The sequence below is a fragment of the Micromys minutus genome (assembly GCF_963924665.1).
Source record: "Micromys minutus genome assembly, chromosome: 18".
Taxonomy (NCBI): domain Eukaryota; kingdom Metazoa; phylum Chordata; class Mammalia; order Rodentia; family Muridae; genus Micromys; species Micromys minutus.
Window position 1 is genome coordinate 45,140,008 of NC_137953.1, and position 72,089 is coordinate 45,212,096.

Genomic DNA, 72,089 nt, shown 5'->3' on the forward strand with positions numbered 1-72,089 from the left:
ATGTAAAAAAAAAAATATTAAGCAAGTCTATTATCAAAGGGGATGAGTGTTTAGAGTTCCTGTAACTTTAGAAGTCACTCTGTAATATGGAAGAAGTGCTGCATTCTCTGATCAACAGACTTGTCCAAGAGGCAAACAGACCAACAGCAGTTGTCCAGATCTATGTCTGGCTGTGAGATTCTTTCCCTAGGGAGTCACAATCAGCAGCTGTCTCTTATAAGACCCCATGACAACCAAAGAAGATTCCAGTGGAGCTCACACTGAGGGATTTATTGGGCTTTACTTCTGGAGGACAGGATGGGTAAGGGGGTGCTGGCAGGATCCTGGGTGACCCTAAAGCAGCCTTAGTGAGGGTTTCCCTATACTACATGGATGGGGCCCCTTTCTGATAGACCTTGCCCAGCCTATACATTCTAGCACATTCTGACAGCCTAGACCAACAAGGGCAAACATGCACACAAATGTCTGGGGAATGACTGCCAAGTCAGGTGAGGGTCTGATGACTTGCCACTTCATCCTTGCATGAGTGAGCATCGAGTCTCAAGTCCAATTCTGACAGACCACTGACAGTAACTGCAGCTTGTGTGATGAAGATAGTGGGTGTTTTGTTTGAATGCGTGTGTTCTACAATGGCCCGAATGTCGTACTGTAGAAATTCAGTACAGTAGAGGCAGATGATGGGAGTCCATCTTCCCACTGATGAAGCCTATGGCAATGATTCTAAGGACTAAATCCTGAGTGTCTCTCACTTGGAGAGGAAGGTACAGATTAAGGGGAATAGGTTTAGATGATCTGTGTAGTGATGTATATGAACTAAGGACAACATGAATTCATTGGTAGACTGATATAAATGGTCATCACAAAGATAACATTTATTAATAGGTATACTGTACACACATGCATTTTGTTGCTTAGTCAGCTGCCAGGGCCTAATCAAATTGGCATGAATTCTTGGTTTCAAATATTTTCTCAAAAAAGGGACCAGGAACATAGAGAATATACAGGATATACAGAATGATCCTCAAGTACCTCGTACCTCAGTGGCATAGTGTGTTGAGAAGGAAATATCGGGTTGGGGTGGAGGTGGGATAAGACATCAGTCTATGTCAGATCCTCTACTGATCCCCTGAATAGACAAAGCTTGAACTATGAGGAAGGTAATAAACCAGGATTGAATAATAACCCATCCTATAAAATTCTACGGGATAGTTTGTCTGAGCTCATATTGATATGATTAAATAGGTGAAAAGATTTATAATAGAATAATTAAAACATAATTCATAGGACCTTTGGTCCCAAGGACAAGGGGATATACCTTGTTTGAAACATCTGCTGAGAGCTCCTTTCAGTACATTAGAGTAAAGGGAGGAAGACAAGGAACTGAGGAACTTCACCTCAGCCAGGTGACTACAATGCACCACCATCTGCAATGAAAACGAACATTCACTTCTGCAGACTCCTCCTCAGTTCTGCCGGGCTCAAGCTCAGCCAGAGAAAACATAGATGAACCTAAATGAAACACTGTGCAAAATGTCTGACCAGTACTTGCCAAAGCTGTCAGTGTCATCAAAAAAAAAGACAATCTGGGAGACAGCCACCATACAGAGGAGAAAGTCTATGGGACCTGAAAGTGAGGTGCAGGGCACAGGCAGGATGAGGCACGAAAAGGCATATGGGAAAGTCAAGATCAGAACAAAGCAGGGTGGATAATAAGGGGTCGGCGTGGCTTCATGGATCTGGGTAAACATGGCACTTTAAGAAGCTCAAAATAGGAACATAAGTAAGAGACTCGAAATTCTCTGTTGTCTCAATTTTCGATAGGCCAGAGCTAATTCTAAAATAAAATTTTTAGCAAAAGTGGGAGTGGGAGCAAGGGGTAGTATAGCAAGCATTAGCTACAGCTAATATCACAGTGAATACACCCCCCATGTGGGGCTTTAGAACAGGTTGAAGACATAACACGGGCCCTGGGCTGTTCGTAGGGATTGGGATTTGCTGCTCTAAGCAATGCCCTTTCTTTAAACTGTCTGTGGATGCACATTGAGTCTGTCTTAAAAAAACTCTCTGTGGTCTATCAGCTGACATCGCTCTGCCAATCGGCCCAAGTCTGAAGAAGTGTTAAGAAGCCACCAGAACACCACCAGAAGTTTTTTGGTGCATTCCCGTTATGGAATTCTGACAAATGAACTAAGCTATACAGTGTAAGAAAAACCAATACATGCATGTATTTTTTTTTCTTTATCATGTATCCTCTCAAGTGCTTGCTTTAGCAAAACATCCCTTCACCTGTGTCTGCTTCAGCAAAACACTCCTTAACGTGTCTGCCCCAGCAAAGCACCATTCAACACAACTTGACTTTCCAAGGAAACCATTGTTTCCACTTCATTTATAGCTATCAGTAGCCATGTGGGCTCTCTAGGTGCAGTTCATCTGACTTGGTCTGCTAAATACTGTATGTGGTCAGCTGCAGAGGAGGATGTTGGGTGGGGTCTGCTTCCAAGGAGTTTACCTGTGCAAGACATGGCTTTGCCCATTGTCACCTTACATAACCCGGTATCAACTCCTATACACAAGGCCCCTCTAGACACCACTCCACTCCCCACCATATCACAGACACTGCCAGGAAGTGTCAGGCTGTACTGGAACACCTGACCCCCCACAATTCCAAATACACTTTTCATTCACAACATGCCCTGCTAGCACAGCCCTGACACTTGGCCAAAACATCACTAACATTTTGTTCCTATGGTTCCTGTCCTAACCTCACATGCACAGCTAAATCTCAGGTCTTGCTAGAGTCACCCCTGCCACACCATCCAAGTCCCTCATACAGTGCTCTAACATTAGTGACTGCTCACCAGTCACACACATTACCTTAGACTTGAGTTGGTATGAGGCCTTTTAGGATGGCATCCAAAACCCACCCCATATAAGCTTCTAGGAGCCAGCCTGTTTGGGAATCCCCTTCTTTCCTGCATACAGTGCTCCACAGTGCAACAGGTTTTGTTAGACTCACCACCCCCGCCCCTCCCCTGCACTGCTCTTATGGCTTCCCAGCCTACAGTACAGTTTTACAGGGCCATAACGATCAACCCTATCTGCACAGAAAAACTTCAGACAAAAATGCATCACATACGTGGCAAAGCATGAGCCTGAGACGTGCACTCCTTTTCCAACTACTATGAGACAAGTCTTGCTGCTCACCCCAGGCTGACTGCTACATATCAGACTTGATGGACACCCCTACACTTGCCACTAAATACAAGTGCATGAGCACATGCACACACACACACACACACACACACACACACGTGGTGGAGAGTGAGGGAGCAAGCTGTGAGTACTATGGGAGTGTGGACAAATGGAGCATAACAGAAGCAGTCAGACCATGGTGCACCCACTTACTTTGCTCTTCTCTAGTGTGTGTGCACTGATGCTGAGTGTCCCAATCTGACTTTCCCACAGTGGCAGACTGACCTAGAACTGTAGGCTCAAAGAAGACATGACTTATCCCCCACATTGCGTTTTAGTCAGGGTATTGGGTGGGCTATTTATTTAGCTTAAATATCCCCATAACAGTCTGCCATTGAAGAAAGTCAGAGCAGGAATTCAGAAAGGGACAGGAGCCATGAAGGAACAGTCCTCGATGGTTTGGGTCCATCTTCCTCCTTCCTTCCTTCCTTCCTTTTCTCTTTTTCCTTTCTCTCTCTCTCACTTTCTCTCTCTCTCTCTCTCATTCTTTTTTCACTTTACACTCTCCTCACTGCCCTCATTCCCAGTCACCCTCTCCCACAATCCTTCCCCATCCCCCATCCCCAACTCTTCTGAGAGGGTGGGAACCCCTGGGTCTTTTATAATCTTTTAATAACCTTGTGTATTTATTCAGCAAATGGATGACACAAGGACACTGATCACTGCCTGGTTCCTCTAACTGCTAGGAATCAGCTTGTGCCCTTTAATAGTAGGGGTGGTGAGTGTTTAGTAGTAGGGGTGGTGGGTGTTTAGTAGTAGGGGTGGTGGGTGTTTAGTAGTAGGGGTGGTGGGTGTTTAGTAGTAGGGTTGGTGGGGTGTTTAGTAGTAGGGGTGGTGGGGTGTTATTAGTAAGGACGGTGGGTTGTTTAGTATTAGGGGTGGCGGGGTGTTTAGTAGTAAGGATGATAGGGTATTTAGTAGTAGGAACAGTGGGGTATTCATCAGTTCTGCGGTATATGTGGATGGTACTCTGGGCACACTGTGTGCAACTTTAATTTCTAAAAACCTAAATGTGGCTCTGCAGAGCCCACCTGTATCAGAAGCTTTGAAAGCCGTTCAGTTCCTGGGAATTGGCACAACTCTGGTCTGCACATGTCCTACTGTGACCTCATGAGGGTCCATTGTGACAGTTTCCCCCAGCAGATATAAGGGTGAGGCCTGCCCTGGCTCTCTGTGGGTATAGAGAGGAGGAGTAGTTTTACCAGTGCGGTCCATTTGTGGCTAGTGAGATTGTGTGAGCTTTCTGTTTCTGATAGATTTGTGTGTAGGGTGTTTGTTTGTGTGTGTGTCAGAGAGAAAGAGAGAGAGAGAGAGAGAGAGAGAGAGAGAGAGAGAGAGAGAGAGGGAGAGAGTAAGAGAGAGAGAGGAAGAGATTGAGAAAGAGTGAGTGAGAGACAGAAAGAGAGAGAGATAGTAAGTGTAGTTGTGTAGTTGTGTGTATTGTATGTGTGTACACCTGCTTGTGTAATTCTGCATCTGTGTGAAATCATCTACAAACTTAGAGAAAGCTACTGGTAAAGTCTAGAGCTAAGCCTTCAGTGCTGTACAAAAGGTATGTTGGTAACCTTAATCTCTGAGGCAGAGCTATTTACTGGCCTGTTTTTGGCACATAGGCTAGGCTTTTGGCCAGGGAGCCCCTAGGATCTGCCTTGGGCTGATATTAAAACTAATGACATTAGGCCGGTTTTTATTTTGGGTGGGTCTTTGGATTTATTTTTGTGATGGGTAGTGGTACTTTGAGTTTAATTCAGAACCCCGGGCTTCAAAGCAGGTTCTATACTGAGACATCTTTCTAACTCATGGACACTTGGTTTGCTATATTTAAATTTATTTAAATTTACCTCTTTGTTTTTCTGTTTCTATTCTTATTTTCATTCTGCTTTTATTTTTCTTGGGTGTTTAGTGTGTTTTATCTGACTTGGATTCTTGTCATAAATTTTAAATTTTTTAAATATTTTTTGATTTTAGGTTTATTAGTTTTGTCCTTTACAAAATAATTATTGAGTCCTGGTAATGTTATTGCCCTCTGGAGTTTATGCCTAATTGGATGTGACCAGTTCTGGTTCCACATTCTTTTTATTTCTCTGGTTTGCTTTTATATTTGCTTCTCTGTTTCAATTTAATTAATGAGTTTTCTTTGCTTCTGCTTTTGTTTTGATTTCTTGAAGGGTCCTGGCTTTGCTTTGATTTCTTTGTTGTTCTAATTAGTTGGTCTAGTTTGGGCTATTGGTTTTAATTTTTTTGTGTTATTTTGAGATGTTTTTTGTCAATCATCTCTTTTTCCATTCATTTCCCTCCTTATTCCTCACTTCTCGGCTTTATCAAATAGCATCCGCAACACTGCTGTGCTGTGGTCTTTCTATTTTACTAAATTGTGAGCTAGGCATTTGTTTGGGGATCAAGGTTGGGTTTCTCCGCATGTACCATCGCGGTCTGGATTAAAGCTGCTTGTCTGTGTGGTTTTCATCTTGTCCTTTGTTCTTCCTCTCCATCCCCCTGATTCTGGTACTTTCCTCCCTCTCGTCTCCGTAAGTTTCTTTATCTCCTGTTTCCTTTCTCCCCAGAGCCTCGCTTCCTTTGGCAGTCTCATTGCCAGCCACCATGTACACTGAGAGTGAGGACAAGTCGTCAAAGCCCAGCGAAGAGACCTTCAGCTTGTTCGATGAAGAGGTGTTCACCAGGCAGTACACCGTCCTGAAGAACCTGAGCCAGGGCGGCAATAACGAACTGAGGCTCTCCTTGCACCGCCTCACGGGCACACAGGTTGTGGTTAAGGCGCTGATGAAGTCTGAGAGGGGGGCAGCACGGGCGCTAAGACTGTCGGAAGTCGAAATCATGAAGGTGCTAAACCACCCAAATATTGTTTCCCTTGTACAAGTGATGGAAACAAAACAGAACATTTACCTAATTATGGAAGAGGCCCAGGGAAAGTTGCTATTTCATCGAGTGCAGGGGGCCGGATACCTGAAGGAAGATGAAGCTAGGAGCATATTTATCCAGTTGCTCAGTGCCATATGCTACTGTCATGACAATGGAATCATTCACCGAGATCTGAAGCCTGACAAAATAATTGTGGATGAGCGGGGCCAGGTTAAGATAATTGACTTTGGGTTAGGTGCTAGATTCTTGCCTGGTCAAAAACTGAAAAGGCTCTGTGGAGGGTTGCATTTCATTCCTCCGGAAATATTCCTCGGCCGCCCATATGATGGGCCCAAAGTAGACATGTGGGCCTTGGGAGTACTTCTGTATTTTATGGTGACTGGGCTTGCTCCTTTTAAAGCGACCACCTTTTCGGAACTGAGTAAAAAAGTCTTGCAGGGAAGGTACTACATTCCATACTATCTCTCTAAAGACGTACGAAGTATCATCGGCATGCTGTTGACAGTAAACGCAAGGCAGAGACCAAGTGCTCAAGACCTCTTAAGTCACCCATGGCTTCAAGGAGAAAAGACTTTAACATTTCCTTCCAATGGTGATACCAGCTCCCCAGACCGTGACATAATGGTAGCCATGGAAAAGATTGGGTTTTGCTTGAAGGACACCATAGAATCATTAAAATGCAAAAAGTTTGATGAAACTATGGCTACATACCTCCTGCTGAGAGGTCAGGCATCTCAAAATGATGCTAGTGGTGTCCAAAGAAAGATAATGAAGCCAGGGGCGGCACCTATCCCTTCGAGAGCAGACCCTGACATTTTCCCTCTGCCTCTCAAGAGAAGGGCTAGCGAACCTTCCCTTCATTCAGTCAGATCCCCTGAACAACATTATCTAAGACAAAGGGGTGAGTCAGATGCTCCTGCCCTACCCAAGAAGTCAGCCCTTAAGGGAAGTGGTTACAAACGGTCCATGACCGCCCCTTGTCTGTCCTTTCAAAGAGACACTACAGTGAATGTAGCGACCACCAGCTGTTCCACTGGCTCCCCAGCAGAAAAGATTTTACATGACCCAGAAAGGGGTGGGACTTCAAGCTCCCCGCAGCCCAGGGGCTGGGCAAAATGGAAGAAAAGAATTGGAGCTTGTTTCCGGTCCCTTTGCTGCTGCTGCGTATCACCTCACAGAAAGGTGCGCCCACAGTAGTGAGAGGGCACCATCGGATGACAGGAGGCACAGGCATGGCTCAGGTACGTAGGTAGTTTTGCTTATTTTTTACTAATGTCTTACATATAGACAGTTCCTGATGAAGTTCTCGAGGTACAGTGAGTTACATCCAGTTGTATCTAGATCGTGTGGGATGTGGGTGTCAGTACAATTAAACACATGTACCATACTTTCTTACTCCAAGAGCATTGAACCAGGACACAAGCCCAATCAAATCAAACCAAACCAAATCAAACCAAGTTATTTACATGGCTCAGTTCACTGTCCCAAGCACAGGACTTGGGATAATCCAGGCTGCAGAGGGTCTTGGGCCACTCCTTTTCTGGGTTTCCTTTGTCTGCAGCCCACATGTCTTACTTGTCATGCCAGGTGGAGTCTTACCACACCTAGCGTTGATATGGGTTGTCATCACACAGTCTCAACATCTCCAGTGTGCTGAGGTCTGCCCCGCGGGAAGGCTAAACCTTCAATGACAGAATCCCCTGGCCTCCCACTGCCCCAAGCTATGGCTGTTCTCTACACACTCTTTGACCCTTCAGCTCCCAGGCAGCCAGAACTACCTGGGAAATCCTCACACATGGTCAAGTGTGTCTTCCAGCACAAGAAGCAACCTTTGCCACCATTGAATCCAAGCTTCTCTGAGATCCACCAAGGAAATGCTCTTGAGAAGAGTTTAGCTCCGTGGTGCCTCTCTCTTCCCTCATGGCCAATAACTAAGCCAAAGCCGCATTGCACCGCTGTCCTTTCCATCCAGGTTTCGCTTTAACGTTCTACTCTCTCATTCATCAAAGCCGATTCTGATTCTTTGCCTCCCCCTATCCCCACTGATCAGTACTCAGCTTACCAAATCGAATACGGTGCAAAATATGGTGGTGATACTATGTAAAATGCCTGGGCAGTCCAATTATTAATCAATAAAATGTCCCACAAACATGCCCACAGGCAATCTGATGAAGGAATTTTTCTCAGCAGTTTCCCTGTCTCAGACGATCCTGGATCACGTCATTCCAACAGACATTTAAGGAGTCATCCCCCTAAACTTCAGAATCAAGCATATGTGTTTCACACGGTTTTACAAGACTGTATTTGAGGATGGGCTGTTCCTCTAACTGCTAGAATAGGGAGGAAATCAGAGCAAAGCAACCCAAGAGTGAAATCGTTGTCTCTGGATACAGCCAGAAGGTCCATTTCCTGCAGATTCGACTCTTGTCTTTCCCATGATATAAAAACGTGACAAGGGGAAGTCAAAATCTCTACTAGTTCAGCACATTCAAGTGGAAAGTGAATTGGATCCCAGTGTGGCTGCCCCGAGAGGCTGTTCCCATGGGTCTTTAGTGTCATGTTCCTATGCCTCCCAATGTGACACCCTTACATTCGATTATTCTCTTAATCTACCCCAGTCTTCTGAGGTAGGAATTTGTATACCATAGATTTAGGATATTTTTCCTTATATCTGTTCCTTCTGTCCATCTTTCCTAGTAGATCCAAACTCTTATTCACAACTGAAATCACAATGATTGTGGGTCAGTATCCAGGCTGTTACAAAGCCTTCTTGCTTGTGGTTGAACTCCAATTAGAAAGTATAACAATGCTCACCACAGAGCGACAAGGGAGGAGGATAAGGATTAGGGAAATGAGGTCCTGGGTCTGATGAAGATGAGTTACATGGTGGGAACAAGGACAGACCTGGGAGGGGGTGACAAAGATCCAAGTTCCCGAGGAACCAGCCTAGAGAGCAGCCAGTAAGATCACAGTCACTAAGTGTCCCAGTCTTCTGCCTCCTTGCATTCAGAGCAGCAGCCACAAGACACTGAGCTTCATGATCCCATGGGCATTGGGTTCCACTCCTTAGTGGAACAGAGTTGCAGAAAGAAATGCAGTGTCACAGGCTTTTCTCTCCTCACCTAGAATGCTCCTTTGGCTAGGAAGGAGGTAAAAAAATAATAATGTTGAAGGGTTCCCCATGGGAGTATTCCTATCATCTGAAAGTCTCTCAGGGAATTCTAGTTGATGAGGACCAGGAAGATAACAGCAGGTGACATCAGCAACAACCCCCTGGCTGCCAGACCAGGATGCAGGCAAATCCTCAGCTGCAATCTCTGCACAGTCCCTAGCCCTCCCTCCCAGCTACCTCTTCCTCACAGAAGAAAGGCACAGAGGCAGCACTGAAACCACCCCACATGCTCTTGCCATGCCTTTGACCTTCTCCTCTTTGAGTTTTACAGCTCTTAACTGATTGGCCTTTCCTCCCCCCAGGGCAAGCAGAAGCCCCACCAATCAGCAGATATGCCTGTCTCCCAAACTTCCTCTCTTTGGCTCTTGCTTCTGGCTCATGACCTCATACCCAGGCTACCTGACATCAGAGGAAGAAAAGAGACTCCAGAGCCACAAGCCTGCTTGTCAGAGAAGGAAGGAGGAAGACTGATGCTGCCCTGGAAACCTTCCGGAAGTGGACCACCCAGGACTTGATGCTCCAGCTCAGGCAGGGAACACATTCCTGCTCCTCCCACTAAAACTCAACATGCAGCTGCAGCAGAGGGCCTGGCTCTTGTGGAGTTGTGCCTCTGAGACCTGCTGCTTCTGGGACCTGCCCTTCACAGAGGACTGTTCTTCCTTGCCTTCCATGGCCTCCTAGAGCTAATGGTTATGTCTCTCAACCTTCATGATCAGTATTCTACTGCTGAAAGACCCCCCCCCTTAGAAACAATAAATGCTATTTCTGTAAGGTTGTCCACACACGGGGTAGGCTAGGTCAGGGTCCCAGGTGGCCAAGCAAGATACCTGTGAGCGACAGCCTATTCAGAAGTCTGGCGCTTGGACCAAGGGACAGTTTCTTTTTTATAGGGTTGGGGGGGGGGCAGAAGCAAGGTACAGAAGCAGAAGCATAGTAACAGGGTTTTAATTGGCTAGTTTAAAAGTGGCCAGGGAGTGAGCCCAAAAATATGGCTCTAAGGACACGGCTCCTGATACCATCCAGGGTTGCAGCTACCAAGGATAGTTGCTTTGAGCTTATCTAAGTGTGGGAACTGTGGCAGAAATATGGCTCCAAGGACACGGCTCCTGGTACCAGTCAGGGCTGTGGCTTATCTGAAAGCTGGGCTTATCTGAGTGTCTTCCTTTCTTTGTCTATTGTAAGCTGGCCCAAGTTAAGCAAGTATCACAGGGACCAGATGAGCCACCGTCAGTGTTTCTAGAAAGGCTTAAGGAGCTCTACAGGAGACATACTCCCTATGACCCGGAGGATCCAGGGCAGCAGACTGGCATGTCAATGTCATTCATTTGGCAATCGGCCCCGGACACTAGAGTAAAGTTACAGAGACTGAACAATCTGCAGGGATTCTCAGTGAAGGATTTGCTTAAAGAGGCAGAGAGAATCTTTAACAAGGGAGAGACACCAGAAGAAAGAGAAGATAAAGTATGTAGAAAAAGGGATGAGAGAGACAAGAAGAGAACTAGGGGCCTGAGAAAGTTGCTAGTCACTGCCATGCAGAAGAATGAGAGAACGGGAGATAGGGGAGATGAGAAGAGCCGACCCAAACTAGATAAAGACCAATGCACTTACTGCAAGGAGAAGGGACATTGGGCCAGAGAATGCCCTAACAAGAAGCCTCGGGAACCCCGGAAGCAGCGACCCCAGACTTCCCTCCTGGCTTTAGATGAAGACTAGGAAGGTCAGGGTCAGGAGACACCCCACCTCCAAGCCCAGGATAATTCTTTGAGTCGGCAGGAAACCTGTCAACTTTCTGGTAGACACCGGAGCCCAGCATTCAGTTCTTACCAAGACCCCAGGCCCATTAATCCCCGAACAGCCTGGGTCCAGGGGGCTACCGGCAGTAAGACCTACTGATGGACTACTGATAGCTGAGTGGAGCTGGCCACTGGGCAGGTAACACATTCTTTCTTACATGTTCCTGACTGCCCATATCCCCTGCTGGGGAGAGACCTCCTCACCAAATTACAGGCCCAGATTCACTTTAAAGGGGGAGGGGCAACAATCACTGTCCCAAGGGAAGACCTCTTCATGCCCTCAACTTAAATCTCGAGGACGAATATCGCCTCCATGAACCTGAAGCCACAAAGGAGAACTCAAATCCTGATCTTCAGGACTGGATAAGCAAGTACCCCCATGCTTGGGCCGAGACAGGGGGAATGGGACTTGCTGTATTGCAGCCCCTGTTAGTAATTGGTCTTAAGACGTCAGCCACTTCTGTCTCAATCAAACAGTACCCCATGTCTCATGAGGCTCGCTTGGGAATTAGCCCTCACATAAAGAGACTGTTAGATCAGGGTATCCTAGTGCCCTGCCGGTCTCCCTGGAATACACCCCTTCTACCAGTAAAGAAGCCCAGGACTAGGGATTACCGAACAGTACAAGACTTGAGGGAGGTCAACAAGAGGGTCGAAGATATCCACCCGACGGTCCCCAAACCCCTACAATTTGCTTAGCACACTGCCACCCTCACATTGATGGTACACAGTGTTAGACCTGAAAGATGCCTTTTTCTGCCTCCGATTGAGCCCCCAAAGTCAGCCAATATTTGCCTTTGAGTGGAAAGATCCCGAGCTGGGGATCTCAGGACAGCTAACTTGGACTAGACTTCCCCAAGGGTTCAAAAACAGTCTCATTCTTTCGATGAGGCCCTACATTGGGACTTGGCTTACTTCCGGGTACAGCACCCATCCCTCATTCTTCTTCAGTATGTCCATGATCTTTTGTTAGTTGTGCCCTCCCAGGAAGAGTGTACTGAGGGAACTGAGTCTCTACTGCAATCTTTAGGACGATTAGCTTATTGGGCCTCAGCCAAAAAGGCCCAGATCTGTCGAACCCAATCACCTACCATGGGTACCTATTAAAAAATGGACAGAGATGGCTAACACAGGCTCATAAGCAGACTGTGGCCAGCATCCCTGCCCCCAAGAGCCCTCGACCATTAAGAGAGTTTCTGGGGACAGTGGGGTTCTGTCGCCTCTGGATCCCCTGGTTTCCTGAAATGGCAGCCCCTTTGTATCCACTGACCAAACAAGGAGTGCTCTTCCAGTGGAAAGTTGAACATCAAGTGGCCTTCAATAATATCAAAAAGGCTGGTTACTCCCCAGCGTTAGGGCTCCCATACCTGACCAAGCCTTTTGAACTATTCATGGATACTACCCAGGGCTTTGCAAAAGGAGTCCTTACTCAAAAATTGGGACTCTGGGGACGCCCAGTTGCCTACTGGTCCAAGAAATTAGACCCTGTAGCTTCTGAGTGGCCTCCTTGCCGCAGGATGGTTGCTGCCATAGCAGTGCTCATCAAAGACGCCAGCAAACTAACTTTGGGACAGCCTCTGACAATCTTGGCCCCACACTCGGTGGAGGCTCTGGTCAAACAGCCGCCCGACCAGTGGCTATCTAACACTAGGATGACTCATTATCAGGTCCTCCTGCTTAATGCAGACAGGGTGCAGTTCGGGCCCGTTGTCGCCCAGAACTCCGCAACTCTACTCTCCCTCCCCGGAGGAGCAGAGCCCCACGACTGGCAACAGATCCTGGCAGAAGTGCATGGGACCAGACCAGACCTCATGGACCAACCAATGACGAGTGCCAACTTCACCTGGTACACTGATGGCAGCAGTTACCTTGTCAATGGAGAACAGAAGGCTGGAGCCACCATCACCACCTCAGACCAGGTAGTATGGTCAAGCACCTCCTGGCAGGGACTTACGCACAAGGCGCCGAACTAATAGCCCTGACCCAAGTACTCTGGATGGCAAAAGGTAAGAGACTCAATGTCTACACTGACAGCCGCTATGCCTTTGCTATGGCCCACATACAAGGAGAAATATACTGGAGGAGGTGGCTACTCATGTCAGAAGGCAGAGAGATTAAAAATAAGACTGAGATCTTAGACCTCCTAGAGGCCCTCTTTCTGCCAAAAAAACTGAGTATTATGCACTGCCCCAGCCATCAAAAAGGCAATGATCCAATAGCAAAGGGAAATCGCCTGGCTGATTCCGCAGCTTGGGAGGCAGCCATGGAAACATTCGTCCTGGCCATCCAAGGAAGAGCGGGCCCTGACGATCCCAGACCTATCCCATTGAAATATTGCCAAGAAGATGTCCACTTGCTAGAGAAAATGGGGGCCTCCTATGACCCGTCACTACAACTTCATTGTGCTTATAGACCCCAGAGTTTAGGACAGGTAGAACGGATGAATAGAACTATCAAGGAGACCATAACCAAATTATCGCTTGCAACTGGCTCTAAAGAGTGGGTTCTCCTCCTACCCTTAGCCCTATACAGAGCCCGCAACACCTCAGGGCCCAATGGGCTGACCCCTTTTGAGATTGTCTTTGAGGCATCTACGCCCTTGACCGACATGCTGGGGTGTAAACTGCCCTCGGGTGCTAACCCCCCTTCTCTGGAAGCTCACTTACAGGCCCTCCAGATGGTGCAGAAAGAAATCTGGAATCCCCTGGCTGCTGCCTACCAAACCCAGCATGAAGGAGCTCCACACCTTTTCGAGACTGGAGACTCCTTGTGGGTACGATGGCATCAGACCAAAAATCTCGAACCCCGCTGGAAGGGACCCTACTGCATACTGCTCACCAAGCCCACTGCCCTCAAGGTCGATGGAATCCATGCTTGGATCCATGCTTCCCATGTAAAAAAGGCGACTTCTGGTGAAAAAGACACTCCTTCTAATTGGCCACGGCGAGTACACCAGACTTCCAATCCCCTGAAACTCAAACTCTCCTGGGACTGATACTTGGCCTGTGCTTAAGTCAGACAATTGCTATGGACCCAAAAGATAGCCCCCACCGAGCCTTTGATGTCACTTGGACAGTCTCCAACCTAATGACCGGCCGAGTAGCTAACTCCACCACTGTCCGGGGGGCCCTGGGAGAAGCTTTTCCCACCCTGCATATAGACCTTTGTGATTTGGTAGGCACAGACTGGGACCCCTCACCTCAGGAACCCTTTCTGCGCTATGGGTGTAAACACCATGGAGAGACAGTAAAAACCCACGGGCTGGGGATTTACGTATGCCCTGGTCACAAAGTAAAGCCTGAATGCAGGGGTCCAGGGGACAGATACTGTGCTAGTTGGGGGTGTGAAACCACGGGAGATGCCTATTGGAAACCTTCCTCCTCCTGGGACTATATCACACTAAAGAGGGGGAACATTGCATGGTTTCTCAGGCACTGGCCATTGGGCATGCAAAGATCCAAATGTCAAGGGAAAACAGAACCCCAAGGATTATGACCCTTGTTTTGATACTTTAAGCACTATGGGGGTTCAAGGTGCCACCACCAGAGGAAAGTGTACCCCAATAATTATAGAGTTTACTGATGTGGGTCGAAAGTCTACCTGGAACAGACCAAGGTCATGGGGACTCATGGTTAACCATCAGGGAAAAGATCTTGTAACTTTATTTTCCCTCACCAGAGAAGTTAACAACCCAGAAACCCGGGCCATAGGCCCAAATCCCGAGTTGCCAGAACAAAAAATGCCATCCCCCAGGGTCCCTCCCCTAGTGACAGCCCCACGGGAGCAGACCACCAGACTCCCTTATACCCTCCCAGTCAGTGGGCCCACTTCACCCCCAATCACCCTCACCCCTACCAACAACTCTCCTCCACAACCACTTCCCAGCACAGGAGACAGACTCATCAATCTAGTACAGGGGTGTACTTCACCCTCAACTTTTCAGACCCTGAGAAGACACAAGAATGTTGGCTATGCCTGGTATCCAGCCCCCCTTATTATGAAGGAGTAGCAGTCTCAGGAAACTATAGTAACTCCACCACTACCCCTAAAAGCTGCCCTTCTATTCCTAGTCATAAGTTGACTTTGAAGTATTCAGACATGGGCTTTGTATAGGGATGGTACCCTCTACCCACAAAGCTAAGAGTATCCAAGGTGTCTTAGCTGGAAAGTATTTCCTAGCCACCCCCCAGGGCACCTACTGGGCATGTAACACAGGACTAACCCCCTGTGTATCTGCTGCGATATTTAACCAAATATCAGAGTTTTGTGTTCAGGTAGAGTTATGGCCCAAGGTAACTTATCACAACCCAGACTATGTCTACACCCTTTTTGAAGAACGGACCCGGTTCAAAAGAGAGCCTATTGCTCTAACCTTAGCTCTCCTACTCAGAGGTATTACTGTTGGGGGAATGGCAGCGGGTATTGGAACTGGCACTGCTGCAATATTAGAAAACAATCACATGGGGCAATTACAGGCGGCCATGCATAATGATAGCAAAGCTCTAGAAGAGTCAGTGACAGCTCTAGAGCAGAGTCTTACTTCCTTGTCAGAAGTAGTCTTGCAGAACAGAAGAGGACTAGATATTTTCTTCCTCAAAGAGGGAGGTTTGTGTGCCGCTCTAAAAAAAGGATGTTGTTTCTATGCAGACAAGACAGGATTGGTCCGAGATAGTATGACCAAACTCAGAGAACGACTAAACCAGAAGCAGAAACTGTTTGAAAACAATCTAGGGTGGTTCGAAAGCTGGTTTTCTAAGTCCCCTTGGTTGACCACCCTGCTCTCCTCCCTGATGGGACCCATAGTGATCCTACTCATGATTCTAACATTTGGGCCCTCTATCATCATCCGACCACTGCAATTTGTCAGGGAAAGAATTTCTGTTGTCCAGGCACTGGCCCTGACTGAACAGCACTACCAAAGATTACAACAGCAGGATACAGAGGTACCCTGATGCAAAATAAGTGAAAGATTTCCCTTAATGCAGAAGAGAAAATGGGGGAACCCCCAATTAGCAACAATAAATGCCATGTCTGTAAGGCTGTGTAAACACAGGGCAGGCTAGGTCAGGGTCCCAGGTGGCCAAGCAAGATACCAGTGGGAGGCCAGCTTACAATAGACAAAGAAAGGGAGACACTCAGATAAGCCCAAAGCAACTATGCTTGAAAGCTGCAGCCCCCTCTAGTACCAGGAGTTGTGTCCTTGGAGTCATATTTCTGCCACAGTTCCCACACTTAGATAAGCCCAAAGCAACTATTCTCTGGAGTTGCAGCCCCGGCTGGTACCAGGAACCTTGTCCTTAGAGCCATATTTTTGGGCTCACTCCCTGGCCACATTTAAACTAGCCAATTAAAACCCTGTTACTATGCTTCTGCTTCTGTACCTCACTTCTGCCTGCCAAACCCTATAAAAAAGAAACTGTCCCTTAGCCTCCACGCCAGTCTTCTAAATAGGCTATTGCCCATGGACGACTGTGACCAATAAAACCCTCTTGCGACTTGCATCCAGTGGTCTCGGCTGATTCTTGGGTCCTGGCGTCTTCTCAGATAAAGGTCCCCAAATGAGGGTCTTTCACCTTGGTCTATGTTTCAAAAATGAGTGGGACTTTACCAGTGCCCTAGACTGAACACTACCAACAGAAAGACCCATGTCATTGTATAAATGAAGGTCGAAAGGAAGCTGGGGTCACCCTAGAAGTAATTCCCAAAGCTCTGTCAGCCTAAGTTCTTGCTAATACAATTATATTAATACATTTCTGCTCCTTGACCAAAACATCATGCTCAACACAGTAACAATTAAAAAAGTAAACTAAATGATTGTTTCTCACTGTCCTGGCACTGACACTTTTATAATTTTTATATGGCTGCAGTCAGTACATGTTGCGTTATATTTTACTTTCTGCAAATAGCCACAACCACCCAGTGCTGTGTCTCTTCTGGAACATGTCACTCTTCGTCATAGAATGCTGTTGTTTTCCCTTCATCCTAACAACCAGACGAGGCTTGGTGACTTTCACTGGGCAGAGGGGGGTAGGCCTGTATAACTGTCAAGTTTGGGTTGCATGAGCAGAATCGGTTTCTGCCTGGCTCTCCAGAGACTTCTGCCCTTGGAGCCCAGCCATGTTGTCCTCAGAGGGTCCAAGTCAACAGTTAGCCAGGGTATCATCTGAGGCCAGTACCCACCGCTGGACACATGATAGAACTGTCCTGGATGAAGCTTCCAGTGACTCCATCCCTAGCTAAGTCCAGCCTGGCAGGCCCAGACCAGCCTGTCACACTGCAGTCATGCCACCGACTTTTAAGGAAATTTCTTAAACATCCGCAATAGCTAGAGCACACAAGGGTTTGTTTTCAGAGTCTGCATTGATTAGCATAAACATTTTCTCATGTTGTTGGATACTCATCATAATTTCTCAACTGGGTAACAAAATATTTTGAGTTGATGTAGTGTGTTTACTTAAATATTATGCTATTCTTGGCTATTTAGAAAGTTTCTTGTCGTTCCCTGTTTAACTGCTGATATAAAAGACTGTGTAGAGAGATGTTCCTATTTTACTGGATTGCTTCACTGGGACAAATTCCCAGATGTAGAATTACACTTGGGTATGAGCATTTGCATGGCATCCAAAATGGAGTACCAAATTACTTCTCAAATACACGAGTAATCTGCCATAAGTTATGCTTGGCAATATTGACACACGAATCACTGGGATTTATTTGCAGCATAAACACACACAAATAAAATCACATTAATGACAACACATCTTCACAATATTGTCATTGGTTTTAGATGCTCATATCGACATTGCTAATTTAATCAATAGAAATTATTATCAATGTTGATACAGATTTTTTATGTTTTAGAAAGGGTTTTCAATCCTATCTGATTTCTAATAATGTATATTTCAGAGCCCCACTTTTAGACAAAGATGGTGGCATACACCTTTAATGTCAGTATTGGCAGGCAGAGGTAGGCAGATCTCTGTTTGTTCAAGAACACAGAGTATGATCTAGTCTTTAAAAATAGAAGAGAGGAAAAAAGAGAGAGAGAGAGAGAGAAAAAGAAAATCTCTTATTTTTAAAGTTGCAAGTGACAGTCAGCTAATGACCTATGAGAATGGACTGCACTGTGCTGAATATGTGTCCCTCCAATTAGTTCACTATGCAATGAATTACCAGAATTACAAAGAAAATTCAGATAGGACTATAGGGCCTTATGCACTCAATAAATCTCCCCTCTCTCTTCCTCTGCCTCTCTTTTTCTGTTCCTGTCTCTGTCTATTTATATCTCTGTTTCTTTCTGTTTGTCTCTGCCTATCTCTGTCTCTGTCTCCCTCTCACACTCACTGTGTGTGTGTATGTGTGTGTGTGTGTGTGTGTGTGTGTGTGTGAGTGTGTGTAAAACTATTTCAAGGTATACATGTATTAGATCATGATATAAAATATTCTGGGCCAGGAGAGAAGATTCTTCAGTTGAGAGCATTTACTGCTCTTCTGAGGACATGAGTGCAGTTCCTAGTACCTACACTGGGCAGCTCATAACTGCCTGCGACTTCAGCTCTAAGGGATAGGAAAACCCTGACCTCCATGGGCACTCTCCAGCACACAGAATCACACAGACATATGATTAAGAATAGGAAAAGTAAATCTTTTTTTCAAACAATATTCTTAGTGCAACAAAAATATCTTTAAAACACCAGCCTTGGGCTAGCAAGATAGCTCCACAACAAAGGCATTTGCGACCAAATTTGACAATCTGAGACCCTCAATTCAAGCCCTAGGACCCTCGTAGAGCAAGAAAACTGACTTTTGCAAGGTGTAAACCGACACACGTGCACGCGCGAGCACAAACACTCTCTCTCTCTCTCTCTCTCTCTCTCAAAGTTTTAAAGATTTAAAATGTCAGCTTTATAACTCATATTTATTACCCTAAATATGGTCATCTGAATCGTGGTATGAATGTCCAGATCTTCCAGGTTTCATGGGAGCGACTCCTGACTTCCTTGCTACAAATGGTACAGCCCATGCAGTAATGCAGCTTGACCCAGAGTTTGGAAAGCACATAAGCACCAAAGACACTTGTTTCAGATTATGCCCCTGACTGAAGCAGCCTCTACAGTGGCCTTCTTAACAGCTTTGTCTGTGGGCACGCATCCTGCACAGTTCAGACAGCACATACCCGTGGCCCTTTTTGACACAATCCCCTTGTTATTTCATTTTTGGTCACCTTAAAGGCAATACCCACTTTTCCGTTTTAAGGTATATTTCCCAGCCTGCGACTTCCCTTTATATATAGAATTGTCTCTCTTTCATGCTGCCACAATTTTTCATGCCGTCCAAACCCAGCCATCCTTCCTAATGTTCTTGTTGAAAACAGAAATTCATCTTGTTTCCACCGAGGTGATAAATGATCGAGCTCGTGTTTTGTTTGCTCAGTTCTTACCAAGTCGTTCTCTCAATACCCCTCGAACTAAGAACTTTGCAACAGCTCTGCAAAAAGAAACCGGGGAGCTACTGCGCGAAGGCTATTATGAAGCCGTTAAGAGGAGAGTCTGTGAGGCTCAGGAGCTCATGCACCCCACTCCTCACTTCCAGCCATTGGCTTCTGCAATGTCAGCAAAATGATTTGCGGTGCAAATGCTGACTGAGCAAATAACTGGGATATTGTAATAACACTGAGTTGACTGCAGCAAGAGATGGGAGGAAGCAATGTTGTAAATTTCAGAACCTATTCAGGACCCAAAATGAGACACAAAAGGATGATGAATGGCACCAAATAATTTTCATTCTTTGAAGAAACGCTCATTCCTCCCTGTCATCATCTCTGGGGTCTGCCATTATTCCCATTTCATACATGAGAAAATTGAAGGGCAAAAGGCCTTGTGACTTGTTAAAGGTCAACAAGCTAATAGGTTTCTGAAATTTGAACCTGAGACTAGGCTGTTCGTTACTGCATTCGAAAGAAGCCCCTGTGCCTCTCCAGCCAGAGCAAAGGGCAGATGAAGGGAGATTCCAGGAGGCAGAGTTGCTTATGTTGCAGGGATCTTAAAGGGATACTTGGATTGTTCTGTGAGAAACTACCGCGGTGCCTGTTCCACCCTGTAGAGGTTCCTTCAATGAACCAGACCTGAAAAAAAACTGTCCTCATGCATAAAGACTGGTATATTCCACCAGTGATTTCCCAGGATTCCATCGGATTATGACAAGTCCTAGGTGAGGTAGTTTTTTTCATGGTTCAGAGATGGCCGCTCAGAGCCTGTCCAGCAGCCAGGCACATAAATCTCAAACCAGTGTGTCCTCCCATCTCTTTATTTATGAAGAGGGGACAACCCTACTCTTGGCAACCTTCAGGAAATGCTGCCCATAGTGGATGGTTCTTCCCACATCAATTAATAATCAACATTACCCACTCACACAGGAGACACACTCAGAAACCCATCTCCCAGGTGATTCAAACTTTAGTTTACAGTTAGCTCTACCTTTAACAGAGACATGTGTGTGAGTGTGTGTGAATGTGTGTGTGAGTGTTTGAGTGTGTGTGTGTAAGCAGGACTCAAGCCCACAGGCTAAACTCTAGTCTGAACTGACTCAGTTGAGTAACTACTCAGACCAGCTGGTTGCCATTGACATGGTCATTGAACCTCTCTCCTCTACAGAGCCTCAGAGCATTGAGAATTTTTACAAAGACCAGCGACCCAATGCAAATCTGCTGAGCCATGCTAACTGGGGGGAGCCACCACTTTCTCTTGGATTCTCAGACTCAGGGCAATAAGGCGCTGCTGCAGGCTCGTGTAGACTACACAGTGAAGTGGGCTTTGTAGCCACCCTCTGCTCTACACATCTACCCCACTTCTGACATCATCCTATGCTCAGGCCTCAGGCCCCTCCACTGTGATGAACTGTATTGGTCCCTGTGCCTCCCCCATGGCAACCAAGAACAGATGGAGGTCTCATTCTTTGATCCTGTTTGACTTGTACTCCAAACTCATCAAAACTATCTGACTCCTGGACAGGGACCCAGGGTTGGCCTTTTCTTTCCTGAGTTGCAGCTCTCTTGCAAGATTGCGGCCCTGATAGTACCAAATGTGTTGCTTCATCTCTGACCACCTCTTTCACATCCTCATACCATTGAAATGGCTTCTATCTGATGGAAAATTTTGCCTCTCACTCATGAGTCAGCAAGCCAAGAAGAACCAGAGAGAAAATCAGTTTAAGAAGATAATTACTTCCTCCCTTTTGCTTAGTCATAGGCAACTGGCCACTTAAATGTTTCTATGTCAAGAGTTAAGAAAGCAGGAATAGAGTAAGATATTCAGAGGAAAGGTCACAGAATTAGGAGGAGGCATTGCTGACTAGGTATAAGATCTTTGGCTTCTTACAGAGTTTTCCCTGATTTCAGTTCATGTGTCAAGTGAGACTCGTGATACATAAATCCCACTAAACTGCTGTAAGTACAAAGGGAATGTAGAAAAGTTTCATTTTTATTAATAAAATGAGTTACAGATCTGAGCATAGAATTTTCAAAAGAAGAAATAAGAATAGCAAAGAAATATGGAGAGTGTCCAACATCCTCAGCAATTAGAAACAATGCAAATTAAAATGCATTGCAATTTTATCTTTTCTGTCTAGAGTTCGCCTACTCAGAATGGCTAGATCAAGAATACAACTGACAAATTCTGGTAAAGATGTCAGGAGAGGGAGACCTGCAGTTGGTGCGACTGCAAACTTCTATAGCCTCCAGAGCATTGGTTATCGACCTTCCTGATGCTGTGACCTTCAATACAGTTGCTCAGGTTGTGCAGACCTCCTCCCCAACCATAAATTACTTTGTTGCTCCTTCCCAACTGTAATTTTGCTACTGCTATGAATCACAGTGTAAACATCTGTCTTTTCATATGGTCTTAGGAAACACCTGTGAAAGGGTCACTCAAAGGGGTTCCAGCCAACAGGTTCTATAGAACTGTTCCATAGAAATCAGTGTGGAGAGTTCTTAAAAAGCTAGTAACAGGCCTACCATAGGATGTGGCTATACCAGTCCTTGACATAAAACTAAAGGGTTAGAGTTATGGTTGATATATGCTTGGCCCACGGAATGACACTATTAGGAGATGTGGTCTTGTTGGAGTAGGTGTGTCTCTGTGGGTCTGGGCTCAAGACTCTCACCCTAGTTGCCTGGAAGACAGTTGCCTAGTTGCAGCTTTCAGATGAAGATGCAGAACTCTCAGCTACTCCTGCACCATGCCTGTCTGGATGCTGTTATGTTCTCCCCTTGATGGTAATGGACTGAACCTTTGACCTTGTAAGTCAGCCTCAATTAATTTTGAGCTTATAAGACTTGCCTAGGTCATGGTGTCTTTTCACAGCAGTAAACCTTAACTAAGACAGTTGGTTATCCTATCACAGAGATACCTATTCAGCATATCCATTGCTCTCTATCCATAGGAGCTGGGAAATAGAAACAACCTAAGTGCCATTCAACAGACCAGAGTGAATAGACATTGTATGGTATACATATACAATGAGATTCTATTTAACTGTAGAGAAAAAAATGAAATCATGAAATTAGTTTGCAGGTACATGGATGGAGCCAGAGTATGCTGTTCTGAGTAAGGCAGCCCAGACCTTGAAAAAACACTATGTGTCCTCTTATTTGGTTCCTATCTCAAAATATTTTTGTATTTAGATATGCAGCTTTAAATAATTGCAGCAGACAGAAAAGTAGAAAAGGACTGTGGGAGCAGAGAGTTCCAGAGAAGAGGAAAGTAGGATAGCAGGTGCCATGAAGGGGTGCAGATGGAAGAGGTGAAGGAAGGATTTTTACTGAGAATGAGGAAGGGAGGGTAATATAGTCAGAGGGGAGAAGTTTGGAAATGGAGGAATATTTTTTAAAATTACTTTATATATTAGATAGTAGATAGATAAATAGATAAATAGTAGGTAGATAGATAGATAATAGATAAATAGTAGGTAGATAGATATTAAATAGCTAATAGATAAATAGTAGGCCGATAGGTAGATGATAGATAGATAGATAGATAGATAGATAGATAGATAGATAGTTTAAATGGAGTTAGATCACTTAGGGTGCTCACCCCAAGACCCATAGACTAACAAAATGCCCATGCCAACTTAGGAAATCTGCTTTTGAATTGTTGGTTGCGGGAGCCCAGAGACTCTCAAATCAGAACAAGCTATTGCTAGTGACCTTGATTGTCCCTCAGAATCCATTCTAAATGATATATATACTAGTGTCTGGATTCTCCGTATACCATTTTGAAAATGAGCATCTGGAGAAATTCCTCATTCGGCAAAATGCTTGTAGTGCAAAGAGATCCTCAGAAGCCAAGTAAAAAGCAAGACATGGTAGTGCCTGTGTGTAACCCATTGCTAGGGGCAAATGCGTGGGTGAAAACAGACAGGTCTTGGAACTTCTGCTTGGCCTTCTAGCTGAATTAATGAACTTTAGTTTCCCAGGTTCCCTGTCTCAAAAAATAATGTAGAGTGTATCCAAAGCAAGCACCCAATGCCAGCTCCTGTCACCACACACAGGTTGACATGCCACATGAATGTTTATTTCCACCACACCCAATAGAATGGAATATAATAATGAAGACTGAAAACGAACAAACAAGTTCTTAGAACCTATGTTAAGAAATCAGTAGTCCTCAGAGGCCCTTTTCTGCCTCAGACCTCTACAACTGGAAGCAACATAACCCTGCTTTCTCCAGCGATCCCGCAGCCCTTACTAACTTGAGTTTGTTCTAGTCACCCATCAGCCCACCTGGGACGATTGCCAACAGTTGCTGCAGGCACTCCTGACTTCTGATGAGAGACAAAGGGTCTTCTCAGAGGCCCGCAAAAATGTTCCAGGGGAAGATGGCCATCCCACTCAACTACGTAGTGAGGTCGATGCAGCTTTTCCCTTGACCCGACCAGACTGGGACTACCACAGGCCTGCAGGTAGGGGAAGCCTATTTCTTTATCACCAGTTCCTCATGGTGGGTCTCTGAGGGGCAGGTAAGTGCCCCACTAATTTGGCCCAGGTTAAGCAAGTATTACAGGGACCAGATGACCCACCGTCTGTGTTTCTAGAAAGGTTTAAAGAGGCCTACAGGAGATATACTCCCTATGACCCGGAGGATGTGGATGTCATTTAAATCTTCTGGTAGCAGATCCCAATGGATCCTTTACCTGAAGTGGGAGGCCTCCCCTACCTACATTTTGGCCCCCACCTTGTCTCCAGTCCAAAAGCATGTCACCTTTTTCTGCCTCTCCTCTTCCCCTCTCTAACACTCTTGCAGAAGCAAAATTAGCATCAAAATACAAACAGCACCTGGGCAATCACAGCACTTTCCCATTTGTCCAATTAAAAGGCTCTTTTCTCACATATAAATTGAGCACAACTACTACCATTTTGTAATTTATAAAGTGCAAAATATGCCTAACTAACACCCTGTCCATCATTTTTGTCAGTTAAATAGAACATTCTGTTATCTATCCTGACTTAAGAGAAGCTTCCAATCTATATGCTATGTCCTGGTACAATCTATATGCTAAGTCCTGGTTAGCTTGTATCTGATCTGAAAACTATCCTCTTAATATGTTCTCTCAATGATAAACAGCCTGGGTGGGCTATGAGACTGTAACTAGTCTCTCAGCCCCATCAGAATCCCGAAAACAACCACAATCATTGACTACACAATCAATTCTAGCCATTTCCTCCCTGTTCAATTCATGACCATTTCTAAATTCCCCAGAAAGACAACTTAGAATAACCACCTCCAGACGCCCCAAGTTCAGGGAACTGGGCAAAGACTCTTCATAACTACTTCCAGCTGAATATGGGCAATGAGCTATCTTTGGGGGGGAGGGCTAAAATGGGGGAGTTGTTTGTCCTCACCACAACGATGGTTGTTGTAGTCTCTGATGTCCTGACTAGATCCGGCTGAAAGTCCCTGAGATCAGGAGTTCAAGCAGGCCAGTTCAGTATGTCTGACGATGAGACTCTGATCAAAGATGTACATTCTGTAGTATATAAATCTCAAAAAAAAATTAGTATCATCAAGATAACTTTTTTGTTTTATTCTCTGGAAACTAGTTTTTTAGGGCCTCTCCCTTCATCATATCTGATCCATATAACTTAGGAAGATCTATATACAATAATCACCTTTTCTAATAATGCAAAGACAAAACCTTTTTCCCAAATCAGCATATTCTTCAGTTGACAACCAGGAAAGCTTGTTTCTTGCCTTCTCTTACAGAGAAATATTAAAACAGCCCAAACTCATAATCCTATGCATTTTGATAATAAAAGCAATGCAAAACAAATGAACTAATAAGCAAATACTGCATTAGCCTATTTTAGACCCATTTTAATTTGTCATGCCAAGAAATTAACCCAAGATTACCATGGAGCCTGTGATAAAAGAATATTAATTATCCTGTAGACTTCAGTTTACCATCTATCTGCTCTGCTCTCTACCCAGACCACAGATCTTTTATATGATCTATCTGTTATGTTCTCTACCTGGAGCCATAGATTTCTATTAATTAATACCTGTTCATAGCAGGTAATTATCTCTTCTTTCTACTTGGAGTCATTTTTCCTATCCTAGTTCTGAACAGTGAACAAAATTCCCCATGTGATTCAGACAAAATCTGTATATAAACCTATCCTAAAAGCAAGTAACCCCAATTTTATGAGTCTACAGTTCAATCATTATCTGCCCCAAGAAGGAGGCAGCTTCCATTCCCCAGCTGACTCAGAGCAGCCATCTTGTTTCTTATCACAGGAGGGGACTTCAGATGCTTCCTTCTTTGTCTCAAGGTTCTGGTACTGAGTCAACATGTGACTCAACTCTGCTCGGCTCTCCAAATCTCCAAATTTCTAACTAAAGGTTAAGAATCTTAGATTTATAGTAGATTCTTGCCGGCCTACCATGTTAGACATCATTTGTTCTGTGAAATATAGCAACATATAACAGAGACACATGCTCCACCATGTTCATAGCAGCCTTACTTCCAGCCAGAACTTGAAAACAATCTAAATGTCTTTCAACAGAGGAATGAATACAGAAAATGTGGTACATTTACACAATGAAATACGACTCAGTTATTAAAAACAATGACTTCATCAAATTCACAGGCAAATGGATGGATCTAATAAATATCATTCTGAGTGAGGTAATTCACTCACAATAAAAAAAATGGTAAAATGAAAATCACACAGGTTATGTACTCTGTACTCACAGATAAGCAGATGTCAGGCAAACAACTCGGAGCACCCTCAATACAACTCATGCCCCACAGGAAGCTCAAGAGGAAGGAAGACCAAAGAATGGATGTTTCAACCCTACTTAGTAGGAGGAACAAAATAATCAGGGAAGCAGCAGATGGTGGGAGGGGCTTGGGAAGAAGAGGGGGAGGGGAAGAGGGGCAGAATTGGGTGTGGGGGGATATGGAGAAGATGTGCAGAGAGTCAGAACAGTGGTGTGCAGAACTGTGGGATAGGGAACTGTGGGTAGCAGCCAGAAAGTATCAAATGCCAGGAAAGCAAAAGCCTCCCAGGATCTCACGGGGATGACATTATTTGAAATACTCGACAAAGGGGAGGGAGAACTCGTTGACCTGTCATGAGGACCATATCCAGAGTCTAGGCATGCTCCCACTCCAGTTGAGTGATGGGGCCACCCACCCACCCATCCCCAAAATTTTAACCCAGAATTGCTCTGTCTAAAGGAAATACAGGGTCAAAGATAGTGGTGCAGAGACTGAAGTAAAGGCCATCCAGAGACTGCCTCACCTGGGGATCCATCCCACATACAGACACCAAACCCAGACACTATTGCAGATCCCAAGAAGTGCTTCCTGACAGGAGCCTGATACAGCTGTCTTCTGAGAGGCTTTGCCAGATCCTGACCAATACAGATCTGGATGCTTGAAGCCAGCCTTTGGATTGATCACAGGGTCCCCAATTGATGAGTTAGGGGAAGGACTGAAGGAACTGAAGGGGCCTTATCTTGCTTCAGTGGGAGGGGAAGCCCTTGGTCCTGTGAAGGCTTGATGCTCCAGTGCAGAGGGATGCTAGGGGGCTGAGGTAGGAGTGTGTGGGTGGGTGGAAAAGCACCCTCCTAGAAGCAGGATAAAGGGGAATGGCAAAGGGGTTTACAGAGGATAAATCAGAAAAGGGAATAACATTTAAAATGCAAATAAATAAAATATCCAATTTTAAAAAATTAGTTATATCCTAAAGCAAGAACAATTTTCAGAGGCATGTTACCCATGCCACTGTGCCTCAGTGCATTGAACTTTTTTCAATATTCAAAAAATTTAAAAATTAAAGGGAAAGAAAGTGGACAGCCTTGTTTTATTCCTGATTTTAGTGGAATCTGTACTTTCTCTCCTTTTAATTTTGCTACAGTAAAAACCCTTATTATGTTTAGGTTTATTTCTAATATTCCTAGTATCTCTAAGCTTTTATTATAAGGAGGTTTTGAGTTTGGTCAGAGGCCTTTTTGACATCTAATACAATGATTATGTTAGGTGTTTTCTTTAAGTTTGTTTATGTAGTCTATTATGTTGACGAATTTCAATACCTTAAACCATCCCCACATCTCTGAGATAATGCATACTTGATCATGGTGGATAATCATCTTTTTGATGTGTTCTTGTATTTGGTTTTATTGAGTACTTTTGCATCAAAGTTCATGGGGGAAATTGGTCTGTAATTTGCTTTCTTTGTTGAGTCTTATTGTGGTTTAGGTAACTGGATAACTGTGAGCTCATAAAATGAATTTGGTAGTATTCTTTCTGTTTCTGGTTTGTGGAAGAATTTGACAACTCTTCTGTGAAAGTCTGCCATAATTATGCACTAAAACCACCTGGCCCTGAGCTTTCTTTGCTTGGGAGACTTTTAATGACTGTTTCTAATTCCTTGGAGATTTTAAGTCTATTTAAATTGTTTATCTTATCTTGATTTAATGTTAGTAAGTAATATGAAGAAAACTATCCATTTCTTTTAGATTTCTCAATTTTGTTGAGTATAGGTTTTTAAAGGATGACCTAATATTCTCTGGATTTCCTGGAGGTCTTTTGTTATGCCCCCTTTTTCTTTTTTTGATTTTTTTTCATGTGTTTACTTTATTTTATTGAGTGTACTGTGGATGAGGGAAAATGGGTGGGTGGGAATTAAGGAGGGAGGGAGGAAGGACCATCTCCTCATTCAGGGTAGGAGGGCCGTCAGTCTGTCCGGATGGGCTGGTTCGTAGTCTCTGTGCTTTATCAGAGAAGAGACTTTAGTTCTGGCCTCCTCCTTTCTGATTCCTCTAAAGGCAGTCTTGGAACCCTTATATATTGTCCTATTTTATTTCTTTGGTTAAAGTATTCCATGGCCACTATGTGTTCTTGGAGAGTGCTAATTATTCCTTCAAATTACTGCTGCTTCCTGTAGCTCTTTAAGCTCTTTTTTGATTTTTTAAAATTAGATATTCTCTCTGTGTCATTTAGTTAGTTTGGATGAGGATTTGTCTACCTTGTTGATCTTCGCAAATAACCAACTGAAGAGACATTAGCTAACTTGATCGTCTAGTTTCAGTGGGTCTTGCCCTTCTCTGCTACCCCCTCTGCCTGGCTAAAAACTGTTAGATTACATTCATTCCTAAAGCTAGCCACCAAGGTTCCTTATTTGACCACTACCTTACTCTGAGTATGTCCACTAAGGTCCAGCTCTCAACTGAAGTCCAGCAATCAAAAGCTCAACTACAATTAAACACCTCATCCTAACACACCCCTTGTACCACTATAAGTTGCTATCTTTCTATGGTCCACGTCTATTTCCTATCTACAGACAGTTCTTTGTCTCCTGGAACAAAGACACCCACCCCCTCTTTCTTGGTTTCTTCTTTCTCACCGAACTCTCTATCTCTTTTTTTTGTCTCTTATTCCCTGTCTTTTGCCCCGCTGGGACAATAAGCCTTTGTGTATCCTGAGATGATACAGATCCGAGTGTGTGTGTGTGTGTGTGTGTGTGTGTTGTGTGTGTGAGTGTTTGTGAGTGTGTGAGTATGTGTGTGTGAGTGTGTGTATGTACTGTGTGAGTATGTATGTGAGTATGTGTGTATGTGTGTGTGTGAGTGTGTGTGTGTGTGTGAGTATGTGTGTGAGTGTGTGTGAGTATGTGTGTGGGTGTGTGTGAGTATATGTATGTGTGAGTGTGAGTGTGTGTGTGTGTGTGAGTATATGTGTGTGTGAGTGTGTGTGTGTATGTGTGTGTGAGTGTGTGTGAGTGTGTGTGAGTATGTGTGTATGTGAATGTGTGTGTGTGTGTGTGTGAGTGTGTGTGAATGTGTGTGTATGAGTGAATGTGTGTGTGTGTGTGTATGAGTGTGTGTGAGTGTGTTTGTGTGTGTGTGAGTATGTGTGTGTGTGAATGTGTGTGTATGAATGTGTGTGTGTGTGTGTGTGTGTGTGTGTGTGTGTGTGTGTGTGTGTGTGTACATGTGTTCTCCAGTGCAGACTTATGCCCATGCATGATAGCATGTGATAGAATAGAATCAGGATGACCAGTGAAGGTCTTCACAGTTCTCTGGGTGAGACAGTGGCTTTGATTACTGTGCCATAAGTTTGGAGTCTGTCCTAAATGACAACAAAGACTCACTGGGGCTGATGTTGGGAATGAGGAAGAAGGAAGAAGTGGCCTTTGATATTTGCCTGAGTATGAGGGTCAGTGACATGAAGATGTGGTAGCCGTCTGATGACACTGGCCAGCTTCCATGAGGCCAGGGGTGGAGAAGGCTCTGTTCCTTTTGGAGCAGCCTCTTCTTCTGCATTTTGAACTGGGTTCTTTGGCCACCAGCACCCTGCTGCTAACGGTCTCTCTGTGGACTCATTACATGGCTCATGTACCAGCATGCTCTCCCACACAGCATTACTTCACACCAAAAAAACAAAAAAAACAAAAAAAACAATAAACCAAAAAAACCCCAAAATAACAAAAAAAAAAAAAACAATACAAAACAAAAAACAAAAAACAAAAACCCACTTCATTTAATGATAAAAATGTAAACCATTGAGCTTGAGCTAAGTCTAGTGAAGTCCCTGCTGACCACCCAGACAGGAGGCATGGGAGAAGAGAGGGTTGGTCATTGATAGTAAATTCCTGTTTCAGCTGCTGAAACCCTCACATCCTTTCCCAAAGTATGTTCTCTGATGCTGCTGTGGCTTCTCTCCTTGCCAAGGGAAGGAATAGGTGCTGACTGACCTAATCTAAATAATTTGTCTCCTTACCCAAAATTCTGCTGGGGAATAGTAGTATACAGAAGATCCGCCTTTCACCTGACACAGCTGTTCGACAGCTTCTGACCAGGAAATCCTGTTAACAAAGCCACATAAGGACGATCCAGCCAGACCTGATTCTGTTGACCCTTCAAAGTATAATGCCTGACCAAGGGTGGGAAAGCCTGACAGGAGAGTCCTGCCCCTTTACCTGCGGGTCAGGGTGAGGAATAGGCTTTCCCTCTCCAGAGTGAAGCACTGTTCATTCAGGAAACCACAGAAGAGATTTTGGATCTTTCCCTTTTAATGGTACAGGCAGTGTTTGGTCCTGAGTTCTAGACATGGAACCCAAAATGTAGAAGAAGGGAGAGCGGACTCTTGCAAACTGTTTGTCACCTCCACAGTGGGGGTGGAAGAGAGAGAAAGAGAGAGCAAGCTAGCAGCAGTCAGTTCTCTCCCCATCCCCACCATGTGAGTCCCAGAGATCTAACTCTGGTCATCAGACTTGGCAGAAGATATCTCTGCCCACTGAGCCATCTAACAGGTTGGTATTTGGAGTTTTAAACATTTGGAGTCTTTAGTGTCCAATGCTTGACCCTGAAAAGGTCATAGCATTAAATTTTGTGCCATAAACTCTAAATTTAGAAAAAACTGGGCTGCCATGGTAAAAGCTAGGTTGTCCAAATCAATGTGACCTAGAAATTCTCAAGACTGGAAGAGAAGAGTTGGAAAAGAAATAAATTTGTTCCCAAGGCACCATGGTTCACTGTCTGAACTGGAACACTTGGAGAGTGAAAATGACAATCCCAAGTGATTAAGCTGGGGCCACTGGCAAAAAGGAGGATGTACCTGGGAAGATCAGCTCTAATACAGAAGGGTCCTAGATAACATCCCCTTCCGTGCTCCTACACCTTGACCAATATCTGAGGGTTTGGCCTGCCTGGGGCACCTGAGAGGAGAGCCTGGGTCTCTCTATGCCTGCACTAAGCTGAGGTTGAGCAAACTCTCCCTGGCTCTCCCAGCACTTGTGGGCAGCAGTGGACCTGCAGTGTCCGGCTGCACCATGGGGTGGAAGGAGTCTGATGCAATGCCCTACATACGAACCTGGCTTGGAAACATGGCTAAATGGTTTTTTCTGCCTTCAAAGAGTCAGTGATAGCTGAGGCAGAGCCAAGCCTGGCAAGGCCACGAGAAAGAGCTGCGCCCAGGCCAACAGGACCAGATGGGAGAGCACATGCCTTGCAGGGATTTTTAAGAGTAGAAGAGAGCAGCACCCTGCCCCTCACCCCATGCCCTACAGCAGCCCTTTGTCTTCTACTTAAGTAACCATCCTCCTGGAGAGCATGTGCAAGCCTGATGGTCAACACCAAAAGCAAGTGAGACTCAAGGTCACCCCAGTGGTTTTTTTTTTTTTTTTTTTTTTTTTTTTTTTTTTTTTTTTTTTTTTCAGCATCTAAGAGAATCAAGGGCATGGATAGGAAGGTGTAAGTATTTTCAGTTATGTGGTCTACGCTGCTGAAGAACTGAAAGTACCTTGCCAGTCAACAGGATCATCAGATAGCAATGTCCACACTGTAGACAGAATAAGAGGCCATGGATTCTATTAAATTTTGAGTCAGCCTAAATAGTTCTGAAGTGAGAAAGCCCTCAAGATATAAATACATACATACATACATACATAAATACAAGATAGAGGGCAATACAGACCCCATAAAAACACACACAAATATTCACAGACAGGCCCCTCACAAACACACACACACACACACACACACACACACACACACAGAGAGAGAGAGAGAGACACACACTTTGTTTTGTCCCCCTCTTCTTTTTTTCTTCTCCTCCTCTTTTGTTACAGGGTCTCTGGGACTCACCATACAGACTAAACTGTCCTGGAACTCGCAGTAATCCACCTGTTTCTGCCTCTCGAGTGCCAGGATTAATGGTTCCAGCCATCACATACCCTGTAGTCAGGACTTTTCCAGCAAGAATGGATTCTTGTGTTAGTTGTATGGTCGATAGTTTAGCTGTGGCGCTGAGGCAGACAGGTCACGAGGTTTCCAAAAGGACATTCTGAGGTGAATTTGGTGAAAGGACAATATGGATAGGTGAAATTCAGGACCAACAGGGGAGAGAGCAACAATGGAGGCCATAGGGTCACACTGCCTGAGACAGAAGGCAGGGCAGTTTGGGGGCCCAGAGGAGCCTTTGAAGCAGCTTTGCTGGGGAATATCAGGACCCACTAGCTCAGGATGCAGTCAGTTGAGAACTTAGGCAATAGCAATGATTAGGAATTATAGGACTCTCCCACTTTTCCCCTCAGCCACCTGATTTCCTTTGCCCAGATTTCCAGAGAGGCTGGAGTCTAGGGGAGGGCAAGCATCCATCTGGCGAGCCACAGAAGGAAGCCAAGGTAAGACACCCCTTCCCACCAGACTCTCTACATCTACCCTCTTTCACCGTTTAGTTATTTGCTTTTAATTTTATTTATTTATTTTTTCATGCAAAAGCAAGAGGTTTATTTTCTGGCAAGTCAGAGTCAACCCCCAATCAACCACTGTGTGCAGTGACTAGAAAGCTATCCCAAATGGCTATCTAAAGCAGCTTTTATACTTCTTAGAGGCACAGGTTACATCAGCAAGTTTACAGTTTACACTTATTGGCTACATATTGACCTTTAATCTATTGGCTAGCAAACACCAGCCAATACATTCTGAGAATTTTCTATTCAAGAATGCTTCTGTGAGTGAAGAATGGAACTTGGCCTAGTCTTGACCCAAGGCTAGAAGCTGGAACCTGACTTAGGCTTTACAAGAGGCAGGTAGGTGTGAATCGGGCAAAGCCCCTAGGGTCATTCAGTCCCAGGGAGAGGGATCTTGAATGTTCTATCTAGGAGTTTCTTCTGACACAGCTGTAGGAAGTGTTTAGTAGAATAGATGTTGAGTTTGTAGCCCACTGTCACCAAGTCAAGAGGAGTAGTTCTACTGAGCTACCAGAGTCTGATTTGCAGGGACTGAGGCCAACAGTGGGTCAGACTGATTTTCCATGGGGTGACCTGGACATAGAAGCCTTTGTTCTTGAATCCTTCCTGAGTGTAGATCCCCTGGGAGGAGGGAAACTGAATCAGATGTGAAATAATGGTCAGTATAAGTTTACTGACACAGAATTCATTGTTATGGTCACAAAGAATCTGTCCTATGCAATACAGTTTAATTGAGAAGACAAAAACTGAAAATAAACTGAATTGTTTGAATTTACATAATTACAATAAAATATGATTAACAAAAACATAATAGTGTCATCCTAGTGGTACATTTTTTTCTTTTCATCTGACCAAATACCCTGCCTAAGGTTTTGACATTTTCAATTTTGTTTTGGAGAGAGTGTTTGAACATTTTACATTTTTATATGTTAGTTTAGATGGATTTAATAATGAATGTTCCAATACTGGATATCATTGCATACATATTGACATTACTTTAAGAGCTATTTATTTAAACTTTATTTTAATAAACAAATATAAATGTACAGATTTTTAAGCATTTTCACATAAAAGTATACAAATACATTTTTATAAGGTTGTGATTAAGTATTTGTGGGTACATATACATACACATATGTATACATGTAACAATAATATAGGAAACGAGGTTATTAATTTGAGGAGATGCAGAGAAACTGGGAGGGGCTGTAGGGAGGAAAGAGGGATGTGATAGAGTTCTATTTTAATTAAAATATATACTTTTTTTTCTTTTTTACTTAATCTTCATACAGTCTGTGAGTTGTTTCTGGGGCAATCCGAGCCTCTGGGTTTAGCATCCCACTATCAGTGACTGCATATTATGTCTGTTCTTTTGTGACTGGGTTATCTCACTCAGGATTATTCTCTAGATGCAACCATTTTCTTTACTTTGGGTACTTGTGGTTTTGAATATTATGTGTTGAGAGGAGTTTCTTTTCTGATCCAATCTATTTGGAGTTTGGTAGGCTTGTTTTATGCTCATGGTCATCTCATTCTTAAGGCTAGGGAAGTTTTCTTCTATGATTTTGTTGAAGATATTTACTGTGCCTCTTAGTTGATATTCTTCACCATATTCTATTCCTATTATCCTTAGGTTTGGTCTTCTCATTGTGTCCTGGATCTCCTGCACATTTTGGATTAAAAGCATTTTGATTTTTGCATCTTCTCTGACTGCTTTGTCTGTGTTTTTAATGTTGTCTTCAGCCTCCAAGATTCTCTCTTCCATCTCTTGTAGTCTATTGGAAATGCTTGCATCTGTGACTCCTGATTTCTTTTTTAGGTGTTCTACCTCTAGTGTCATCTCTTTTAGTGTTTTCTTTATTGTGTCAATTTCCATTTTAAATTCCTTCTTCCATTCCTTCATCTCTTTGGTTCTGTTTTCCTCTAGTTCTTTGAGTTCTTTGAGTGTTGTTCTTGTTTCCTCTTTAAAAGCTTCTAATTCTTTATGCTTTTCCTCCCATTCTTGTTTAAGGATCTCTATCATCGTCTTGAGGTATGATTTTAGGTCTGCGTCTTCTTTTTCTGGAGTATTTGGCATTCTGCTGTTTGCTGTGATGGTAGAGCTGGGTACTGGTGTTGCCAGGTTGTCTTGGTTTCCCTGGGGTAAGTTCTTTCCCTCTCCTCTTGCCATCTTGTTGTCAGTCTTGTGTTCCTGGATCACTGCTGGATCACACTGGCTCACCTCTGGCTCACCTCTGGTTCACTGCTGTTCCAGACCTGTGTCCCTGGATCACCTCTGACTCACCACTGGCTCACTGCTGATCCTGGTGGAGGGTGGTCTGAGTGCAGTTCCTCACTCCTTGTTTTCTGGCTGGGAATAGCTGATCCAGGGTTACTGGTTCCCTGGAACAAGTTGGGCAGGGAGGGGGAAGCAGGGGACCGCATGCTGGCTCACATTTGGCTCACTGCTGTTCCTGGTGGCAGGTGGTCTCTGTTTTTAATTTTAATTAACAAAAAAAGTAAGTCACTCTCAGATGACTGATTCAGGCCTTAGTTAGTATCATCTGACCCTTGCTCGTCACCACAGAAAAATCCATAAACCAGGTCCTCCAGGAATGTGAGGCAGGCTACCCTCACCCAGACTGGATCACATGATGGTGCATTTTGTTGTCTCTCAAAGAACGAGGTGGAAACGTGAGCCTGGACCCCTCTGATCTGAGACTAGAGTGGTTTGAATAAGAATGACTCCGGTAGGCTTGCAAGTTTGAATGTTAGGTCCCCAAGTGAATCTAGCTGTTTGGGAAAGGTTAGGAGATGTGGTCTTGCTGGAGAAGGTGTATCACTAGGGTTGGGCTTCAAGGTTCCCAAAGAGACTGGCTCCCAGAGGAAGAGGACTTGGGATGCCCTGGGAATTCAGCCTAGACAAGGAATGGGGCATGTGGCAGGATGGGTAATCACCAGTGCTTTGGTCAACATCCCTGTGCCTGGTCACGGTCTCTCTCTACCCTTCCCCATATACCAACTTACAATGTATCCGCAGCCTTATAAAGCATTACTAATTTCTTCTTAAAGGGGAACACATCATCCACCTGTTGCAGGCCTTGTGGGCCCTGATTCTCCACTTGGTTATGTTGGGTTTATTCTTTTAAAATAAAATTTCTTTCTTAAGCCGAGAATTGCCTGAAATCTTTTTCTGACTTTTCTGGTTTGTTTTGTGTTACTTTTGTCCTCTGCCTTCTTCTGGGGCCAAGATGGGAGGGGGGTGCAGAATTATTTCACAGGCAACAAGCCACCTTATTTGGCCTGCATGATTGTAATGCTCGCCTTCCCCCATGATACTCAAGCTATGACTTGGAGCATCATTTACATTTGGTGATAATGAAGCAGTCAGTACAGAACCTCGGAGGCTTTGTGGGTAGGTCCAGCAGGAAACTCAGTTACATTAATTTTATTTCTAAATTTCTGGGACTTTTGACTAGAGGTCAGTCCTGTACATGGAGAACACACTCTGTCCTGTGGATCAGGGGTGGGTGGTAGGGTGGGTGGGGGCATGGGTCACAGGCCTGGGTTTGTCTCCTCCCCTCTGGCTGCTCAGATAGCATTAGAGACAGCTGAGCAGTGTCAGAATGCCCAGGCACCGTGCTCTTCTCCACTTGTTTTGTGGGCAGCTGCTGTGTTTGCAGAGCCCAGAACCACTGAAAGCTTATTTCTGGCTCTTTCCCATCACTGTGGCTTTGAACTGATGTTGGCTTTACAGCAGAGGAAAGGGCATGACACAAACTGCTCCACATTTCTTTCCTCCCAACTCAGGCATCTATTTTCCACCCACCCAGTGAAAAAATATGAGTAGGTGTACTGGCTGGTTTTGTGTCATTTGGACACAGCTGGAGTTATCACAGAAAGAAGCCTCAGTTGAGGAGATGCCTCCATGAGATCCAGCTGTGAGGCATTTTCTCAACTAGTGATCAAGGGGGAAGGCCCAGCCCATTGTGGGTGATGCCATCCCTGGGCTGGTAGACCTGGGTTCTATAGGAAAGCAGGCTGAGCAAGCCAGGGGAAGCAAGCCAGTAAGTAACATCCCTCCATGGCCTCTGCATCAGCTCCTGCTTTTTGACCTGCTTGAGTTCCAGTCCTGAATTCCTTTGGTGATGAATAGCAATGTGGAAGTGTAAGCTGAATAAACCCTTTTCTCCCCAACTTGTTCTTGGTCATAATTTTTGTGCAGGAATAGAAACTCTGACTAAGACAGTCTGGTTTTGGGAAATTCACCCTCTTACCACTACATGATCTAGGTTTGTCCAAAAGGAAGTTGTAATCTGTCCCCAGAATTTTATTTCAGTTTTGATTTAACTGCCTTGTACTCGGGTATTAAGGAGTCCATGGTATAGGTTGGGATGGTTCCTAAACTCAGGTTAGATGATGGTTTCTTTGGTGTACTTTAAAAAAATTCATTAGTACAACTCTGCCATTTCTACATGTGCCAACATTTCTCTCATTGCCAACAATCACTCCCCCACCCACCAGAAAGATAAGCTGAGTGTGTCCAGGTACTTTCCAACTAGCATACCTCTAGGGGGTTTTTGATTTCTTGTCATTATGAATATGTTACATTTGGGGCAGGAGAGATGGCTCAGGGGTTGAGAGCATTTACTGTTTTTGCAGAGGACCCAGCATTCAATTATAATCCCTTGCATAAAGACTCACAACTGTCTGGCAACCAGTTTTAGGAGACCAGTTCTCTTTTGCCTCCCTCGTACTAGGCATGCATGTATTCAACATACATACATGCTAGAAAACATCCATGCCTATCACATAAATAAGTTTTGTGCTTAATAAATGTATGTATGTAGTATGCACTTCAGATCATGTCATCGGTAAATTGTCTGTCAGAGGTGATAGGAGTTGAAAGCTTGCCGCTTCTGAACCCTGTCTTAGCTCTGTGAAGAGGTAGTAGACATGACCACCGTCTTCCTAGCTGCTCTGTGGAACACTCTTCACCTTCTGTCTCCAGCAGACCATATGGTGACCAGGAAGGCTCAGCATCTTCACTGATGATGTCCTGTGCAGCCTCTTCTGGTCCTTGAGTCTCACAAAGCTTCTTGTCCTGTCCTGGATCCATCCCTGTGTTTCCAAGTGTTTGATCTGCACAGGTGTGTGGTTTGGGATCCATTTCCACTACGGCACTTGCTTCATCTCAGAGTGAATATGGACCCGCCATTTGCTGCTTGGCATCCAGCTCATCAAAACAGAACGTTGCACATATGCACACATGAGTGTATACACATAAATGCCCTGGCCAAGACCTTGAAGCATGAATGTAAAACACCGGCAATCATTAATACCTGTTTACCAAACTTTGGAAGGCTTGCTTGACAACTCTCTGTTGTGTTTGTTAAAACCCAATCTTCCAGCCTACTGCTCAGGCTTTGATAAAAACCTTAGGGAGTTAGGTCCAGATAGTCCAGCTTTGATGGGCTTCTTAATAGTTCTTAAATGCACATAATTGAGCTACTGTTGTGTTCTATAAAAAAGAAAAAGAGCTGAGCAGGAGAGATGGCTCAGTGGTTAAGGAATTGACTGCTCTTCTAGAGTTCAGTTCCTAGCCAGCAACAACATGGCGGCTGTAATGGGATCCAATGCCTTCTTCTGGTGTGTCTGAGGACAGCAACAGTGTACTCACATACATTAAACAAGTAAACAAGTCTGAAAGAAAGAAAGGAAGGAAGGAAGGAAGAGAGAGAGAGAGAGAGAGAGAGAGAGAGAGAGAGAGAGAGAGAGAGAGAGAGAAAGAAAGAGAAGCCAGAGATATGTTTAGTAGAGGCATAGTATGGTGTAGAGGAAGGGGGGTACCTCTAAGGGCCCATGCTGAGGCATCCCTTACCTCTGAGCTACCAGCCACTATATAGTAGAGAATAGAGTTTAATTTAGGGCATGGGGAGGGGAATTGAGGGGGTAGTAGAGACTTACAAAGGCAAAGATACAGAGAGAGAGAGAGAGAGAGAGAGAGAGAGAGAGAGAGAGAGAGAGAGAGAGAGAGAGAGAGAAGGATAGAGAGAGGGAGGGAGGGAGGGACGGAGGGAGGGAGGGAGGAGGAATAGAGACGGCTTGCCATGAACATGTCAAAAGAGATGGGGAGAGGAATGGGGAAAGAAGTGACAGAAAGGGAAGAGAGTGAGGAGGGGGCAAGCAGCCCCTTTTACAGTGAGTCAGGCATACCTAGCTGTTGCCAGGTAACTCTGGGGTGGAGCCTACAAGAAGGGCTAACAGTTACTACTTTATTATGTATGTTTATGTAATTATATATTATATTAGAAATAAATTAATAGTGAAATTTAATTCTGCATAATTTGGCATTTCACCTCTATTCCCACATGCTCTTTTGTCGCCCAACCTCGATCAGCAAGGAAGACACGACACGGGGAAGATCTTCTTCAAGCAGTTTATTCAGGAACCTGAACAAGCTTCTTCTTCAGCTTCTGCTTCTGACTCCGCCCCCGGGGAACGCCCACAGAGGCTTAAATCCCCTTGAGCCCGCCAACCCCTGTAAGCCATGTGGGCCCTGCAGATAGGCTGCTTCAATGAGGAGGCAGGCAAGCTGAACAGGCACAGCCACATAAGTTCTTGTTTACTACTGAGAGCCCTCACCATCAAGGAGGTGGAAGGCAGAAACCAGCGCCATCTTAGGGGCGCGGAACCTTGCAGCTCTCTACACTCTTTACATTTTTTTTTTTTTTTTTTTTTTTTTACTATTTTTTACTTAAAAAGTATTTTATTTATGTGTTCAGGTATTTTGCCCGAATGTCATGTCTGTGCGCCATGTTCATGCAGGGTCTGGAGAAGCCAGAGAGGGCATCAGATGCTCTGGTACTGGAGTTAGGCGGTTGTGAGCCTCCACGCTGGTGCTAAGAACTGAAAAAGTGGTTAGTGCTCTTAACCACCCAGCTACCTTTCCCATCCCCCACCATGCTTTTAATTAATCGTCTACTATGTTTCTAAGCTGACTACAACACTCACAAAATAGTATGTGTATACCATTGATTACTTTCCAAAGAGATGCTATGACAGAAATTATGAGAGTGGCCATGTTCATATTCCTTTCTTCTCTAATTCTTGACTGATAGTCTGAGTGACCTGACTGGGGCATGGCTGTAAGTGGGATTTAATTGGTGACTCACCATCCTGTGCCTCTGCCCTCGTACCCTTGACAAGACAGTAATGTCTGGATAAGCTGCATCTTATGGTATATGGAGCAAAGCCACTATTGGTTTCTAGTAGATACACATATTTACAAATAAGTCACAGAGATCCTAAGATTAGTTGTCATTATGGTATAATCTAGTCTCGTTCTGCCCAGTGAAATCAAAACCTCTATTCGTTGCTCGCGCATCATCCACTACACATGAGTGCCTTGGGTTAATTTGAAGTTAATTGGGATGTAGCTCGATCTTAGGGAGCTTACTGGGCGTGCAGGGAGCATGGTGGCCCATGCCTGTAGTCACAGCACTCGGGAGGTAAACACTGAGAGATCAAAGTGTTGCCCCCTTTCTTTCTCAGGTTGCTTTTGGCCATAGTGTCTTCTTATCACAGCAATAAAAGTCCCAACTAAGTCAATCCATATACCATACAAACTACATATCCATAAGTAGTTTGCTTATTTACTTGTCTGGAATTTGAGTTATTTCTGCCTTTTGGCTATTGTGGTCTCTGCCATGAGCATGGGTCACACAGTTATGGCATCCAGTACTTGTTCTTAACTGTTCCTTTATACCCTGTAGATGAATTAGAAGCCACTGTGACAATACTATCTTTCCTGTTTGGGGACCTCCCAAACTGTTTTCTACAGTGGTTCTCCTGTTTTACATTTCTACTGTTGGCACGAATGGAGATTACTGTCACGGCTTTTTGTTAAAGTTATTGTAATAGGTGTGAAATGGGATTTCACTTCTGTCCTGGGTATGTCTGTGTCTCAGTCTCTGTCTCTTACTGAAAGTCATCTCCTTTCCTGTAGGGTCACCTGAGGAGCAGACAAGCTTACATGTTCTGAAGACACACGGGCAGCCTGTACAGAGGTCCATGCAATGAAGAACTGGAGCCTTCTGCCATGAAAGAGCCCGTGTCTTATAGTCCCACTATTCTCCTTGCTTCCTGAATAGAATTGCAAGTTCAGAATGCATTATCAAGGCTTAGGATGTTTTCAAATGCCATAAAAAATTAAGAAGCCAGGAGGCAGAGGCAGGTGGATCTCTGAGTTCCAGGTCAGAGGGTTCTGCTAAAGTTCCAGTACAGCCAGGACTACACAGAGACCCTATCTCAAAATAAATAAATAAATAAATAAATAAATAAATAAATAAATAAATAAATAAATAAATAAAATGAAAATCAGAAGCCTTATAATAAGATGGAGAGATGACCCAGCAGTTAAGAGCAGTTGTTGCTCTAGCAGAGGACCTGGGTTCAGTTCCCAGCACTCGAGAAGCAGCTCACCATCATCTGCAACTCCAGTCTGGGAGATCCGATGCCCTCTTCAAACCTCCAAGAGTGTAAGGAATGTATGTAGTACACAGAGGTGCGTGAAACCAAAACTCATGCATAAAATAGTAAAATCAATAGTTTAAAAAAAACTATTTCTATGTCTCAGGGAATGTCTAAGACAAGGACCAATACCAAAAATTGTAAAGGGAACTCCATATGAGTGCTGTGCAGTTGAATTCTACGCTAACACACATCAGAATTCACACACACACATACAATATACATGCACACAAAGTTCTTAAAAGGTTTTATAAAAAAGTGTCTGCAGAATGCTATCAAGCAAGACAAGGAGACCTTCAGGAAGCCAGCAGACGAAACCTCTGGGTCAGGAGCACAGTGCAGTGTTAGAGTGTGTGTTTAGCATGGATTCAACCTTCAGTGCCAAAATAAAAACGGACACTAAAGTTTTCTCTTTGTTTGCTTTGAGACAAGGTCTCTCTACTTAGCCCTGGATGACCTGAAACTCACTATGTTGACCAGGCTGGCCTTCAACTCAGAGAGATCCACCTGCCTCTGCCTCCCAAGTGCTGGGATTAAATGTGGTTTGATGTGATGCCCAACAGAAAACTAAAGTTCTTAATTGTTTTTATTGTGTTTGTTCTCCCTCAGTAACAGAAGCAGAATTTATTAAGACGACAACAATGACTCGTATGTCCCGTTACATGACAGACAGGAGATGGAGATGGCTTGATAAGACTGACAAGTTGTGCTGGAGAGATGTCTCAATGGTTAGAGCACTGCCCGCTCTTCCAGAGGTCCTGAGTTCAAATCCAAGCAACCACAAAATGGCTCACCATCACCAGTAGTGGGGGGTCTAATGCCCTCTTCTGGTCTATCTGAAAGACAGCTACAGTATATTCATATCCAGTAAATAAATAAGTAAATCTTTTTAAAAAAGACTTTGACAAGTCAGATCCAGGACAACTTAGACATCAACAGAATAAAGCATGTTGATATGTTACGAACCACTTGGAATAATCCATGTTTAGCATAACAGGACTATAGGGAAGGCACAGTGGCTCAGCAGGTTAAGAGGCTTGCTGCCAAGCCTGGTGATCTGAGTTTAATCCTGAAAACTCACAGCGTGGAAAAAAATAAGCAAGTGCCATAAATTATCCTCTGATCTCCTCTCATGTGCCAAGGCATATGTTTGCCTGCTTAAAAAGAAAAACCCTAATAGTTTTAAAAATAGAATAGATTAGGTAGCAATACATACAAATCAGGGGGAGAAAGGACTCTTTTGAAGCCTCACTGGCAAATGTGACTTCACGTTGTACTGAATGTATTCTGCATTATGAGATAGGCCTTGGGGATCAAGGATGGAGGACTGTGGTTTTAAATGACATATTTGGTTATCAGGTTGACTTGGACAGTTACTGTTGACAAGCTCTATAGTCACCAAGATACTTTCTTGTGAGAGATTATCTAGGTGGTTAACTGAAACACACCCAGTACATTCCCTGACCTGCAGCCCCTAGAAAGCATAAGAGGGAAAACTAGCTGAACACCCACATTCCTCTCTTCCTGTTTCCTGACTGTGGTTGTTCCTGACCGGTTCTTAGACAACTAAGAGTGGATGTGTAGCCGACAGGGGAGGGTTGCAGCACACCCTGAAAGGAAAGTAGTCAGAGATTTCAGCATGCCACTCAGAATGGAATATGGGTAAGACATGAATCACCTATTTCTGGAGTATTTTCATGTTGCAGTTCGACTCCATGAGATTAAATCCTTGAGAAAGGAAACCTCAGAGCAAGTGGATTGTTGTATTTACAAGGCAGTACAAACTAGGGACAATGAGAAGGTTCAGTGAGGAGACCTTGCTGCCAGCCCTAACTCCAGCACCCACTCAGTGAAAAGAGAACCAACTCCCACTGAAGTGTTTCTAGTTCATTTCTTTGAATGGATTCAGTCCTCTTCCGAAAGTCTTGAGTGAAGAGGCATTTCTAGCTACACAAATGGATACATATCTCTATATGGAAAATTTGGTGTTTCTTTAAATTCTTACATGACATTACCTACAAGCAAAAACCATAAGTACATAATACAGAATGGAAACCGTGGTGGGAATATAGAATCCAAAACAGTTTCAGGAAATAATTGTCTCTAGACAAGAAGCTGAAATGAGCTGTCATTGTGTCTTCATGGATTTAACCAAAGGGTCCTCCTAAGGGTTCTTTCAACTGTAACTGATAATATGCACCAAACGCAGCAATGACCTTTAGAGCAGGAGCTATGAATCTGCTCTGTCAAGAAAGCAGATGTTAGGATGCCATATTATACCCCAAGCAGCATCTTCTGATATTTTGTCAAAGCGAACATAACAAGGCAAAAAAAACCAAAAAAGTTTATGATAGTTGTGACAGCTAGTCTAACCAGGCCAATTAACACACCCAAGAGAATCAATAACCAAAGGAAATTTGGGTGGGAAGAACCGGGCCAACAATAACCAGGTACAGTTGGCAAAGACATTCCAGAGGGTAGTCTGAACAAGGGTTACCACATGTGTCTGGAGCCAGTCTTTTAGCTTGGACAGCAAAACAGAATCTTACAAAGCAGTTAGAATCACCTTGTCTCTGAGGTTTGGGGATCTCACAGAGAGAAGAATCACAACTCTGGGTAATTTTTTTTTTTCCTGGAGAAAGAGCTAAAGATGGGCTCCAGTGAATTGGGTGACAGCAGAGAAAGAAAGAACCCTGGGAAAGGTGGAGTGGTGCTGACCCCTGAACCACTGTGTGACTTCACTTCAGAGACCCATGCTGAGCTGGTGGCATGGAGACTCGAAGCTGTGAGACCAACAGCTAAACTGCAAGATGGCCAGAGTACAGCTGACTTTGCAACCTGAAGCGGGGTCTCACAGTGCCAAAGGATCCTGGGAGCTGACCTTGCCCTGAGTTGCTCTGAGATGGCAGAAAGGAAAGCCCCCTGCTGAGGCTGCAAGGGAGCCCATGACCCTCTCTGAAAACCAGAGTGACAGAATGATTCCAGATCGCTAGATCACCAGATCACCAGATCACCAGATCACCAGATCGCCAGATCACCAGAAGAAGCCCTTGGTCGTGCATCCACTGAGGAGGAACCTGGGTGGGAGCCAGAATCTATAGAGAAATTTAGATGCCAGATCCAAGCAGCTCACTCAGGAAGCATCATGGGATGGGCCAACACTAGAATCCAGATACCTGAATGGACCCGGACACTCCACCTATGAAGACAACCTACTAATCAAACCACCTGTAACCCAGTCTCCCAAGGGAGGTGAAGAGCTGAGAGTAAGTCTGCCCTTAGGCTCTCTGGGGGAGCTGCAAGTATTCTTTGCCATGGAGACACCTCTTTGTTCTCATTGGACATCAGATCCTCAAAGCTGGAAACCTTTCAGATATGAATGCTGGGAACTGAACTTGGATCTTCAGCAAGAGCAACAAGTAGTCTTAAAACTGAGACATCCGTCCTCATTTTTTTCCATAGGAAAACAAGACAAAACCACCCCAATATACTGTTGTTATTATTAATTACTATTACTATTAGAGAGAGAGTATGTGTGTGTGCTTTGTGTGCTAGGTAGTGTATGTATGTGTGTGTTGTGTGTGCTATGTATGGAATATGGTGTGTGTGTATATGTAATGTGTATGTGTGGTATATGGTATGTATATGGTGTATGTGTATTGTGTGCATGTGTATGTGTAGTATATATGTGTGTATAGAGTGTATATTTTTATGTGTGGTTTTGTGTGTGTTGTGTGTGTAGTGTGTAGGTGATGTGATGTGTATATATGTTTGTATAGAGTGAATATGTGTATGTGTTGTGTATGGTTGTGTTGTGTGTTTGTGTGTGTGTAGTGTCTGTAGTTTTGTATGTGTGGTCATGTGTGTGTCGTGTGTGTGGTATGTATATGTGTGATTCATACATGGGGTGTGTATGTATATCTCTGTATGTAGAATATGTATGTGTATGTGGTTGCGTGTATGTGTGTGTGTGTGTGTGTGTGTGTGTGTGTGTGTGTGTGTGTTTATTCCAGAGAAAAAAAAATTTAGGTTTGTCATGTGGTAAGGTAAACAAGTTTACATGCTGAGTCAATTTTTTTTAGCCTTAGCCTAAAACAATTTGTCCAGTGTTAAGTAGCTCATACTCCTGAAAATAACGTGTCACAGACTTCTGTACAGAAGCCTAAGAGAGCTCATTGTGCCATCATTAATGAAGACCATGAAAGTAATGAGGATGAATTGGGAAGAGGAAGGTCAATCACAGTACAGGGAAGCCAGTGCGGGTCACCTGGGAGGCAGACACAAGGACCTGGCATGAGAAAGCGCCACAAGGAAACCTATTATTGTGTATAAGGTCGTTTATACTAGTAAAGTTTTAAAAGATAGAGCATAAAGTCTACCTAAAATTATAACTTGATAGAATATTCTCTCTGACAAGGAAAAAATGTATCAATGTCATTAGCCATCAGAGAAATATAAATTAAAATTCATTTGAGAGTCCGCTCCACTCACTCAGAATGGTTATTGTCAAGAAAACAAATGAAGCACATGTCTGAGAGGACACGGAGAAAAGGGACCAATGTTCTCTTCACAGGTGCAGCCATCTCTGAGGTCTAAGATGACATCAGACTGGAGGTTTCTCAAAAAGATAAAAGTAAACTACCATATAGCCCAGCTCAACCATTTCTGGGCATGCACCCAAATTCTCTGTGTATGTCTTACCACAGGGTCCTATTCAGTCTTGTTCATCGCTGCTCTGTGCACAACAGCCAGAAAATGGAATCAGCCTAGATGTCCACCAGCTGATGAACAGATAACAAAATACGTTTCATATATAAAGTAGAGCTCTATTCGGCTATAAATAAAAATGAAAATATGAAACTTGTAGCTAAACGTGGAATGATAAACTACTATATTGAATTCCAGGCTCGAAGGTAAACCGTGTGTATTCCCCTCTCCTCTGAAGTTCCTAGCTTCTGATTCTGATGTGATGCAGGAGTGACATTTGTTTAGATGAGAGAGCAAGAGAGGGTGCTGTGAGAGGGAAATGAGGATTGGAGGAAGGTTAAAATGTAACAGTACATGTATGGCATGAGGATTGGAAGGGGTATGAGGATTGGAGGGGGTATGAGGATTGGAGGGGTATGAGAATTGGAGGGGGTATAAGGATTGGAGGGGTATGACGATTGGAGGGTTATGAGGATTGTAGGGGTATGAGGATTAGAGGGGGTATGCTGATTAGAGGGCTATGAGGATTGGAGGGGTAAGAGGAATGGAGGGGGTATGAGGATTGGAGGGGGTATGAGGATTGGAGGGGTATGAAGATTGGAGAAGGAATGAGGATTGGAGGGGTTATGAGGATTGGAGGGGGTATAGGGATTGGAGGGGGTATAGGGATTGGAGTGGGTATTAGGATTGGAGGGGGTGTGAGGATTGGAGGGGGTTATGAGTATTGGTGGGTCATGAGGTTTGGAGGGGTTATGAAGATTGGAGGGCGTTATGAGGATTGGTGGGTTATGAGGATTGGAGGAGGTATGAGGATTGGAGGGCTTATGAGGATTGGAGGGGGTTGGTCAAGACAGAAGGATTAAGTAAGGATCTGAGTGATCAACTAAAACTAAAAATGTAAGAACACAGTGTAAGAAAATTGTTATCCCATAAATGAACTTAAAAATATTGAAAAATAGTTAATATGCGGTTGTTGCTAAGATTTGAATATAGAATATGCAGGGGTTACAAATATTTGAGTAAGATTAACAGGACCTTTGAAAAGGATTAATTAGATAAAGAAAACAGCGAAAACCATCTCAAGACACATTTGACTTTTTTGAGTTTATAAACCCATCATTTTCCCTTTCCTCCATCTACAGCCTCTCATACTCCTCCCCTTGTGGTCTTACAAATACACATCCTCTTTTACATTAATGTTGCTATATGTACATAGGTATGTGTCAGGAACGACCATTTGGAGTTGGATGACCAACTTTTGTGTCTTCTTCCCTGGAGATGACTGCTTCTGCCATAAGATCCCTCAGCTTCTGCCATCAGATCCCTCAGCTTCTGCCATCAGATCCCTCAGCTTCTGCCATCAGATCTGTCAGCTGCCTATAGTAGGGTTGGTGCCTTAAGGTCTTTAATTCAGATTATTTCTGAAAACAGTCTAAGTAGCATCCTTAAACTGATTTAAATACGTATTAAATCCCCAAACCAAGGACAAGGTAACAAGAAGATAAACATCAGGACAGGGAAAAAGGGATATTTCTCTCCATAGTTAATATATATCAATTAAAAGAGGGGTAAAATGAAGATTTCTTTAAAAATAAAATTACACTAAAAAATCTGAAAGCTAGTCAGGGCAGTAGCCCAAATAAAAATTTCTTTTATCAAAGATAAAATGTAAGAGCTGGTAACATTTTCTGTAGAGGGATGACTGTAAATATTTCGTACCGTGTAGTCTTATGGTTTATGTCAACTCCTTTGCAGGACAAAAGTAGGGCAGATAGACAGCAGGCAAAGTGATGACCAAAATGTGCTCCAAGACGTCTTTCTCGCAGATGTGGTTGGCCAGGGTCAGGACCCAGACACAAAGGTTGCTGCTCCTTGAGTTTAGTTGTTGAAAATATTCGAGTCCTGAAGGATTGCTTGACTATATTTACCTGTCATATTTTAACTCTTGCTTTAAAAAACTTAATGAATTCATAAAGAAAGTTATATTACACTGATTTTAGTCTTCAGAAAAATCGCTCTGGTTCATTTTGTAACACTGTAGTAAAATAGGACAGACTGGGCCTGGGCAAGTTAAAAGGAACAGTAACTTATTGGCTCTTGGCTCTGGAGATTGTAACCAGCATCTAATGAGGGTCTTCTTGCTCTGTCAGCCCTTGCTGAAAGGGCTGCAGGAGATACAGCTTACCGCTGGTGTTCCTTCACAACCCTTCCTATCACACTCCACTTCCCAATGCTGTCCTACTGGTGATTAAGCTTCCAACTTGTGTCTCTTAGGGGACAGACACACTGAATGAAACCATAGCAAACTCCACATGATGCGTGTGTGCTAGAATTCATGATCAAGTTTTCTGTTTGAGCAATGAAATTTGGCTATCTGTTCTTGAGTAATGGTGTCATGTTCGTCATCTAAAAAACTTACCTCCAATATGTAGCTGCTTAAAGCAATGGCCAATTCTTTCTTTATAATTTTGTAGCATAGTAGATTGGGCAACTTTGCTCTATGAAGGTCAGCTGAGTGTAAGTATGGGACTCACCTAGAGAGGCTGAACTTGTTGTAATGGCTAATTTTAATTATTTTTCTCCAGAAAAGACTATTTTTTTTATTCAAGGAACTGCAAATAGGAAACCAAAGGAGGAATCCCTGGGCTGGAACAAATGCAGGCACCCCATCACCCAACAAAGGGAGAAGATGGTCCCTATACCTCTTTCTCATCAAAGTGCCCCTCCTCTCCACGGCAGCTTCGAATGAGTGTGGCCCCATTGTCCCTGGGTTGGAGTAGTCAGTAACAAGCCTGCTGCACCCCAGCCTCCCTTCCCCCCTCGAGTGTCTTGGGAAAGATGAATGTTTGGTACCAGGAGCAACCGTAATGGTGGGTGTCCGAGAATGAAAATTGAACAAAATAATAAACGCGCAACTGTCCAGAGGTAGTTTGTGAACAGAAGGAAAGGATGGAACCCGTACCTTTCCGGGCAGAGAGGAGGAAGGGGAGGTGGGGCAAGGCTAGATTCTCATTAGTGCCCCACTGGAGTAAGGGAACAGGCAGATGAGGAAGCAGCTGAGGCAGTTTAGCGCTCCAGCTGCCTTAGGTGAAGGCCAGAGAACAGGATGTAACCCTGGAGGAAGGTGGTATGGCCCATCCATCACTTCATCAGGTCCTATGTGAGGGCGAGGTGGGCGGGGCCAACATTTGTCCTGCTTTTGGTAGGTCAAGGGGCTTAGCTAACCTAGTGCAGGATCTAGGTAAAGTAAGGCAGCAGTGGCTGTGAAACCTACCCGGTGACAGTTTGGTGGGGGCATGTTGGTATCTAGATCACACCTGTTGTTGCCAGGTCAGCCAACTGGGGTTTGTCAGAATGGGATGGGGCCCTTGAGAGCCAAGGAGCGTGAGGCATGATGTGTGTTCCCTGCTCCTCCTCTGAGGACCCCTAGGAGATACCGTCATCTTTTTCCTTCTCCACGTTTATGCATCTTGGTTTCTTCCCCGAAGCTACAGTAGTTTTCCATGTTTTGACAGCACCTTTATCTTTTAGTCCTCTGGCCTCTAGGTCTCTTCGGTGCTGGCTTTTCACTGGGCTTCTTTGGAGGTTGCATGCCCTGCCTGCCTGGGCCTCGCTTCTCAGTCCTATACTTTTCCTTTTCATGCATGGAGGTCAAGGGCTGCTTGGACATTGAGCTGGACTCGCTCATTCCCCCCTTCTATGGAGCAGTCAGAGTGACTGGCCGTAACTGCTCTCTTGGGGACTAATCAACCTCAGAAATGGCCCAATTCTGCAATGGTGCTTTTAATTCCTTTGGAGATTTACTGGTGTCTCGGGCTCCCCAGAAGGAGGGAAGCGAGTCCCTGGACACAATCACTTGCCAAGCTTCTGCTAGGTCATGCTTCCTCTTGGACAGGTAAGTAGAATTTATAGCCATGTTTTTCACAATGACATAACAGAGTACCTACGAAATGGGCAAAGGGCAGGGGATTGTGAACAGGCCGAACTCGAAGAGGAGGTTCTGGATCTTCTGGGGTTAACTGACAAAGCTGTACAGAGCACTTAGCTAATTGCCTGCAGAATTCAGCCTGTCCCCCATATGCCTTTGGAATCATGCTGTTTGTGATCTCCCATTCTAGATCTTTCTCAGCATCACTGTTTAGACCGAATCAACTAGATTAGTTCAGGCCAATCATTAAGCATAAAAGAAACCAATGACCTTACAGCTTAGTGCTGTTGAATGCACGCCACCAGCCAGGCCCATGTGTGTAATGTGTTTGTGTAATGTGTCTGTGTAATGTGTCTGTGTAAAGTGTCTGTGTAAAGTGTCTGTGTAATGTGTCTGTGTAATGTGTTTGTGTAAAGTGTCTGTGTAATGTGTCTGAGTAATGTGTTTGTTTAATGTCTTCCAGCTTCCAGATAAGTTCTATGCAGAGACTAGAACTGCTTATTTAATTAATTTCGCTTTCTACTCCACCTGCTATCACTAAGAACGAAAGATCTGCTACGATTTCCTGTTAGACCTCTGAGTACCAGCAAAGGACATGTTTTTCCATGTGAGCCCTAAGTCTGACCTCAGGGTACCAGTAAAGTTGCATCATTCATTGCCTGGTAACCCTCTTACCAGTAAAAGACTGGGGTTGTTTTCTTTCAAATTTTTCTTAAATATAGTTCTCCCTTCTAGAAATTCTTCAACTCTTGGCTTTTCTCCTCATGCTGTCCCCCATACCCTGCTCAGAGCTTTAATTCCCTTGTCCTAGACGACTGGGAGTTAGTATTCTGCTAATAAGATACTCAATTTACTTTCTAGAACAAACAAGATGGCTCTGCTGGTAAACTGTTTGTATACAAGCCTGACCAACTGAGTTTGATCCCTGGATCCTTTGACAGAAGGAGAAAACTGAGTCCTAAAATTACCTCTCCAGTCATGCTGTTGCACACACATGTACAGCGTACGCACATGAAGGACAATGATAACAATAAAAGATTTTTTATTAAAAATAACAAAAGAGATCTTTTTTTCTTACTCATGAAAAATCATCATCAGATATGTATCCAAACAGTTGAACTCAGGTAGTGCCCACCTGAGGTACAGTGGGAGGGAGAGACAGGACTCCAAGTTTGACTCCAGCTTGGGCTACAGTGAGCCCATCTCAAAGGGCAAGGGCTATGGCTCCATAGTCATGTGTTTGTCGAGTTCCCACAAGACCCTGCACTTGAGGCCTAGCACTAGAAGAAATTTGATCTAATGGTTTAAGTCTCTTAGAGCATTCTGTCCCTTGCCTGCTACCTTCCATGCTCTACTATGAAACCTAAACCAACTATCTCCTTCCGTAGGCCACAGAGTTATGAAAACATTCATAGCACAGATATTATTTACTTTAATTTCAAGACTTTTTCTCAAAAAAGTTTTAAAATTTAGTGACAAAATAAGAGTACAACCTGGCCAGAGCTGAGACACTCCTAAAAAGAGGGGAGAAATTAAGTGAAAATGGAATAAGAATATTTCACCCTTTCCTATGTTTTAACTTTATCAAAATAGACTCAGTTGTTACTTTTGAGGCAGATGGTAACTCAGGATCAACACGGCCTTGGGTTCCTGATCAGTGATCCTGTTGTTGGAAGTTGCTAAGTAGAACAACCCTCACACTTGAGCTCGCTGAAGCTCCTTTATACATGAAAATGAAGCAGCCTAACCCAAGGCTCTGCTTAAAATGAGCACACATGGGTGTGTGTGCGTGTGTGCTTGCATGTGCATGAGTATATGATAGTGTGTCCATGCATGGGTGTGTGTATGCCTGTGTGTGCCTATGAGTTTGATGGTCACGTGTGAAATCTGGCAAGTTTCCCAGTGGGTTCCTTCAGGATGGGTGAACACAATCCTTCTGCCTCAAATTTTAGAGTATTATAGGCATGTATGACTCTTAGGACCTCTCTTCTTAATTTTTGTTAGATACTCCAAACCCCTCATTTAGCCTCCCACCATGACTCTTGTAGTATGATCAGTTATTTTTTAACTTTTTATTGGATATTCTCTGTATTTACATTTCAAATGTTATCCCCTTCCCCCCCAAATAATATATGTATACACAGACACACACACACACACACACACACACACACACACACACACGAGTACACCATAGCTGTCTTCAGACACACCAGAAGAGGGTACCAGATCCCATTACAGATGGTTGTGAGCCACCATGTGGTTGCTGGGACTTGAACTCAGGATCTCTGGAAGAGCAGCCAGTGCTCTTAACCACTGAGCCATCTCTCCAGACCCCATTTTTAAAATAATTGTTAAAGTTTTTATTCTTCTCTCATACATTACATCCTAACTGCAGTGTCCTCCTGCCTCCCCTCCCAATCCCTCTCTCCTTCCTTCCTCTACACATAGTCCTATACCCTTCCTCCTCCCTTATCTTCAGAAAAGGGCAGGACTGCCCTTCCACTGATGCCAGATAAGGCCCCTTCAGCTCCTTTAGCCCTTCACCTAACTCCTCCATTAAAGTCCCTGTATTCAGTCTGATGGTTGGTTTCGAGGATCTGAATCTGTATTTGTCATTCTCTGGAAGAGCCTCTCAGGGACAACTTTATCAGGCTCCTGTCAGCAAGTACTTCTTGGCATTAGCAATAATGTCTGGGTTTGGTATCTGTATGTGGGATGGATCCCCAGGTGGGGCAGGCTCTGGATGCCTTTTCCTTCAGTCTCTGCTCCACTCTTTGTCCCTGTATTTCCTTTAGACAGTAGCAATAATGAGTTAAAACTTTGGGAAGGGGTGGGTGGCCCCATCCCTCAACTTGTGTGGGGGGGGCTATGCCTAACATTTGGATATAGTCTCAATAGGTTCTCCCTCCTCTTTGTCAAGTATTTCAGCTAATGTCATCCCCGTGGAATTCTGGGAGGCTCTTGCTTTAATGGAATCTGAGACTTTCTGGTTGCTACCCTCAGTTCCCCATTGCTATATACCTCTGTTCAATTTCCCGACCCTCTGTACTTCTCCTTCATATCCTATTATATCTGGTTCGGCCCCTTGTTTTCCCCTCCCCCTCCTATATTTTTCCCAAGTCCATCCACCCTCTACTTTCCTTGATTATTTTGTTCCCCCTTCAAAGTAGAACTGGAGTATCCACTCTTTGGTCTTTCTACCTCTTGAGCTTCATGTGGTCTGTGAGTTGTATCATGGGTATTCTGAGCTTTTAGCCTAACATCCATTTATCAGTGAGTACATACAATGTGTGTCCTCTTGTGACTGAGTTACCTCACCCAGGATGATGTTTTCAAGATCCACCCATTTGCCTAAGAATTTCATAAAGTTATTGTTTTTAATCACTGAGTATTATTCCATTGTGTAAATGTACCACATTTTCTGTATCCATTCCTCTGTTGAGGAACATCTGGGTTATTTCCAGTTTCTGGCTATTATAAATCATGCTGCTATGAACATAGTGGAGCATGTGTCCTTATTGTATGTTGGAGCACCTTGTGTGTATATGCTCAGGAGTGGAATAGCTGGGTCTTGAGGTAGGTCAGTTACAACTTTTCTGAAAAACCATCATATTTATTTCTAAAGTGGCTGTACAAATTCCTCTTGCTCCACTTGTTTGCCAGCATGAGATGTCACTTGTGTTTTTTTACCTCAGCTACTCTGACTGGTCTAAGATGGACTCTCAGAGTTATGATTGCATCTTCCTAATAGCTAAGTGTGTTGAACATAAATGTTTCTCTGCTATTGGACATTCTTCAATTAAGAATTGATTGTTTATGTCTGTGCCCCACTTTCTATTGGATTTTGCTTTTTTAAATATCTAGCTTCTTGAGTTCTTTATATACTTTGGAATTTAGCCCTCTGTCAGATGTGGAGTTTGTAAAAATCTTTCCCTATTCTGCAGGTTGTCTTTTTGTTCTATTGATAATATCTGTCTTAGTCAGGTTTTCTATTTCTACAGAAAACATCATGAGCAAGAAGCAAGTTGGGAAGAAAAGGGTTAATTTAGTTTACACTTCCACATTGCCATTTATCACTGTAGGACTTCAGAGCAGGAACTCAAGCAGGTCAGGAAGTAGGAGCTGATGCAGAGGCCATGGAGGGATGTTACTTACTGGCTTGCTTCCCCTGGCTTGCTCAGCCTGCTTTCTTATAGAACCCAGGTCTACTAGCCCAGGGATGGCTCCATCCACAATGGGCTGGGCCCTCCCCCTTGATCACTACTTGAGAAAATGTCTTACAGCTGGATTTCAGGAGGGCATTTCCCCAACTGAGGCTCCTTTCTCTGTGATAACTCCAGCTGTGTCAAGTTGACACAAAATCAGCCAGTACAGTATCCTTTACCTTTTACCTTATAGAAGCTTTTCAGTTTCATGAGGTTCCATTTATTACTTGTTGATCTTAGTGCCTGAGCTAAGGGTGTTCTATTCAGGAAGTTGTCTCCTGGGCCTATGTGATCAAGGCTGTTCCTTCAGTTCCCTTGTATATGGTTCAATGTATCTGGACTTATGTTAAGGTCCTTAATCCACTTGGACTTAAGTTTGGTTCAGGGTGATTGATATGGATCTACTCACATTCTTTTATGTGCAGACATCCAGGAAGACCAGCACCATTTATTGAAGATACTTTCTTTATTTTCACTATTGGATAATTTTGGCTCCTTTGTCAAAAACTAGGTGTCATAGGAATGTAGATGTGTGTCTGGGTCTTCTTCAATTTGATTTTATTGGTGAACTTTTCTGTTTGCCCTGTGGTTTTTATCACGAAAGCTCAGTTGTACAGCTTGGCATCAGGGATGGTGATGCCTCTAGAAGTTCTTTTACTGTACAAGATTGTTTTAGCCATACTGGATTTTTGTTTTTCCATATGAAGTTGAGAAATGTTCTTTAAGGTCTATACATATTTGTGTTAGAATTTTAACGGGGATTTCATGGACTCCTTGTGGTAAGATGCTCACTTTACTATATTAACCCTACTGATCTATGAGCATGGGATATCTATCTTTTGATTCCTTACTGAGTTTCTTTTTTCAAAGACTTGAAGTTCTTGTCATGGTGGTCTTTCACTTGCTTGGTGAGAGTTACCCCAAGATAGCTTATAATGCTTGTGGCTACTGTTAAGGATGTTATTTCCATGATTTCTTCCTCAACCTGTTTGTCATTTGTCTATAGGAGGGATACTTTTTTAAAAAATTTAATCTTATATCCAACCACTTAACTGAAGGTGATTATCAGCTGTAGGAGTTTTCTGGTAGAAATCGTAGGGTCCCTTACATATACTATCATCTCATCTGCAAATAGCAATACTTTGAGTCCTTCCCAATCTGGAACCCTTTAGTTCCTTTAGTTGTCTTATTTTTCCAGCTAGAACTTCAGGTACAATATTAAATGGATCTGAAGGGAGTGCACAACCTTGTCTCTGATTGTAGAGAAGTTGATTTGAATTTCTCTCCATTTAATCGAGCTAGAAACTTGCTTAAATGACTTTTATTATTTAGGCATGTCATTGATATCCCTAATCTCTTCAAGACATTTATGATGAAAAGGTGTTGGATTCTGTCAAAGGCTTTTCAGCATGAACTGAAATGATCATGTACTTTTTTTCTTTCCATTTGTTTATATGGTGGATTACACTGACAGATTTGCATATTTTGAACCATCCCTAAATCTCTGTAATGAGCCTACTTGATCATGGTAGATAATCTTTTTGATGTGCTCTTGGATTCAGTTTGTGAGTATTTTTGAATCAATGTTCTTGAGGGAAGTTGATGTATAATTCTCTTCTTTTGTTGAATCTTCATGTGACTTGTGTATCAAGGTATTTGTAGGCTGATAACATAAATTTGTCGATATTCTTTCTGTTTCTATTTTGTAGGATAATTGAAAGATATTGGCATTAGATTTATTTTGAAAGCTTGGCCGATTTCTGGAATAAAACCATCTGACTCCATTATTTTTCCCTTGGAAGACTTTTTTTTTTTTAAAAAAGATGTATTCATTGTATTTATATGAGTACACTGTCACTGTCTTCACACACACCAGAAGTAGACATCAGATCCCATTACAGACAGTTGTGAGCCACCATGTGGTGGCTGGGAATTGAACTTAGAACCTCTGGAAGATCAGTCAGTGCTCTTAATCACTAAGCCATCTCTCCAGCCACTTGGGGACTTTGAATGACTATTTCTATGTCCATGGTTCATATAGGCCTATTTAAATTGTTTATTTGATCTTGATCTAACTTTGGAGAGTGGTATGCATCAATAAAACTGTCCATTTATTTAAATGTTTTAACATTGTGGAGGACTGGTTTTTGAAACTTGACTTAATGATTCTTTGGTTTTCCTCAGTATCTGATGTTATGTCCCCATTTTGGTTCTGATTTTGTGAATTTGGATAGCCTCTCCTTTTTAGATAATTTGGACCAGAGTTCATCTATCTTGTTAATTTTCTCAAAGAAGCAACTTTCTGTTTCATTGATTCTTTGTATTGAACTCTGTGTTTCTACTTTATTCATTCTAGATACAAGTTTGAGTATTTCCTGCCATGTACTCCTCTTGGGTGTGTTTGCTTCTTTTTGTTCTGGAGATTTTAGGTGTGCTGTTGCTAATATGAGATCTCTCCAGTGTCTTCATGAAGGCACCTAGTACTATGAACTTTCCTCTTAGCAGTACTTTCATTTTCATTTGATTCCCTAAGTTTGGTTATGTTGGTCCTTTTGCTGACTAGGAGAGCCTTAATTTCTTTAGTCTTCTTTGACCTCATGGTCATTGAGTAGAAAATTGTACAGTTTCCCTGAGTTCTTAGGCTTTCTGTTGTTGTTGAAATCCAACTTTAATCCAGGGTGGTCTGATAGGATGCAGGGGGTTGTTTTAATTTCTTGTATTTATTGAGACTTGATTATGTTAAGTGTGTGGTGAGTTTTGAAGACAGTTCCATGAGGTGCTGAGAAGAAGGTCTCTTCTTTTATGCTTGGGTGAAATGTTCTATAGATGTCTGTTAGGTCCATTTAACTCATAACTTCTAGTTCCATTTTTCCTCTTTAGTTTCTGTCTGGATGACCTGTCCATTGATAGGTATTAAAGTCTTTCACTATTAATGTGTGGGACTCACTGTATGAATTGTGCTTTAGTAACATTTCTTTTAAATATGTGGGTGCCCTTGTATTTGGTGCATAGATGTGCAGAATTGTAGAGTCTTTTGGTGGATTTTTCTTCAAATTATTGTTGCAGATTGTCCTGCAGCCATTTGTATTTTGAGGTTAATTCCACTTCTCCAAGAAGGGCTGCCTAGTTATATACTCCCATCTTAAGTAGCAAAATAAATTTAAGAGCTGGTGATTGGGCGGGGGAAGTGAAGGTGGAGAGAGGGCTGGAGGGGAAGAGAGAGAGGACACAGAAGTATCAAGATGGAGCTCAGGAAGAATGAATTGGATCCAGGTGGACTTTATTGGCGTTAGGTGGATAAGAACATTTTATAAGTCTTTTATCTCATATAGAAGGGCAGTTTGCATCTTTGTCTATTTTATGTAATCTTATTGTGTAGATGGTCTGTGGATTGAGAGTTTGATGTACAAACCTGTATGAAAAGCTATCGGGCCTTAGAGTCATGTTTGTGCTGGGTGGGGTGGTAATTCGCCACAGGACAGAGACAGTAATGCAGATAGAGTGAGACCAAGGGGGGAGCTTAGACAAAGTCTGTGGGCTGGCTCCATACTAGAAGCAGCGCCCATGGAGTGAGACCTCAGGGCTATAAAGAGTAAGATATTTCTTTTTTAATATTTATTGCAACAGATGAGTATGAAGTATTCTTCCATATATTCTTTGATTAATTTTGGTTGGAAGTCTGTTTTGTTAGATATTAGAATGGCTACTTACTTCTTGGATCCAATTGTTAGTCAATGTTTTTCTAACCCTTACATCTGAGATAATGACTATCTTTGATGTTGAAATGTGTTTCTTATATGCAACAGAATGATGAATCCTGTTTTCTTTCTTTTTTTATTGGATATTTTAATTTACATTTCAAATGTTATACCATTTCATGGTTTCCCCTCAGTAAGCCCCCTATGCCATCCACACTCTCCCTGCTTTTATGAGGGTGATCCCCCTATGCAAACACCCCCTCCAGCATCCCCACACTGGCATTCCACTACACTGGGGCATTGATCATTAGCAGGATCAAGTGCTTATCTTTCCATTAATGCCCAATAAGGCCATCTTCTGTTACATATGAAGCTGGAGCCATGCGTCCATCTATTTATTCCATTTGGATAGTGCTTGAGTCCCTGGAATCTCTGATTGGTTGGTATTGTTGGTCATATTGGGTTTCAAACCCCTTCACGCCTTCAGTCCTTTCTCTAACTCCTCCATTAGAGACCGGTTCTCAGTTCAATGGTTGACTGTGAGCATCTGCCTCTGTATTTGTCATGATCCGGCAGAGTCTCTCAGGAGACAGCTATGTCAGGCTCTGGACAGCATGCACTTCTTGGCCTCAGCAAAATTATCTGGGTTTGGTGGAGGTATATGGGATTGATCTCTGGGTGGGGCAGTCTCTGGATGGTCTCTGCTTCATACTTTGACTTCACAATTGCCCCGTCTAAGAAAGAGTGAAGCATCCTCACTTTAAGTCTTTCTTCTTCTTTAGATTCATGTGGTCTGTGATATCTTGGGTAATTTGAGCTTTTTGCCTGATATCTATCCATTTATCAGTAAGTGCACACCATGTGTGGTTTTTTTTTTTTTTGTTTGTTTTGTTTTTTGTTTTTTGGTGTTTTTTTCTTTTTTCTATTTCTTTTCTTCTTCTTCTTCTTCTTCTTTTTTTTTTTTTTTGTGATTAGATTACCTCACTCAGAATGAGATTTTCTAGTTCTATTCATTTGCCTAAGAATTTCATTTGCCTGAGAGATGGCTCAGTGGTTAAGAGCACTGATGACTCTTCCAGAGGTCCTGAGTTCAATTCCCAGCAACCACATGGTGACTCACAAACATCTTTAACAGAATCTGATGCCCTCTTCTGGTGTGTCTGAAGACAGTTACAGTATACTCATAAATAAAACAAATACATCTTCAAATCTCTTTTTAAAAAATTAAAAGGGAGATAGTACAACAGAAAATGAGGAAATTTAAAAAATTATCAGATACTACTTCAAATGCCTATACTCAACAAAACTGGAAAATCTGAATGAAACAAACAATTTTCTAGACAAATACAATGTACCAAAGTTAAATCAGGGTCAGATAAACCATTTAAACAGCCCCATAACCTCTAAACAAATAGAAGCAGTTATCAAAAGTCTCCCAACTAAAAAAAGCCCAGGACCAGATGGGTTTAGTGCAGAATTCTATCATACCTTCAACAAAGACCTAATACTAATACTCTCCAAACTATTTCACAAAATAGAAATAGAAGGAACACTACCCTGTTCATTTTATGAAGCCACAGTTATGCTGAGACCAACAAAGAAAGAGAACATCAGACCAATTTCCCTTATGAATATTGATGCAAAAATACTCAATAAAATTCTTACAGACTGAATCCAAGACACATCAAAACGATCATTCACCATGATCAAGTAGGCTTCATCCCAGGGATGTAGGGATGGTTCAATATATGGAAATCCATCAACATAATCCAGTATATAAACAAACCCAAGATTAAAAAAAAAAAAAAAAGAACCCACACAATCTTCTCATTAAATGCTGAGAAAGCATTTGACAAAATTCAACACCCCTTCACCATTAAAGTCTTGAAAAGTTTAAGAATTCAAGGTCCATACCAAAACACAGTAAAAGCAATATACAGCAAACAAGTAGCCAACATCAAACCAAATGGTAAGAAACTGAAGCAATCCCACTAAAATCATGGACTAGACAAGGCTGCCCACTCTCTTTCTACCTATTCAATACAGTACTGGAAGTCCTGACAAGAGCAATTAGACAACAGAAAGAGATCAAAGGGATACAAACTGAAAAGGAAGAAGTCAAAATATCACTATTTTCAGTTGATAAGACAGAATACTGAACTGATCCCAAAATTTCCTCTGGAGAACTCCTGAACCTGATAAACAAGTTCAGCAAGTTACTGAATATAAAATTAACTCAAATCATTACCTTTCCTCTACTCAAAGGATAAACAGGCTGAGAAAGAAATTAGGGAAACCACACCCTTCACATTAGTGACATATAGTAAAAAAATACCTGGGTGTGACTCTAATCAAGCAAGTGAAAGAACTGTATGACAAGAACTTCAAGACTCTAAAGAAAGAAATCAAAGAAGATCTCAGAAGATGGAAAGCTCTCCCATGCTCTTGGAGTGGCAGGATTAATGTAGTAAAAATGGCCAACTTGCCAAAAGCAATCCACAGATTCAATGTAATCCTACTCAAAATTCTAACTCAATTCTTCATAGAGTTAGAAAGAGCAATTTGTAAATTCATTTGGAGTAACAAAAAAACAAACAGGATAACATAAACTATTCTCAACAATAAAAGAATCACTATCCCTTACCTTAAGCTGTATTACAGAACAGTCATGATTAAAAAAAAAAAAAAAAAAAAATCCTGCAAGAGTTAGGCAGGTAAATCAATGGAATAGAATTGAAGATTGGAGACCGAGTTATGAACCCACACACTCATTTTTTTTAAAGATTTATTTATTTATTATATAAGTACATTATAGCTGTCTTCAGACACACCAGGAGAGGGAATCAGATCTCATTACAGATGGTTGTGAGCTACCATATAGTTCCTGGGATTTAAACTCAGAACCTCTGGAAAAGCAGTCAGTGCTGTTTGTAAGGAAAAGATGACGGGGCACCAATGAAAGGAAAAGTCACTGAAAGCAAAAGTCACAGGGCACCAATGTTGTGAAAGGATGACGATCCGAGTCACGGCACCAATGTTAGGGGAAGGATGAAGAGAGTGGGGGGCATATGGCCCATGGAGGTGCAGCGAGGCCTGGGGGCAAGGGAGATGCCTCTGAGGGGTCCATGTTGGGAATCCCTTCCCTGAGGCACCAGCCACACAACAGTATAGTACAGAATAGAGTTTATTCAGGTCATGGGAGAGTTAAGAGGGTGGTAGAGGCAGAGAGAGAGAAGTAGAGGAGTAGAGGCTGGCCATGAGCACGTGGGAGAGAGGGGGGAAGGGAAGGGAAGAGGGAAGCTGCAAGAGCACAAGGGCAGGAGAGGCCAAGAGAGAGAGGAGGGGTCAAGCAGCTCCTTTTATAGTGTCAGGTCACTGGGGCGGAGCATACCTGGCCACTGCTGGGTAATTGAGGGGTGGGGTATACCTGGCTGTTGCTAGGTAACTGAGAGGTGGGGTTTACAGAATCCCAACACTGTTAACTGATGAGCCATCTCTCCAGCCTGAACCCACACACTTATGATCACTTGATCTATGTCAAAGGAGCTAAAACCATCCAGTGGAAAAAAAGATAGCATTTTCAACAAATCCTGCTGCTTCAGATGGAGGTCAGGATGTAGAAAAATGCAAATCCATTCTCATTGCTTTGTACAAAGCTCAAGTCCAAGTGGATCAAGGACCTTCACATAAAACAGCTACACTGAAACTAAAAAAAGAGAAAGTGGGGAAGAGACTCAAATACTTAAGCACAGGGAAAATTTCTGGAACAGAACACCAATGGCTTATACTCCAAGATCAACAATCAACAAATGAGACCTCAAGAAATTGAAAGATTTTGTAAGAATATTGTCAATAGGAAAAAAGGGCAACCAACAAATTGTGAAAAGATCTTTAACAACCCTTTATCTTTAACAATTAGTCCAGATAGAGGGCTAATATCTTTTTTTAATCATTTTTTATTGGATATTTATGTATTTACATTTTGGATGTAATCCCCTTTCTCCTTTCTCTCATCACCCTTCCCCCTCCCCTTATTTCCATGAAGATGCTTTCTCTCCCAATATCTACTCCCAACTCAGTGCCTCAGCATTCCCATACACTGGGGAAATGAGCCTTAACAGGACCGGAGGATTCTCCCTATTGATGCCACACAATTAGCTAATATCTAATATACAGAAAGAACTTAAGAAGTTCAACTTCTGAGGATAAAATAAGCCTATTAAAGATGGGGTACAGAGCTACACAAAGAATTCTCAACTAAGGAAACTCTAATGGTAGAGAGGCACCTAAAGAAATGTTCAACATCCTTATTCATCAGGGAAATACAGATCAAAACAGCACTGAGATTCCACCTCACACCAGTCAGAATGGCTAAGCACAAAATGTCAGGTGACAGCAGATGCTTGGGAAGTTGTGGAGAAAGAGGAAAACTCCTTCATTGTTGGTGGGACTGCAAACTGGTACAACCATTCTCGAAATCAGTCTGGAGGTTCCTATGAAAATATAACATAGTATTGCCTGCGGACCAAGCTATACCCCTCCTGGGCATATACCCAAATGATGCCCCAACATATAACAAGGATACATGTTCCACCATGTTCATAGCAGCCTTATAGATAATAGCCAGAAGCTGGAAAGAACACAGATGGCCTTCAACAGAGGACTGGATACAAAAAATGTGGTACATTTACACAGTGTATTACTCTGCTATTAAAAACAATTGTTGTGGTAAATATTAAAAAAATAATTGATGGCTTAGTTTATCTCTTTATCTCCCCCACCCCCTGCTTCACTCTGCAGGCCCGATTTTAGTATGGAGCTGTGCACACCTTTGGTTCGAGCCGCCCCCACGGCCTAACTTTGTACTCACAACTCCCTTCCCTTGGTGGTTTCCACCCCCTGCTTTCTGCCTCCATCCTGAGGTGTTTGCTCACCCCAAAATCCATATAAACACAACTCTACAATCCAATAGCTTTTAATATCGATTTATGTGTTCAATTCTCAATCTACAAACCCTCTACACAACAAGATTACATCAAATAGACAAAGATAAAAACTGCCCTTCTATGTGAGATATTAGACCTGTAAAATCCTTAACATTCATAGCTGTTTAATGCCAATTAAGCCCAGATCTAGCTGGTCTTTATGGAGGTTCACCTTGGACCTTCTCTCCAGTTTGTCTCCCTCCTCTGACCTCCCAGATCCTCTCTCCACCTCCCTTTCTCCCACCCCCACACCCCTCCATCCCCACCCCAGTCACTGGCTTTCCTTTATTTTACTAATTAAAATGGAAAGGTTCAGGTGAAGTCACCTCCTGAGTACTGAACTAGGCCACCCTTCTATGGGAAATGGAATTAACATTAAAATGCAAACACCTTCAGGACAATCTACAAACACTGACTTTGTGAAATTCTTAGGCAAATGGATAGAACTAGAAAATATCATCCTGAGTCACAAAAGAACATGCATGGTGTGTACTCACTGATAACTTGATATGAGCCTGAAGTTTGGAATGCCCAAATACAATTCACAGACCACATTAGGCTCAAGAAGAATGACCAAAGTGCACATGTTTCAGTCCTTCTTAGAAGTGGGGACAAAAACATTCACAAAAGGAATTGTGGAGCCAAAATATGAAGCAGAGACTGAAGGAAAGGCCATCCAGAGACGGCCCCACATGGGGAATCCATCCCATATCAGCCATGGAACCCAGACACTACTGCTGATACCAAGGAGTACTTGCCGACAGGAGCCTGATATGGATGCCTCCTGAAATGCTCTGCCAGAGCCGTACTGATACAGATGAGGATGCTTGCAGCTAACCACTGGACTGAGCACAGGGACCCCAGTAGGAAGTTACAGAAAGGACTAAAGGAACTGAAGGGGGTTTTCAATCCCATAGGAAGAACAACAATACCAACCAGCCAAACCACCTAGAGCTCCCAGGGACTAAACCACCAACCAAAGAGTACACATGGAGGGACCCATGGCTCCAGCTGTATATTTAGCAGAGGATGGCATTGTCTGGCATCTATAGGAAGAGAAGCTCTTGGTCCTATGAAGGCACGAAGGCTCATTTCCCCGTTGTAGGGGAATGCCAGAGTGGTGAGGTTGGAGTGGGTAAGTGGGAGGGGAAGGGGTATAGGAGAGTGGGGAACCAGAAAGGGGACAATATTTGATATGTAAATATATAATATAGCCAATAAAAAATAAAGGAAAACAAAAGATTGCTAAGGTTGTGTGACTCCTGAAAAGAACTTGTTTCTTGATCCTTGAGAGTAAGTTGGGTCCTGTTCACTGTCCAAGTCTATTTCTCCAGCTTTCCTGGAATCCTGTAAACTCTTCCAGTATACAGCAGTTTACTTACTACAACCAGAGTTGGCTGTTACTTGTAATAAATAACTCACCTAGGTGAACTACAAGTTCCTACTTTGATTCTACCACAAACTAAACCTAAAACAGTAACATGATCACATGACGAAAGATGCTGCAAGATGGCAACTTAAGGGTAGGCCGTTCATTGGTCTTGGTATTTTTGAGATGTATTTGATATTTTAAATTAGCTTTTACAGTTGAAACAAAGTCTTACATAACTGAGAGTAAATAGAAAAAACAAAAACACAATTTGCTTTACTCATTAACTGTAATTATTGTGAACATTGTTTGTAAATGACCTGTAAGTCAGTATACAAAAATGCTTCTACTTACATATCCTTCCATTTAAACCAAAATTAAGTTTAGGGTCGGAGAGATGGCTCAGTGGTTAAGAGCACTGACTGCCTCTGTAGAGCTCCTGAGTGCAATTCCCAACAACCACATGGTGGCTCACAACCATCTGTAATGGGATGCCCTCTTCTGGTGTGTCTGAAGACAGAGACAGTGTACTCACACATAAGTAATATAAATAAATCTTTACAAATAATTGGGTATAACTTCTCACTTGTTTATTTTTTTCTCCTTGGCCTTTTGCCCTCTGTAGACAGTTCTGTATGCAAGATTTTTATCAATGTTTTGTCAATGTAACCGCAGGCAATTCTAGAATCCCCTGTATCATTTATCTTAATTATTTGTTAGGAGGAAAGTCAGGAAATTATGTGCTGAAGCTGTATGACCTTTTACCGAATCTCTTCATCAGTAGTAGATGAAATTAGAGAGTAATATCTCACTTGGCCATTGGCACAGGAGGATTCTGACATAATTAAAGTCCTTAATGAAATTCTAGTTCCTCCCTTCTTCCTAGCAGTGTGACCAGAGACAATTATGTTACCTCTGTGCTTTTGGATTCTCTCTGCACAAAGGGGGTGAGACTATCTTCCTTCCAGGCAATGAGAAGGTTAAATGTAAGATGTTCATTATAAAAGGGACATAGTTTGTTTTCTCCTGACCTAATCATTAACCAGCAGCAACAACAGGGTTTTGTTGTGGTTTTGTTTTGGTTTTTGACAGAGGGTCCTAATCTGGCTTTAAACTTGCGGTGATCCTCCTGCATCTGGTTCAAGAGCTGGGAGTTCAGGAGTATACCTCCTCCCCAAGTCAGTAAGTAGTCCTTAACATTTTCCCTCAAGCACCTCCTTAAGACCAAAGAAAACTGTGGATCCACTTCTAAGGAAACACACACACACACACACACACACACACAAACATGCTCAATATTACCACACAGCTCTAGTATTCTAGGGAAGACAATGATGCTAATATAAATTTGGAGTCTGGTCAGTGGAGTCGCATGTCTCTGCTGAGCTGGACTGCAGACACAGCACCCCCACGTGCCCAGGGAACTTGTGCTTCAATTTCATAGAACATCCCTATAGAAGTCATATCATCACCCATGACACTAACACACAATTGGTTAGAAAACACAGGCCACTGGTGAATGGAACTAAAGCGGTTTCTACTTACAGAGTGTGAAAAGCCAGTGCCTTGCTAGTCCAGCCTAAGATGAATTAGTCTATAGCCCTCACAGCTTTTCTGACTCCTCTAGCGGGTATGTAGACTATGAACAAAATCTCTGCAGACACACTTTTGGAAGGCTTCGCAGAAGTGGTGCTTGATGATCAGATCAGTGACGATCTGATGAAAACTGTAAAGAGAATTTGGCAGAGGCCATCTTTTCAGTTCAGCACAGTTGTGGGATCAAGAGAACCCCTATTCTAACAAGATACAACAAGAAAGGCAGGAAGGGGCCAGCATCCCACCTGCACTGGAGTTTTAAGCAAAATTGCATTAGTGATGTGCAATCACTGAACATTAGGGAATAAAGAAGCTCCAGGAAGTGATTCCCAGGTTCTACTCCTGCTCTGATTCCAAGACAATGTCTTGAGACTTGTCTGTTGTGGGTTTCTCTGCTGCAGTTTGTATTCTAATTCTGCTTCCTCAAGAGGGGCAGCCCACAGGGTAGATCTCCTACTCAGGTGACCTCATGTGAACCTTCTTCCCATCTCTAACTGGTCAAGACTAGAGCCTGTGACTGGGCAGTGGAAGGGAAAGGGGGACAAGAGGTCTCAGAGAGGAGGGAGGAGGGAGGAAGAGGAGGTAGAAACCAACATAAAGCAGAGCCACAAGTAGCAAGGGGTCTCATAGCTGAGAAATAAGTTAGTATAGTAATAGACCTGCCCAATCTAGGCATATCTTAATTATATAACATCTGGGTTGTGTGTTTTTTATATGGGCTTATTGACAGCAGTTCTGGAACCTAGATTCCAAGAATAAGAAAGTGAACTGGGAGGTGGTAGATGATGCCTTTAATCCAAGCACTCGGGAGGCAGAGTCAGGCTGATCTGAGTTCAAGGGCAGATTAATCTACAGTGTAGATCAGTGCTATGTTTTAGGACAGGCAGGGCTACACAGAGAGTCTCTCTCTCTCACTCTCTCTCTCTCTCTCTCTCTCTCTCTCTCTCTCTCTCTCTCTCTGTCTCTGTCTCTCTCTCTCTGTCGCTCCCTTCCTTCTCCCCACACACACATACACACAAACAAAAAACAAAAGAAAAATAAACAAAAAATGGAGCAAAGTAAAGAAAACAAACAAAAAAGCATAAGAACCTGAGCGTGGGGGTATTTTGGCCAGGGATTGGCTAAATAGTAGATAATTTGCCAAACATGACTATCTCAGTCAGGGTTTCTGTTCCTGCAGAAAACATCACAACCAAGAAGCAAGTTGGGGGTCAAATCAAGCCTGGGCTATAGAGTAGATTTGAGGCTAGCCAAGATTGCATGAGACTCCCTTGAACATCTACCCCTCAAAAAAAGAAAGGAAGGAAGGAAGGAGGAAAAGAAATTGAGCTCCTGTCCATCAAGTATTGCTTTGAGGGGGGAAAAAGTTTAAATTGATGAATGAATTTAAGGAAGCAGAACTCTGTCCAGGAAGAACTGAGCCAAGCTAGGACAGTCCTTTAACTCTGGCCACGTGCATTTGCACAACTCATTCAGTGGATAACTAGAGATGCTGTTTGGGTCCTTCACTGACCCAATAGACCTCGGGGCTTCCTCACTGGTTCTAATCGGCTTTCTTACTAATGGGAAAGTTGTGAAAGTCCAGGGTAACAGGGGGACAAAGAAGAAATGGAACTTTCTTTGTGTGTTTGAGGCAGGTGTGAGGATGTAGTCTAGGCTGGTCATGAGCTCTTGATCTTCTCGCCTCTGCCTCCCAAGTGCTAGGATTACTAGTGTTCACTGCCCTGCCGCCAGTCTTTCTAAGGAGTAACGAGGAGCATGATGTGCAGGGTACATTGAATATTGACATTTCTTTCTTTCTTTATACATTTAAAATTTTTTATTTATTTTTATGTATATGTGTACACTGTCGCTGTCTTCAGACACACCAGAAGAGGGCATGAGATCTCATTATAGATGGTTGTGAGCCACCATGTGGTTGCTGGGAATTAAACTCAGGACCTCTGGAATAGTAGTCAGTGTTCAATGACTGACCCATCTCTCCATCCCTGAATATTGCAGTTTTATTAAAAAACTCCAGGAATTGAGAGCCATGAGAGTCTGTGTTGTATGTCTGATTATCCATTTTCAAAGTGATGTGTAGACAGGTAAAGAATTTCTTACCAAATATTTTAATTTATAACATATAAAACCTGTGGTGGATGGAGGCTCATGCCTTTAATCCCAGAACTCAGGAGGAAGAGGCAGGTGGATCTTTGAGTTCTAGACCAGCCTGGTCTACAGAGCAAGTTCCAGAACAGCTAGAGCTACACAGAGAAAGCCTGTCACACACACACACAAACACACACACACACACACACACACACACACACACACACACAAACACACACACACACACAAGTACACATGCTTAGGCATACTGACAGACATATGGACCCACATAAATAAATCTTTTTTAAAAAAATCTGAGGGGAAAGAGCTAGTTGTGTGAGTTAATTTACATAATGAATTTACAGTTCTAAGATTTACAGACAAAGAATTGTGGTAGCCAAGGATTGGAATGGGGACTGAAGAGTGCTTATTTAATAAACACAGAATTCCAGCATGGTATGATGAGAAAAGATATAGATCTGGATATTAAAGATGACGCACAGCCACTTGTCAGCAATGCCAGCTGGACCGGACAGTCAAATGGGGTCATCGGTACATTTTATAACATATGATGTATATATATGGTTTTTTTTGTTGTGATGGTGGTTGGTGGTCGGGTTCTTTGCTGTTGGTGCTGCTGGTGGTGGTGGGGTGTCTGTGGAGGTCAGAAGAGTTAACAGACATCTGTGAGATGCTGACTGCAAGGCCCAGGTGCATATGATGTAGAAGACGGCAATTCTCTGCCATCAATGGGAGGAGAGACCTTTGGTCCATCAAAGGCTGTTTTCCCAATGTAGGGGAATGCCAGGGTGCAGAGGTGGGAGAGGGTTGTTGGGAGAGGGAGCACCTTTATGGAGGTAATGGGAGGTGTCCCCAAATGACATGAATGATGTGACTTATAAATGGATATTATCTATAAAAGTACATGTACACTCCACAGACCAAAGAAGCTAAAGAAGAAGGAAGGCCCAAGTGAGGAAACTTGAATCTCACTGAGAAGGGGAATAAAATAGTTATAAGAGGCAGATGGGGAGAGAACATGGGGAGGAGAGTGGAAGGGTTCAGGTGTGGAGGGCAGGAGAGATGGCCACGAAAATTAATGGAAAGCTGCAACTGGTGGATGAGGAAGTGATGGACATCTCTGGGGAGAGACAGAGACGTCGGCTAAGGAAGACACCCAAGAATCAATGGGGGTGACCTTAGCTGTGACTCACAACATTGGGGATAAGGAGCCTGAAGAGGCACCTCTTGTACTGTGGCAGGAACCCAGTGGAGTGATAGAGACACCAACCCCCTCACAAACTTTCAACCCCATATTTATCCTGTCTGCAAGAAATGCAGGCATGGAGAATGGAATAGAGACTAAGGGAGCCAACCAATAACTTGCCCAAGGAGGGGGATCAGTGAGTGAGGTGTAAAGTGAATAATCAAAACAATAAAATAAAATAAAGTGCTGGAGAGATGGCTTAGCAGTGAAGAGCTCTGACTGCTCTTCTAGAGGTCCTGAGTTCAATTCCCAGCAACCACCTGGAGGATCACAACCATCTGTTATGGGATCAAATACCCTCTTCTGGTGTGTCTGAAGACAGCCACAGTGTATTCACATAAAATACATAAATAGATAAATAAATAGATAGATAAATAAATCTTTAAAAAATAAAATTCAATAAACAAACAAAAAGAGAGTTGCTGTGTTTATGGTGTCTCTTCACAGTGAAAGGCCAAAATAAATCCAAACCCCCCTAGCAGGCAGAAGAGAGAAAAGAAATTAGAACCTTGTAAACAATCTTGAGAAACCAGGTGTTTCCCTTGTGATTCTTCACAGGCATATTCGGTATTTCCCAATGACAATCTTGAGAAACTAGGTGTTTCCCTTGTGATTCTTTAAAGGTATATTCGGTATTTTCCAATGTCACCCTTCCTACTCCTTTTGGGTTGTGGTTTATTCCTCTAAATAACCCTTCTCCTAGCAACTCAGGGTTGAACTCCTCTATTTCTTCATAGGATATGAGTCTTGGCCCCAGTGTGCTGGCTCCAAATAAACCTTGTTTGATTACAGAAATGACAGTCTCTTGTGAGTTCTTGGGGGGGGGGTCATGTTATCCCGAGACTTGAGTGAGGGTCTCCCTGCTCTGGGGGTCTTTCAACAGAAATAGTGATACAAGAATCTGAGTTGAAGTAGGGAAGTCAAGGCTATATAAATTAGAAAGTTATCAGCAAATGAGTGATTCGAAAAATAAGATTCCCAAAAGCCACTGATAGACCAATGTTCTACAGTAGAAAGAGTGGTAAGATAAAATGTACTCTTTTATCCAGAAATTAAACTGAAAGCCACATATCGAGAAGGGAGAAGTGGCTCATTTATTTGAATTGCGCCAAGGGTCAAATGATACTAGACCTGAAGAGGTGTCTGTTAGGATGAGCATATGGAAGCAATTTGTGACCATGGTGCAGATATATGCTTTATTAAAGGGGAGAAGTTTATTGAGGAGAGTTTGATGCCAAAAAATAGGGAGGACCTCAGAACAGTAGGACAGAATACTTCAAAGTATGGGACAATAAGAAAAGAGTCAAGAGAAGTGGTCTAGAGAAGTGACACTTAAACCTTTATTACATTTCTTTACATGGGTTGTATGTGTATATGCTACAGTGTGCATGTAAGTCACAGGACAACTTTTAGTAGTCAGTTGTCTCTTTCTACCACATGGGTCTTAGGAATTGAATTTAAGTAGTCAAGTTTGGCAACAAGTACCTTTAACTGCTAAGATGAGACTGGGCCTTTGTTTGTTTTAAAGATGAGGAAAAAATCAGTGGTAGAATTGTGGTAGAAGTAGTTTTCATTGGTGGGAAAAGTGTTGGAGGTAGAATTGTATATGAGTCCTGAGTTCTCTGGGGAGGGGACAGGATCTGCTGTAGAGGAATTTTAATCCACCAACATGGCTGCTTTGGCAAGGGATCACAACCAAAGACCTAGATCTTTCTGTGTGATCCAGGTGAAATGCAGACACACTACACACCTTTAATCCTCTGTCTGGAATGCAGACATACCCTTAGTGCAACACACCTTTCATCCCAAACAATTTGGGTAAGTTTGTAGAAGAAAGCAGCTATATTTGAAAGTGATACCCAATTGAGGGGCTGACAAAGTAATAAATCAGAGAGCGATTTGACAGAATGAGTCAGAGATTGGATATGCCCCAAGCAAGGTTATTTAAGGGAGCAACACAGAGAAAGAGGGAGGGGGCACTTTTACAGGAACAGTTACAGAGACAGGTTGCAGAGAGAACAAGCTAGACATGGGTGAAACCAGAAAGAGCCAGAAAATGAAAGGGAACCAGATGATTAGAACATATTGTCAAAGTTAGTACAAGACCAAGCAGAAAAATTCAGTCAGAAGTCAGGAGAAACTAGATTGTATCAGTCATCTTGGAAATTTGGATTGCATGGAAGATAAAAGTTTCAAGACCTAGGCCTAGGGCTAGAACAGAGAAGAATGTGTTCTGGCTCAGTCATTTGTACAGCTTAGTTACGACTCTCATCACTGTATCTGAGGAAATAGAAGAAAGCCACATTTACAATCTGGGATGAAAACCAACAGTGATTTTGCTGTTTCCTTTCTTCTATTTTTCTGTAAAGGGTCAGACAGTACTTTAAAATTTGTGGGCTACATCCCATATTTTTCCACCCAACAATTTAAAATTATGAAAGTTATTCTTAGCCATAAAACAGTGACCAGGATCTGGCTCCCAAGCTAAACTTTGTAGACTTTCTTCCTTCCTTCCTTCCTTCCTTCATTCCTTCCTTCCTTCCTTCCTTCCTTCCTTCCTTCCTTTCTTTCTTTCTTTCTTTCTTTCTTTCTTTCTTTCTTTTTTTCCTTTCCTTTCTTCTTTCCTTCCTTTCTTTCTATCCTTCCTTCCTTTCTTTCTTTCTATTAGATATTCTCTGCATTTACATTTTAGATGCTGTCCCCTTCCCCCATCCCATCCCCCTCCCCCTCCCATTACCTCAATAAAGATGCACCCTCTCCCCACCACCCTCTCCCACCTCTGGACTTTGGCATTCCCCTACACTGGGAAAACAAGCTTTCTATGGACTAAAGGTATCTCCTCCAACTGATGCCAGAGAATGGTATCCTCTGCTGTTTG

At 43.2% G+C, this 72,089-nt stretch overlaps 1 protein-coding gene across 1 annotated transcript; it reads left to right on the forward strand.

Moving 5' to 3' along the window:
• Nucleotides 1-5,853: 5,853 nt before the first annotated feature.
• LOC308432655 (sperm motility kinase Z-like) lies at nucleotides 5,854-7,329 on the forward strand (the record flags this gene model as incomplete). The annotated part of the gene is made up of 1 exon (XM_080932427.1): nucleotides 5,854-7,329. The coding sequence occupies one exon, from the start codon at nucleotides 5,854-5,856 to the stop codon at nucleotides 7,327-7,329; it is 1,476 nt and encodes a 491-aa protein (XP_080788553.1).
• Between the last annotated feature and the right edge of the window lie 64,760 nt (nucleotides 7,330-72,089).